The 53,048-nt window shown below is 35.6% G+C and overlaps 1 protein-coding gene across 3 annotated transcripts; it reads right to left on the bottom strand.

Annotated features, from left to right (window-relative positions):
• Nucleotides 1-18,783: 18,783 nt before the first annotated feature.
• On the bottom strand, nucleotides 18,784-52,563 carry Fgl1 (fibrinogen like 1). Of its 3 annotated transcripts, none has more exons than XM_005334307.4 (8): nucleotides 52,431-52,563; nucleotides 39,269-39,348; nucleotides 36,122-36,302; nucleotides 27,076-27,235; nucleotides 26,739-26,836; nucleotides 23,186-23,274; nucleotides 22,835-23,022; nucleotides 18,784-19,047 (listed from the first exon to the last, which is right to left on the bottom strand). In XM_005334307.4, exons 2-8 carry the CDS (start codon nucleotides 39,338-39,340, stop codon nucleotides 18,888-18,890), a joined length of 948 nt encoding a protein of 315 aa, XP_005334364.1. In that variant the 5' UTR covers nucleotides 39,341-39,348; nucleotides 52,431-52,563; the 3' UTR covers nucleotides 18,784-18,887. The 3 variants fall into 3 exon arrangements, with proteins under 3 accessions (XP_005334364.1, XP_077887202.1, XP_077887203.1); XM_078031076.1 differs by lacking the exon at nucleotides 52,431-52,563 and adding an exon at nucleotides 41,631-41,726; XM_078031077.1 differs by lacking the exon at nucleotides 52,431-52,563 and adding an exon at nucleotides 41,438-41,461.
• Nucleotides 52,564-53,048: the final 485 nt, after the last annotated feature.

Below are 53,048 nucleotides of genomic sequence, written 5' to 3'. Positions count from 1 at the left end.
TATCCGTAGGTAGCTTATAATAAGTAATGAATAAAATGTGAATGCTATTTAAATAGTTGTTATGCTGTGTTGTTTAGGGAGTGATAATAAAAAGTCTGTACATGTTTTAGTACAATTTTAAAAAAATATTTATTTTTTTAGTTTTAGGAGGACACAATATCTTTATTTTTATATGGTGCTGAGAATCGAACCCAGTGCCTCACACATGCTAGGCAAACGCGCTACCACTTGAGCCACATTCCCAGCCATTAGTTCAATTTTAAAAAGTATTTTTCATCCTGGGTTTACTTCACAGATGTATATATTGGGTGAATAGTAGAATAGTGGCTAATTCAAAGTTGGAGGGTGTGGTACAGGAACTAACTGGGAAGAGGTATGACACAGCCTTTGGGGTGCTAGAATGTCCTATATTTTGTTGTGGGTAGTTACACAAGTGAGCACATGTAAAAAATTCATTAATGTATTAAGTGAAGATTAAAGCACTTTATTACATATACGTTATACCTTTCTTTTTAGTAAAAGAAAAACCCAGTCTCTCTGATTAATATTGTGAAATATATATTGCCATTCTAAATAATTTCCAGCTCTGGCAGATGAAAAGAATGAACAAGTATGGAGTATTAGTCTAGTCAAAAGGATCCAGCTGACTTTTCTGAATATGGAATTGGCACGGTAAAATTACACTTTACTTATGACATTATGTACAATGAATGCATCAGTGGAACATCTGGAGGAGAATGCTGAATAACTTTTACACAGTGAATATGCTGTCTGTTGAGAAAAGCTCCACTCTGATTGCTTTGAATTTATGAGTCAGAACTGGAAGGAAGAAAATGTGGAACCCCACCCCACCCACTTTCTTCCCATTCGGCGCCCCTACTGACCACAAATCCTTGGCTTTGATTCTTATTAGGGTTTTTCTGTCACATTTTATGGTTTTCCACATTCTAAAATACAACTTCTATAAATAAATGACACATGTTTAAAGGCCCACAGATGCCTTTAGATGTTTCTCAGACTTCCCTGTGGACCAGTTCTGCACCTTCCCACCGCTCAGCCCCCTCCATTCATAACATATTTAGGATCGGGCATTTGGACCTAAATGAACAGGCAGACAGTTGGAATTTTTCCTTCCAGCTTTCATTTACTTTATTGTTTGTTTCATTGGCTTTAAGTGGAGTTTCATTAGGGCATAGCCCATAGGATTAAAATGAACAACTTTTAGAAATTGTTTGAAAGTACAAGTTTACCTAGGTGAAGTTTTGTGTGATGTCACTATGAATGCTAAAAATAGATTGGTTTACCATGTGCTGCATTATGTAGCTGGTAACCATAGAATTTAGTCAGCCCCTATCCTCAGGTTCAAGGATACATTTGCTGGGTGCATGCATGCAGGCATAAAGGAGCTGCTGAAATTTCTGCCTAGCAGTTTCACACAAGTTTTCTGTAAGACCAGCACAATAGAAATAGTAAAGGGTATTCGTAAGTTTCTCTCTCACTAAGCATTGAGTCTACCAGAAGGAAATAACTAGGATCAAGAGAATGGCCTGAGCCTGGGATTATCTTGACCTACAGTTTCAAGTGCAGATTAGCACTTACATGGTGGAGCATTGTTTTTGAGATTGTAAATATCCTTCTACTGCTGCTCACCACCTGGCATATGCAGGACATTATATTTTCTAATTGCTTTTCTAATTGCCTGAATTCTCATTCTCTTGTCAAAATGAGGTTGAGATTAGGTTTTGGTGCAAAGGCAATGGTGAAAACAGGTGCTTTCTTCCCTTTTTCCTTGTAGATGATTGCAAAAGGAATCCTTTCAAGGATTATCATGGGGTGTTAGGTCAGCTCCATGAAGCACAAATGATGAATGACTAATGGGTATTCAAAAGCAAACTTGTCAAATTGATTCTAACAGAGATTTGAAATTGTACTAAGATTTTTTAAACTAGTTTTCATAAAACATTCATGTATATTAGTTGTTTACCTTTCTTTCAAAAGTGGAATTTAAAGAATTGAAATCACTAGTTTATTATTACTCAATTATTTCCTTGACTCTGGCCCTTACCATCTTTTCTTTGTGACATGATTCTTTCTCCACAGTTTAGAGACATTTTGGTGTTGAATCCTTAATTTAGATTTAGATTTAGATATTAGATCTTAAAGCCAGGATGCCTGGGTTCATATCCCAGCATATTAGCTGTGTGATCTTGGGCATTATTACCTGACCTCTCTGTGCCTGTATTTTTGCACTCATCAAAGGGAATGATTATTAACAAGACCTAGCACATAGGATTGCTGAGAGAATAGATGAGTAAGCAGAGACAAAGCTCCTAGAACAGCGTCTGGCATATAAACACTCTTAAGTGTCAGCTGCATTCCTGTGCTTACAGAAGGACACTCCCAAACTTTTTGCCTCTTCTTCATGCTGTTTTTCTCCTGGTCTTAACTCTAGGCTTCACTGTATATCAATACTTTTGTTTATTTGTTGATATTTATTCTCCTTGAACATTTTACATCATGAGATTCTCACTGACCTTCATTACAGAACTACTAAAACCTGGCTGGGTGGTCACACACACCTGAAATCTCAGCTGCTTGCGGGACTGAGGAAGGGGTGTGGCAAGTTCAAGGCCATTCTTAGCAACTTGGTGAGAAGCTGTCTCAAAATAATAAACAAAAAGGACTGGGGATGTAGCTCAGTGATAAAACACTCCTGTGTTCTATCCCAAGTACCTATAACAAAAACAAACAGACAAAAAAACTACCAAGACCTTAGACTAATATGTTAAAAGACTATCATTTGCAACATAAAAAAAAAAAAGCATTAAAAAGGGAGTTGGGAGGAGACTGTCACTTGCTAAGTGATTCATCTATTACCCACTACTGTCATGCACTGTCATGCACTGGTCATAAGACAATTCTAAGGAAGAGATGAAAAGAACACTCTTCTACTTTACTCATTTTTAAATCCATTTTTGGTTGTCAGATGATTCCTTATTGAAATGTTTTCCTTTGTGCTTCTTAACTAGCTGGACATTCCACTGTACCTCTGTTGCTGTCATCTATGATGTCACCTAGGTGATATCCAGCAACATTGCAGACCACAGACAGGACCATCCCAATGGATTCTTCTTTGGTTCCAGAGAGTTTGCTAGAGAGATTAGGGCCACATCTATCACACAATATTGGCAACTTCATTGAAAGTGATATTTCCTTGGTGCCTAACATTGTTTTTCTGTTTCTTTCAGTCTCTTGGCAATTTCTTTAAGGTTTCGATGATCAGGGGAAAGCATCCTTAAATTACTGTAGTTTAAGAATAATGTGTAATACTCAAATTGCATTCCCAAATTATAAAACATGTTTGGAAGAGGCTAAAAGATCCCTTATTCTAACCACCCAGGTGATGCGTAGGTGCATTTGCAAAATTCTCTGCAACAGTTTCAACCTCAATTAAGCAAAGTCTGCCATGATAATGTCATCAATCCAAGAGACAATTTATTCTATCATTTAGATAGCTCTGATTCTTGGGAGTTTCTTTTTTAATTTTAGTCAAAATCAGCATACTTTTATTTCTATCATATTTATTTATTTGACTCTTGAAGTCTTATGGAATAAATATATCTTTCCATTAGAAAACCCTTCAGACATTTGCCTATGTGCTAGCATATTTCTCCCAGTCCTCTCTGGATATCCCTATGAGCTAAGTCTCCCATGTAGATGGTCTGTTCTGAATGAATTTAGTGTTTATTAATATACTTTTAATTTGGGGTCCAAAATTGAACCAAGTATTCCAAATATAGTTAAGGAAGTTTAGAGTTAAAATATACATCCACTATTCCAGTTTCCAGATGATACACTTCTAGTACAGCATATTAGTTCATTTTCAGTAGCTGTATCATCTTTTGTGAATAATATAATCCCCTGGCACAAGACACACCTAACAACTCATTATTTGAAGTTTCCATAGCATTTTATACAGACTGCTATTGTAAGACAAAATGCAAAGGTATTCTAATAGTTTTATGCTTTTATTATAATTTACTCTAATTACTTCATTGGGTTATTGTATTTGACCGTGAATGCTGCATAGGTGAATTTTTCATCATTTCACTGTAGTGACTAATAACCCCTCTGTTACCCAAAACATGTTTGTTAAAAAAAAAAGTTAAATTAATTAAAATTAATTAATTAAAAAAATTAACTTGATAGTGGGCTTTTTAAGGCAACCCTGGTTAGCAAAGATCACTATATTATAATTTTATATGAAAATTCTATGTACAATATGTCAAAATGCATTCTACTATAAAATAAATTAATTAATTTAAAAAAGAAAATTTTGATATCAGAGGTCCACAGAGACTAATAAAGCCCATCTCCTTTCCTAAAGGCCTGCTTATATTTAAACCATCCAGCTGAAGGTTTATATGCCTTAAATCAGAAAAGGGATTATTTAACCCCATAGTTAAATCAAGTGCATGCCCTCTGTACACCTCTAACTATATAACATTGGAAACATTATGTAAGTATATGGATAGATTACCACCCAGAGTCAGCTCCCACCGTGGCAAAGTAATGAGCTTTAGAAGACTGAAACTATGTACCAGCCTGTTCAAGGAAACCTGATACTGGAAACTTTCAGTGAATTCTGCTGCCCTGGCAGTTACAAGTCACCCAACAGTCTGGAACAAGAGAACTTATTTAGAGAACAAGCATGCCTTTCAGGGTATTGCCATGAGTCTGACCTTAAAACGAATAATAGGGTTGTAGAAGATTATGGTCCTATAATTTTTGAGTTTTTACGTGCTGTGTATCACTCTGTAACTGGTTTTTGGTGAATATATATTCCTCGTTAGTAGCTGCTATGTTGAACACAGAAAGATAGCTCAAGATCTTAAGTCAACTGGATTTTGCAAACTTGATATTCAATGTACAGTTCAGCTTTGACGGCAATATTTCCAAATGAAAGTAAATTTTAGTGTTGCAACAAGTTCTCCTCACAGCCGTTCCTGTGTGCACCAGCTAACATGGAACAGTGAAGTATATGTCTGTGTCTTTGATGTGATTTACAAGGTGTATCCAGTTACAGCTCCCTTCCTTTCTGTCCGTCACTCAAGTTAGATTTAAAATAAATGAAGCTACTGCTTTAGTATTGAAGGGCATTTCTATGACCCGAAAAGGAAAGGGATTATTTAACACAAGAAAGGAAGAGAAGGAAAAGAAGACATTCTAGCTCTGCCTCATTGGCATCTTAGGGGATCTACCTGAAGGGCTAAGTCTCAGACATTCAATTCCCAAGGAGAAAGAGAATGCAGTAACTAATTGCCCTTGGCTCCAAGCCCACGTCTGGAGTCTCTTCGAAGACTGGAACAGATAGTGGGGCTTGCTAGTGGGCTTTTTAAAAAGGCAACTCTGGTTAGCAAAGATCACTATATTATAATTTTACATGAAAATTCTATGTACAATATGTCAAAATGCATTCTACTATAAAATGAATAAATTAATTTTGAAAAGAAATAGAATAGAATACCAAGCACTGGTGGGCACAAAGTCCTCAGGCCAAGGTTAAGAGTGTCCAAGGCACTGGGCCAGCACTTCAGGGAGGAAAGGCTAAAGGAACAACAGGAAGTAAGTAGCCAGATTCACCTAGGATTTGATCTGTGAGGAAAGTTGTCTATGGTGGTAACTCTAGCTTTAAGCGAAAGCCAAAGAATGCTATGAATTCACAGGACAATCCTTCCTAGGAGGCAGCAGAAAGAGCCCTTCAAAGATGCCAGCCAGCAATTAGGCAAAGATAGTCCTTCTGGGAGACTCACTTTGTGCAGAAAAGACACAAACTGTAGCATTCAGCAAAAGTGAGTACAGTGTCTTCTTACCAAGATGACAAGACAGGTCACAGCCACCCTGTGAAGGGCCTTAGGTCTGCCTCCCTATTTTCTTACCAAATTCATAAACACCAGTTTTGGAAAAAGCTAAGAAGTGTCTTCATATCCCACCACTAACGGAACTTTTTTGAATTGACCACTTCATAAAATCCCTTCCTAACACACAGAAAGATTTCTTACATTTTCGTTCTATTACTTGAGGACATTGGAACAAAATAGTTTTTCAGGTAAAATACACCAATATTTATTTTAAATTATTTATATTTTTAAATATCCTCCAGACTACAAAGTATTCTTTGTGGAAGACTTGTTACAGTTTGTTATTGAAGACTGTGTTTTGGCAGTTTTATTTATAGATCTGGGGGAGGGAGGAAGTAACTGAAATGGCCAAATAAATTGCCCCATACTTAAAAAAAAAAAAAAAATTACCCCTGCTCTGGGCCTGAATCCAGCATGGAAAAGTTCTAGTCTCTAAATAGACTCTTTCAGGAAGTTTTGGATGATGGTAAAGACGGTCTAAAGAGAAGTGGTATGTCACCCTAACACTTTGAGCTTTGATGAATATTTTCCTATGAAAAAAAATTAAAGTGATCAGTGAGCTCTAGAGATTAACTTTTTATTAAATTATGAAGCAGCTGGCATTCATACCCACTTTGAGATAAAAGGGCAAATGCATTCCTGGGTCCTTGGCTCAGAACCTGACAGTCATTAAAAAGTTCCACCTAACTTACAGTTTGTCAGCTATCAAATGTGCCTCATTCATCCACCCTCAAACAGTACCAGGTGCATCATGACAGCCAGGGTGCTTTCACTCAATGCATGGACAGCATTCCTAAACCCCAAGGCCAGCACTATTTTGTTGTTGCAGTTGGATTGAGCCAGCCTGATACTTTCCTGTTGGAGTTGTGTCTCTCTTCCCAAGTGGAGGCCCCAACAGAGGCTTTGTGCTCTCAGGACTTGGTTTCATTTCTGTTATCTTCAGGTCAAAATTACCAGAGTCCAGCGTCACCCTGACAGGGAGTCTAACCAGTCTTGCTATCTGAGGGAATGAATGTAGGGAACTCACCAGCCATCTGAGCATCTTGACTCAGGGGTATTTGATATCAGTATGTGTATCACAAGAGGCCACTGTTCTTGTGATATCAGCTGAAACATTTAGGGAACCACTCCTGTTAACCATCTACACACTGTAATCACTACTGAACTGCTGTTTTCTTACTCTGTTGCAGAAAACTATGAAAATATAGATCCAAACTTCTCACATAAACTTTTATCAATTTGGAGTACATCCAAGAGCGTCCTTGAACTCAAACTAAAAATGTCAAACTGCTCAGCTTCCTTGACTTAAGTATTGAGGAATGACACCAAGGATCCTTAAACTTTGGGGTAAATCAGATTTATTTCTGGAACTCATTAAAAACTAAGTTGCCCGGGGCCTGAACTTGATATTAAAAACAGCCTTGAGGATAATACTCAGTCCCTCTACTAGCTCCTCTGAGTTACTCATTCTACTGCATGGTGATTCACATGCAAACAGTATACAGATGTTCTTTGAACCTGGATATCAAAAGATCTATGTTTAGAAAAGTTCTTAATCATATTCACCAAATTCCTTACATATTCTGACTGTTTTCCAAATTAGTTTTGTTTTTTGTTTTTTTTTTCCTGGTCCTACTGGTCTCTGAGTCAACATGGAATTCTCATTAAAATTTCATTTTAATTTGGCATTGCTTTATTTTGCATAAGCATACCTATATAAATGTCTATCATTTTTGGACTTTTTAGAGATACTTTAAAATATATATATTCATATTATATATATATATATATATATGATTTCCTTCCCATCCGACATGAGTAAGTGCATGACAATGTAAGACTCTTTTAAACTTCAATTACGAGAATAGGACAAAAGTCAAAGGGAATGATGATTTTTCACCAGCAAGCTACTTACTTTGTTGTTTCAATTTATTTATTTTTTTATTTTTTTAGTGCTAGGGTGGGACCCAGGGCCTCACACAAACTAAGCAAGCACTCTTACTACTGAGCCACACCCCAGCCCAACACAGGCTCTTTTTAATTTTCTTTAAAAACTAGTGATAAAAGGATGGTATTATTTATAAAGGACTTTCTTTATAGCATATGATTCTGAAGAATCTCAATTAGCTAGTCACCAGAAAAGCACAGAGAAGGCTTTATCATGAGCTGACTTTTCTGAGGTTTCATTTTACAATTCAAGAGCTCTGTGTTCTAATATCACTCAACTGAAAAGAGATACTGTAGGTGTAATAAAGGAGGAAAAGAAAAGAGATGAAACAGCTGGCATATGTTAGCCACCTTTAAGAGCTCCTAAATTACCTGGTATTCCAAAGAATTATGGCATGTGTGATAATTCCAGAGGGTATAATCATTCCTTTTGGGAGAGAAGCCACAGCAGAAACCCAACAGTAAGCTAGCATCCAACAAAGGCAAATCTGTTTAACACCCTGAAGAAAAAAAAAATTACCCTCAAATCTAAGCAGCGGGTGAAAGGCTGTCATCTTCTAAATGAACTTCAAAATCTAGTTCTTGTAAGATATACTCCTGGCCCCCTTCCAATTACTATACAACCTCGGAGAAGCCTCTTTTGAAGTTTTTCATGTCTATAAAACTTGGATAATAATACTATCCCAGATGGTTGGAATTGTATGAATTAATTAGTTCAAGCTGGAAAAGGTCTTTGATAATGTTAAATACTGAATATTGTTATTGTCATACGTGCAGGTGGAGGCAATGTTACACAGCACATCTATAATTAGAAAGGCCTAGAAACTGCAAACTGTGCCAACACCCCAGGAGTTAAGAGACAATACCCTCTGTCATTTTCTCCCCAAGACTCGGCCTGTTATGACTGAATATTTAATTCCTTCTTTTATCCTCTGTGAAAGGTTGAAGCTTGACTTGGACTTGCCCACCATGGAGCACAGCTTTTACTAGGCGTATGTGCTTTTTAAGCCAGTGTTTTGAATGAAGTGCTGACATTCAGTAGAACACAAGGGTACAGTCTTAGTACAAAGCTTGTTAATTCACCAAGAGAGTAAGAAAGCCCATCCCTACAAATGTCTGCCCTCTCAAAAATGCAGAAAATTTTTAAATTTATGAACTAAAGAGATAGAAGCCTTCTTTTAAAGGTGAAAAGCTTTTTTTTTTTCTTTTTTGCCCTAAATGGAAAAATGTTATGTGGAACCAAAATCTATAAAGCAGATAAAAAACTGAGTTATGCTGACTGAAAAGAAAAACATGGAATCTTTTCCTGTTCCCCATAAGGACTCTGAGCTGTGTCCTTAGAATTTAATGCTCCCCTGAGCACGACTTAGAGACCACTGGATCAGATCATCTTTAAACCAAGTTTCAAAATCTAATTTTACATTAAAAACTTACACTGCTGAGTTCTTGTAGAAGATAAAGTTTTCCCAGACTTGGTTCATTTTAAATGCTATCTCCTCTGGAAAACCTTCTCTGACCATGCACATTATGTCTTCTCACACCTTTGACTCTCGGGGAAGGTCACACAGCACCCCAATTCACCATTACCACATACCCCCCTTTTATATTCTTCTCCATTACTACCATCTTCATCTTCATAGCAATATTTCTGGAGCCCTAACACATACAGTGTTACCATAGCATAGCTATAATATTGCTAATATTCTAGAGAAGAGAACACTCAACACAGAAATGTAAAGAAATTTGCCACCTAAAATATGGCAAAGATAGAAGCCAAGTGTGGTGGTAGATACTGGTAATCCCAGCAACTTGGGAGGCTCAGGCAGGAGGCTTGCAAGTTTGAGGACAGCTTAAGCAATTTAGCAAGGTCCTGTCTCAGAATAAAATGCAGAAAGACCTGGGAGTGTAGCTCAAGGGTAGAGCACACTTGGGTTCAAACCCTAGTAACATAAAATATATATATAATTTTAAAAATTTTAAAAAGCAAACCCCAAACTGCCTGGCTCTTATTCTCTTGGTCAATAACAAAACCCAACTTCACTTTGTTTATCATTTGATAAGAGTAACTCCCTCATGTCTTTTGCCTCAGACAGATTTACTAGTGGTTCAAGGGCAGGCACTCTTTAATGTTCATCATCACTATGTTACTATGTATAACCCTGCACAGTACCTGACACACAGTAGGTGCTCAATAATTTAAATGAGCAAATTGGCAGCACATTTCTCCAAGAAGACATAACAATTTGCTTATGGTTATTCAAAAGGTCAAAATATTAGATACAATAGAAGTAATTAAGTTTAACATCATGAAGAGTTTCCAAAAAATAATTTCTAAAGAAAATACTAACCTCTGAACCTTTGGGATGAAGATAGTCCTCTGGTAAAAGCTAAATTTTACTGCTGGAGAAAGCCAAACTGACACAACTTGGGGAAAGGAATGCAGCAATTCCACTTCTGCAAGCTTATCTAGAAAGTAATTCAAAACCACAAACAAGCAAGACCTTTGTATAGAATTGTATTTACTACAACAGTGTTTGTTGCAAAAACAATTAGAAAGAGCCTAAATATTTTAAAAGAAGGAATGGTCAAAGGTCATGGGGCCAACTACGGGTGATGTTTTATAGAATATTTAAAGTTGTGTATGAAAAATGTTTTAACTTGAAGGTACAGTTTTTAAAAAACCATGAAATTCTACTCTGTGATTTCATAACTGTTGTTAACAATGCAAAAGAAAATTAAAGCCAAGGAATTATCCAAAATGCTAATTGGATGCTAATCAATGCTAATGCTCTAATTAATGAATACTTTTTTCTTTCTGTCTTCCTTCCTCTGTGTGTGTGTGTGTGTGTGTACGTGTAAATATGTGTGCGTGCACATACATGCATCAAGCCTGGGGCCTTTGGTTTGCCTGCTAGGCAACTGTTCTAACACTGAGCTATATGTTCCCAAACCCCTGTTTGTTTGTTTGTTTGTTTATTTTTCCTTAAACATCCCTGTATTTAAATTTTCTATGGGATTATTTTATTATCAACTGAAAAAAAAGCTATGGTTCTTCAAAAATATATATATTGTTTAATAAGAGTAGCCATCTAGCCGGGTGCGGTGGTGCACGCCTGTAATCCCAGCTACTTGGGAGGTTTAGGCAGAAAGACTGCAAGTTCAAAACCAGCCTCAGCAAAAGCGAGGCATTAAGAAACTAGGTGAGACCTTGTCTCTAAATAAAATACATAATAGGGCTGGGGATGTGGCTTAGTGGCTGAGTGTCCCTGAGTTCAATTCGGGGTACCAAAAAAAAAAGTAGTCATCTAATACCACAAAGGTAGTTAAGTTTAGGAAACTCTTCTATAAATGAAAAGATTCTAGAAGCACAAACCTGGTTGTTAATTCCTAGAGTCAAATGGTATGTCTCTGTATGTGGTGTTTATCCTATACACACAATCTGTTTCCTAAGTACCAGGAGTTAGCAAGATGTGTTTATTGAAATAGGAATTTATGTAATGTCCACATGATCTTTCTATAGTAGCTTCTATTAATATGGAAAAGTTTTAAATTCAGAAGGTAAGGTAAATATTTGGGTTCATGAATATGCTTTACTGCTTATAATTACATTTTTCTCTCTCCAGTCAGAGAAAATGTGACTCTCTATATTAGTAGGCACTGTTCTAGATGTTTTCACTGTGTTTCATTCAATTTAATTCCCATAAACACTGTATTGATGTCCACACTTGACAGATGAAAAACCAAGGTTCAGAGAAGTGGTCATCTCTCCACGTTTGATTCCTTTGTTGGGCTGTGAGTTCTGGTCTTCTACACCTTCTTTTAATAGCATTGAAGCTAGACCATTTTTCCTATTAAAAAATAATAACTAAAAGGTAACAACAAAAATATTTATTAAAAAGTAACGATGATATTATTAAAAAGTAATATTCTCCATATTAGTCTTATGGTGGCTAAAGTGGTTATATAACAGTATACAGTTGTCAAAACTCATCAAGTTGTACCCATAAATGTAAATTACTATAAAACTTTCTTTTAAAAAGTAATAAAAAACTAAAAATCATAAAAACAATTTTCATTGTTAGAGTTGTAATAGTCCCTAGGGCTTAGTAACTGGAAAGAAAATTGAACCTCTATCTAAAATTATTTTTACACTAGTTTTTCAATTTCTGTTACATCAATTCTTTCTATATTGTCTGATAATTTGTCACATACTATAATTTCTGAACAAATAGCACATCTTATGGCATGATGCACGTCCAGTCTAGGGTTATAAGATTTTGTTTAAACCTGCCATTAAAAAAAAGAAGAAGAAGAACACAGACCAGCCATGTATGCACAACCAAGAACTATGATCTCACTCTAAATCACAGCCATTAGGAGGACTTCTGGAAACCAAGCTGGTGTGTGTGTGTGTGCACGCACATATCTTAAGGAAAATGTAAGTGGTGGGGTTAGAACCCACAATTTAGCAATCTCTTTTAGGAGGCTAGGAGTATATATACCTCAGTGATATGTGTGAGGCCCTAGCACTACCAAAAAAATTTATGTATGGTAAATGTCCATGTAAGAAATAGATGAAAGAATATTTAGCCTTTTTTTTGATAAGCTGAATAAATCTAATTTCACATGATGTTCTAATAGTAGTCCTGAGGTTTAGAATAGCCTCAGTATTGCTCTATAAATTACTTGTGTTTAAAAAAAAAAATTGTAAACACTTCTCCACCAGGCTGAGTTCCTCAAAGCCAAACCATGTCCAAACACGCTGTGTTTGCAATACTTTGCATTGTGTTTATAACACAATTGGTAGTGAGAAAAATGGTTGCTGTTTTTTTTCTTTCTTTACTTTTGAACTTGATTTTTCTTTTCTTTCTTTTTTTTTTTTTAAATAGTTATAGATGGACGGAATGCCTTATTTTACTTGTTTATTTTTATGTGGTGGTGTTGAGAATCGAACCCAGTGCCTCACCAATTTGCAGGCCCACCAGCAGTGTATGAGTGTACCTTTTCCCCCACATCCTTGCCAACACTTATTGTTGTTTGTCTTCATAATAGCTGCCATTCTGACTGGAGTGAGATGATATCTTAGAGTAGTTTTGATTTGCATTTCTAAAAAAAATATGGCATATATACACAATGAATTTTACTCAGCAATAAAAAAGAATAAAATCATGGTTAGGTAAGTACTCTGTCACTGAGCTATAGCCCCAACCCTCAACTTGATTTTTTTAAAGAGAAAGTTTGTCTCATTTTTTTTTTTTTAGTTGTCGATGGAACTTTTCATTGTATTTATTTTTTTTTTTTTTAATTTGGTGCTGAGAATCAAACCCAGTGCCTCATACATGCTAGGTAAGCGCTCTACCACTGAGCTACAACCCCAGCCCTGTCTAGTTGTTTTAAACATTAACTCATTCAATAGTCACATCCAGACATTTATGTACTATTTATAGATTATAGACATACCATATATAGAGATTGAATGAAAATTCTTTGGCATTGCTGTCCAATAGAAATATAATGCAAGTTGTGAATGTGAGCTATATATATGATTTTTAAATGTTTAAAAATGACATTTTACTTATTTATTTTTATTTCTATATAACAGCAGAATGCATTACAATTCTTACTACATATATAGAGCTCAATTTTTCATATCTCTGGTTGTATACATATATACTCACACCAATTCGTGTCTTCATACATGTACTTTGGATAATAATGATCATCATATTCAACCAACGAAAAATGACATTTTAAAAAGTAAAAAAAATAGGTCTAATTAGTGTTAATAACATTTTATTTAAACTCATATACCAAAGCATTGTCTTAACATGTAATTAATATTAAAATTACTCTTATTTTTAAGATATTTTCTTCTCTTCTTCCTCCTCCTCCTCCTCCTCCTCCTCCTCTTCCTCCTCCTCTTCCTCCTCTTAAGTGCTCAGTAGCCACATGGGACTGGCAGCTACCACATTGTCAGTGCAGCTTGACAGCAGTTCAGATTCATTTTTGAAATGGGCTAACTTGCCAAACATACATATAATATGCCTCATTGTATAGTATCCTTAAGGTCATTGATCTGTTCCTTAGGACCAGCAGCTTTTTTTTCTTCATTTAGCTTCTATTAAAAGTATCTTTAAAGAGGTACTACATGTGCAAGACAAAAAACTTCACATGGTACTAAAAGGTATAAAATATAAAAAAGAATGTTTTTCCACCCAGTCTTCATGCCTAGTTCCCTGAGTTAACAACCATCATGTGTACTTACAGATTTTTCCACATGTGTATGACATAGGATGTTTTTTATTTTGTTTAACATAAATGAGGGCATAATTCATTTTCATAGTCCTGATAAAATACTAGCAAAAACTTCAAAATATGTGTAGATCAGGGCATTTTCAGGTATAAATCATTATCAGCAATGAGGAAAGAAGAAGAAAAAATAAGTAAACTGGATCTTGATATTATTTTACACTCTAATTTACTTATAGCATCCAAAGTTTTGCTTATCATGGAAATAACCAATAGCTATGAATTCTATAATATTGAATGGAGAAGCACTACAATAATAATTATGTTTAAAAGGAGAGGTAAATATGCCACATTTTTTTTATCCATTCATCCACTGAAGAACATCTAGGTTGGCTCCATAGTTTAGCTATTGTGAATTGAGCTGCTATAAATATTGATGTGGCTGTGTCCCTGTAGTATGCTATTTTTAAGTCTTTGGGGAATAGACCGAGGCGAGGGATAGCTCAGTCAAATGGTGGTTCCATTCCCAGATTTCCAAGGAATCTCCATACTGCTTTTCATATTGGCTCACCAATTTGCAGACCCACCAGCAGTGTATGAGTGTACCTTTTCCCCCACATCCTCACCAAACTTATTGTTGTTTGTCTTTATAATAGCTGCAATTCTGACTAGAGTGAGATGATATCTTAGAGTAGTTTTGATTTGCATTTCTAAAAAAAATGTGGCTCATATACATAATGGAATTTTACTCAGCAATAAAAGAGAATAAAATCATGGCATTTGCAGGTAAATGGATGGAGTTGGAGAAGATAATGCTAAGTGAAGTTAGCCAATCCCAAAAAAACAAATACGGAATGTTTTCTCTGACATAAGGAGGCTGACTCATAGTGGGGTAGGGAGGGGGGAGCATGGGAGGGATAGATGAATTCTAGATAGGGCAGAGGGGTGGGAGAGAAAGGGAAGGGGCAGGGGATTAGCAAGGATGGTGGAATGTGATAGACATCATTATCCAAAGTACGTGTATGAAGACATGAATCGATGTCAACATACTTTATATACAGAGATATGACAAATTGTGCTGTATATGTGTAATAAGAATTATAATGCATTCCGCCATCATTTATTTTTTTAAAAAAATCAATTTTAAAAAGAAGAGGTTAAAAAAAGGCCACAAATGGAGTAACAACTATGACTGTACAATTTACAATCATTATATCATTTCTTTCTTCACATTTTTTCCCTTTTTTTGGTATTAGGAATTCTACATTCCCTTCTTCCATTTTTTTTCTTTCTTTCTTTTTTTTTTTTTTTTTTTTGGTAGTAGAAATTGAACCTGGGGGCCCTTAATCACTGAGCTGCATCCACAGTCCTTTTATAAAAAATCTTTGAGACAGGGTCTTCCTAAGTTTCTGAGGCTGGTCTCAAATTTGCAGTCTTTCTGCCTCAGCCTCCTGAGTCTCTGAGATTACAGGCATGTGCCAGCACACCCACTTATTTCTTCAATGAGCCAGTCAACAAAATATTTCCTTTTTATTTATTCTTTTTAGATATACATGACAGTAGAGGGTCTTTTGATATATTATACATACATGGAGTGTAACTTATTCTAATTAGGATCCCATTTTTGTGATTGTACATGATGTGGAGTTTCACTGGTTGTGTATTCATATACAAACATAGGAAAGTTATGTTTGATTTAGTCAACAAACACTGAAATCGTAACATGTGCCAGATATTGTGCTGGGAGCTGAAGAGAACACTGAACAAGATGGATGTAACCTCTAATACAAAGTATGTCATTCAGTAGATTTATTTCCTTACAACCAACATTACATTTTTCTTTAGAATTTGCTGTCAAAAAACAAAAACAAAACCAAAAAACCTCAGGAATTTATTGTCCCTAAAGTATCAGCTTATACGAATTAAAGCACTGCATTTTAAAAAGTGATAAAGGCTGATAAATAATTCTACTGGTGAATTTTTAGAGAAATTTGTTTTAGACTGGGGTCTTCCAGATGTTGTTGGCTTCAGATAAAAAACAGTCCAGTTTCTCTCTATTATATACACATTCCTCAAGTGACCTATCTATTTCTCTCGTCTGCTTTTATTTCCTGCCCTGTAGCTACCTCCCATTCCACAGAAATGGACTTAGGAACACAAATAACATTCTCACTAAATCCAACAATTTTTCATTAGAACTCTTTCCTTTCTGTATTTTGATGGCATTTTCATGCTTGAATCATTCCTTCTGCATTGAAAAGTAGTGAGATTTATGCAACACTACACTCTTTAGCTCCTTTCTCCTGTGGAATCATTTTCACCCCCTTTTTAAAAGCTTTTCTTCTTTTGATCTCCTAATTGTGTGAGTTTTCGAGGCCACTATTGAGCAAGTCATACCCCTATTTTAAATTGTCAGTGGTGCTCCATTATTTATAGTTTCCCAAAGTGCAGTCTATGGAACACTCTTTCCACAAGACTACATCCAAAAACAAAGGTTCAGGAACCATGGCAAACACTTATCCCTTACCTGCACATTCTACAAAAATTATATATATTCTCTTTCCCAATCTTCCAGATGGAATAAACCTATGACACAATTCTGGTCAATAGAGCGTAGACTGAAGTTTGTTGACCCTTCACCTTTCATATTGTTTTCAACATGGATTCAAAGCACTGGAAACAGCACACACTTGCAGTTTGAGAAAGAACTTAATAATTGCAGACATCAGCCTCCATGGTGCACAGTATTGAGCCCAGGCCACAGCCACCTACCCGCTGAGTTCACGTGACATAAGAACAGTAAATCCTTATTTGTTTGGACTTCCATAATCAGATGATTTATGCCTTGCAGATGCACACACTCTGTGTCCTCTTGGAACTTGGGAAAGCACATCAGCATATTCAGGGACCCAAGTAATTCTCAAGAGAAGAAATCTGCTGAATTTTAACATGTCATCTCCTAGGCTTGCTTGATCAGGGGGCCTTTTCTTCCTGTACTAAACATTAATATCCCACAGAACTGTGGTTCCCTATATCATTGCTTTTCCAAGTGTGATTCCTAGACGAGCAACATCTGCATCATCTGGAAACTTGTTAAGAATTTTGGGCTCCAGCCTAGACTCAGAATTGATATTTTAACAAGATCCCCAGGTAATGTGCATGGCTTTGGGAAACACTGGTGTTGAAGACAAAGTACAACTAATGCTAACATCTTTATCTGACCCAAGACTTCAAGGATGTTTATTATTATTGTCCCTTCATGCCTAATTTACTAATAACTACAGCTAGTTCTTGGTGAATTTAATTTTTTTTTTTTAGTCATAGGTGGACACAATACTTTTATTTATTTATTTTTATGTGGTGCTGAGGATAGAACCCCGTGCCTCACATATGCTAGGCAAGTGCTCTACCACTGAGCTACAACCTCAGCCCCATAGTTCTTGGTGAATTTTAACTCTGTGAAAGGCATTATAATAAGTAGTTTAGTTCTGCAATCCTCAGAGTAATCCTGTAGGCACATACTATTCTATAGATGAAATAGCTGAGGTTACAGATGAAATAGCTGAAGTAGCCTACCAAAGGTCACTCAGTTATAAGGTGGCAGACTCCTTGGTTTAAGGATTTAAGGATCATCAAACTATATTGCCTTTCTAAACTATGGTTTCCATGCACTTTCCTGTTCTGTATACTTTACAAGCAGGGTTCCTTCAGCCTGTAATGATTTACCCAACTATTCCTCGTTAAGAGTTTTCAGGTTAAAAAGTTCTAGGTAGCTTCTCTGACTCACCCCCATGCCCCCAGCCAGGTTCTTACTTATATATCCCTTACTATATATCCTTCACACTTATCAGCTTTTCAATTTATTTTCATTTTTGTGATGATGTGGTTACTGTGTATTTTTATCAAATAACTAAGCTTCATGTGTGCTCAAATGGCATCCTCTGTGCCTAATGCATCCATATTTTTTGGACTACCTTGCCTACATTCATGCTTTTGCTCTCACTTGAAAGGTATCAGTTCAAGTTCCATCCAGAAGAGCCACAGGCTGGTGGTTAAATATTTGATGCAGCACCAAAATGCTGGCATTTGAGTCCTTGTTCCCTTCCATATTAACTTTGTAACTGAGCAATCATAAAAACTCAGAGTCACAAATTCTTACCTTTGCTAAATGGCCGTAATAACACCTCTCAGGGTGAACAAAAGAATTAAAATGAGGCTCATGAAAGAAGTGTATAACCTATCAAAACATCCTAAGAATCTGAGTGGTGTTTTAAAGCGATTACCATTCTGGGTTGTGGTTAGGAGCTTCAACTCTGTAGCCTAAGACCAGAGCTCAAAGTCCGACTCATAATATGTATTGTCTATACAGTTGATTTGGTAATCCATCATTTGCTGAATTCTGTCGTGTTTTGTCAGTGGCATTCATGATTTATTATGTTTCTGTTACTTTGAATTGCATTCATAATTTATTACAATGCTGGAGTTATCTCCTAAATTATGGTGTATATTCTGTGCTTTTTTTTTCTGGTACAAGTTCTTATCATAGTTTTTACACATAAAAATTAAATAAATATTAACAAAATCTGCATTTTTTGGTGAATATTGCATATTTACTGCACTGAAAATACATTAAGCAATAAAGACAAGTAAGAAAAACGAAAAGAAGTACACACAATTGCTATCATCATATATTTAGACATCTAGAATTGCTATTTTTCAAATTATTTTAAACCAAGATGAATTACAGAAATGAGAGCCCAACAAGGACAATTAAACAATATTTGGAATAAAATCATTTGGCCGAATTTTCATAACCACAGATTTCAAAGAATACCACCACCCATGCCAGGTGTACCAGACCACCCCATTGTCGGTTTCAGCTGTGTAGGGGCCCTTGTAGTATACACCATTCAGGTTTGCTGAGTGACACCTAGTGGGAGAAAAAAGAAAACAGACTTATGAGACTAGAAAAACACACTTCAGAAACTATATTTTGCTAGCGAATGATCAAAACTTTTCAACTATGGATTCTGCCATTTCTTTGACACATGAATATTTATTGGTTTCCAAGAGCTGAAACATTCCTACAAAAGACAATTATTTTAAAATGGTGAGTTTTAGGGCCACAGCAAATCTGAGGCTCCAACACAGGCCATTTGTAAAGTATTGAAAAGTAAACATTTCAGTTCTTAGTAATCTTTAAACAACAACAACAACAACAAAGCAAAGAACGACTTTGTAACCTCCAGCCTTATATCCTCCAGATCAAGGGAGCTAATATCCTGCTTGGCAAGAGGGGCATGAATAAGCAAATCAAGGTGGGGGAAAGGTGCCCTGTTGAGGCTTCCCTGGTTGATCTGCGTGTCTGGGTTCAGCAGTCTGCCACCAAGATGTGGCTTTGTAATTCAAGCACCTTCTTCCTCTTCTTTAAATCACTAACCTATCAATTTTTTTTTTTTTAATCTCAAGGATAGGCAAACAAAACCTAAACTACCATTTACAATTTTCCCAGCCATCGACCAGTAATCATTTGTCTGAATTGCTAAGTTAATTTTTAATATATATTGCACCAATCTAGAAAAGTTCACTAGGTTATCATAAAAACTTTAAATGTCCTTCTTCCTCCTTTAGAGCCTGTACATTTGTATAAATTGCAGGTAAGAGTACGAGATAATTTTCTGTGTTGTTACTATGATATTAATTACTATGTTTCTTTATTGATATAACCAATGAAAAGATATCAAATGTTAGAGTATAAGAAGAACATTCACAAGGGGTAGTTTTGAAAATCTATGACAAGAACTCAAATTGTGAAATCAAAAATTACATAATACATCCATAAATGCCAAGTGGCTGCGTTGGATCACTGAGCTTAGTAATTTGCTTTTAGTGACCCCCTGGCCATTCTCCTAATTTAAATGGATGTCACTAATTGACACCATGTAGGCTAAATCTGCGAGTGTCTATATTCTACTGTATTTTTGAAACACCATGAAAAGTAATGTTAGAAAAAAGAACACTTGTAAATTGAGTCTCCAGGATAAATATTTTGGCATCTCTTTATATTGACATCTTCTACACATACTTTGATTTACTTTGATATTTAGTCTGTGATTTGAAACTTATTTGGAAACTGACTTTATGGTCAGCCATTTAGTACTCTAAGAATAATTTTCCAGCATCCAGTTCTGAGAACAGCCTGGACTTGACACCAAGTTGGATGATGGTAGGTAGGTGCATGCTTGTGAAGAAGCGGTTGTGGTGCTGTTTAGACTCTGTACCAGCAGCACAGAGAGGGCAGCAATGCTCCGTGATTGGTTTGCCATATGAGGAATAATTATCAAGTGCTAATATTCTGTGTAAATTAGAAGTTCGACAGGACAGGGAAAATAAAACGGAAAGAAGAAAAAGAGAACAATAGAGTTAAAACATAATAGTAGAAGTAGAACAAATTTCTAGAACTATTTACTTTATCTCTAGCTTTTCTGAGTTTTCTTTGGTGGCTCCAGCTACTGAATTGTCTTTCTTTGTTCGCTCTAAAGCAGGTCAGTCATTTATTTGCCCAATTAGTATGTGTGCCAGTTGTCATTTGGGTGCAAACTAGTCAACTAATTGGATAAAGAACATACTTTACATCTCCTGGTAATACTAGTGATTTTTTCTGCACATGGAATTCTGTTCAAAATCCAACATTTAATTTATTTATTTACATATTTATGTATGTATTTATTTATTTATTTTGCAATACCACAGATTGAGCTCAGGAGTGCTCTTCCACTGAGTTACATCCCCAGCCCTTTTTATTTTGAGATAGGGCCTTGCCACGCTTCCCAGGTTGACCTGTATTTCTTGAGTCCCTGGGATTACAGATATGTGCCACCATGCCCTGCCAAAATCAAACATTATTGATGCTTTCAATGCCTTTGTGAATTATGGGTAAATGTTAAATAATGCTAACTTAGAAGTAAAGTGGGAGGAAAACGAAGAGGAGGAGGGGAAGTTGCAGATGGTTTTTTTGAAGAACAGGAAAGCCACAGAGGAAAAGATGATCATCACTGGTCAATTGCAAAGTAGGGGAAATTATTTTGTTTCTTTGTTCCTTCACATTACTGCATGTACTCCAGTTCTCCTATAAATGGCCAGATAGTAATTGGACTAAAACTTAAAAAAATTTAAAAAAGCAAAATCCATTAAAAAAAAAAAACTCTTTTTCCAACTCCTTAGATCTGCTTGACATGCTCCACTATGTTTAGCTCCTTGTATCTGAATTGAATCTACCACTCTAAAATAACTGCGATAATACCTGATGTTATAATGAGGACTTTCATAATTGTAAGTAAAATTAACACATGTCTGGCATGCCTCTGTTCAATAGAATAGAGGATTCCAAAATACTTGTTAAAAAATTAAATGGATAGTCCTCATTACTAGGAAAACCAGACATTCCAGAAATATCAAAGATTGAAAAATTAAAGGTTTAAATGTCCAGATATTTGAAGTGGTACTCTTCTTCTAACAAGAAAAGAACTTTCAAATCTTGGAGCACATGTGTTCTGTAGATATAGCAGGCCCATTGGGTCTTTTTGTTGTTGTTGTTGTTGTGCTGGGGATTGAACCTAGGGCTCTGTGCATGTGAGGCAAGCACTCTACCAACTGAGCTGTATCACCAGCCCCCACTGGGTCATTTTTTAAGGAAGACTCTCTGCATGAGGTTTCCATTTCTGTCTTAAATTTGTGAATACAACAAATGGAAATTAGTAGTCCAGCATCTCCAGTGGACAATGGTTAAAGGAATGAGGGATATTTGGCTCAGAGAGAAGACCTTAGGAATGCAATTCATAGCTTCTCACTTGATGCCAGAGAGTTAGTTACATAGAAAAGGAATTACAATTACTCCATAGCTACTGAGGACAAACCTGGTAAGGTAGAAGACAAATTTTAGATCCATAAAAGGAAGATGTTTGTACAATCAAAAATGGAAGTTGGGTGCAGTGGTGCACAACCTGTAATCCCAGCAACTAAGGAGGCAGAGACAGGAAGTTTGCAAGTTTGAGGCCAGTCTCAGCAATTTAGTGAGACTATCTCAAAATAAAAAAATAAAAAGCACTAAGGATATAACTCCGAGGTAGGTAGCACCCCTATCAATCCCCAGTATCAAAAAAAAATTTTGAATGATCTTACTGATAAAATAACATTTAAGTATTAATCAGAGAGTAGGATTAGGTTTGAGGACTACTGTAGAAAACATTTATGCACTGGGAGAATTTGAATTCAGTGAAATAATGAAAATCACTGTGCTTGAAAAGTAGCAAGCACTATGTAAAAAAAGTACAGCAATAGCAATGTCTATTTTGTATAATATGAAAAAGTGAAGCATTAGTTGATTATTAGGATGCCAAAAATACTTCTCCCATGAATATATGTTTTCTTTGTGTCTATTTGTGGCCTTCTATTTATTATTTATCCATTATACAGTTTGTAAACAATCTTTGTAAAAGTAGTAATTCTGTATATTCCCAAAACAAATCTTTCAAACTTCGCTCATGTACACAATGAACAAATCTTCAAAAATACTTCATGGCAGAAGAATCCTATTAGGGCTTACTTAATAATATTCATATTACAAATAAGACCAACATGACCTCATGTATTATAATTAATGCCCACCACTGAGCAATCAGCAACACCATAGCAACCATGTTCATAAAGCATCCAACCTGTTAAACCACCAGCCAGACTGTTCCTCCTTGGCACAGTTCCCTTCGTAGTTGTCATTATCTCTGTCCCACGTGCTGAACTTCATGCTTTGGTGACTAGCCCACCACTGCACCTCGGGATGGAAGTTCCCTGCAAGGGAGTCTCCAGCTGTTCCAGAATATTCCCCGATATGCAAGTCATAGGAATTCTAAAGAAAAAGAGGAAAGTTTTCCTACCAGTTATCATCATTTAAACATGTTTATTTAATAAAGAAGAGACTCTATGGTATGTTTTTATTTCTACTGACTTAGAGTTACATTGTAGGTTCTCATTACTAATCCATGTTGATAATAATTGGGAAATTGTGGTACCTTTTCATTCCCGACTTTGAAATTTTTATATTGTGCATAACTGCTATTTTTTTCGAAATCTGTGAGATCAATTTTTAAAGTGTAGTCTCCTGGAAAAGAAACAAGAAATTGTATTTTTAAAATGAAGGAGACCCTCATTGTTATACAAAATATATGTATGAAGATGTGAGGAAAAAAAAAAAGAATAGTGTTACCCTAGATTAGGTAGAGAGAAGTGTTAGGAGGGGAGGGGAGGGGATGGGGAGATAAGAAGGATAGTAGAATGAAACAGACATTATTATTACTGTGTGTATATATGTGACTGCATGACCAATGTGATTCTGCAACCTGTATACTCAGAAAAATGAGAAATTATATCCCATCTGATTCAAATGTATGATATGTCAAGATCACTGTACTGTCATGTGTAACTAATTAGAACAAATTAAAAAGAATGTGTGACGTGACATTGACTGGGGAAGTTAAAAAATAATTTATAGCTCTTTTTAAATTTCCTTCTACCAAGAATCAGTTTTCAAAGAATAAGCAGTGACCCCCTTGTATTTACAACAAGAATATTTTATTGCTTATTTTACTGGGGAAAAAAAAAGGACACAATAGTAGAGGTAGAAAGGTTCTACTAAAAATTATACATAACAACTAGTACAATTCACTTGGTAAAAAAAAAAAAACAGAAAAATCATTATTTAGTTAGTAGAATAATAAATCTAATAATGAAAGGAGAGACGTTGTAAGAATTTTAATAGTATATCCCTTTTTCCAAATAAGAATCTTAATCTTAAAAATAAAGAATTACTGGGCTAAGGTTGTGGCTCAGTGATAGAGCGATCGATCACCTAGCACGTGTGGGGCGTTGGGTTCGGTCCTCAGCACCACATAAAAATAAAATAGAGGTATTGTCCAATTGCAACTAAAGCAAAATATTTTAAAAAGTAAAAAATAAAGAAGTACTATTAATGATATCTTGTATTTTGAGTATCAGACCACAACATTTCACAAGATACTCTCTCTTGCCTGCCTGTAAGTGAACTTAGTTATTTTTCCTGGTAGTAGAAAAGATCAGCCAGTAAACCCTTCAAGAACTACTAGAAGAAGAGAGAGGAATCCTGGGAGTTATATGAAAAACCTTCCTTTGATATTAGCTCAAGAACAAGTGAACATTAATCTCAAAATCCATGGAGTGGATTTTGTTGCAAACACTTCCAGTCACACTTTGTATAACAGGGATAAAGCTATTTTCAGAGGCAATTTCACTACCTTAAGTGCTCTCATAATTAAAGAATGCAGGCACCAGGACTCTGTCTTTTGTTTGGGATGATGTGATATATTGTTGTAAAGCCTGGAACTGATAATGCATTTATAGTAAGAACAAGCAGCCCGAACACTTAATCAAAACATGAAAGGGAGACTTGCGGATGTAGCTCAGTGATAGAGCATGTGCTTAGTAGGTGCAAAGCCCTGGATTTAATCCCTAGCACCAAATAAACAAATATGAAGGTGAAGCAGATTTGTTGGCAAAGTCATCTGGGCAAAAATGTACACAATAAAAGTTTTGAAAAATAAGAGGCTTGAATGTCATATATTTAGAAGGATCCAAGGGTGGCAGGCATGGTGGCACATATCTGTAATCCTAGCAACTCAGGAGGCTGAGGCAGGAGAATTGCAAGTTCAAGGCCAGCCTCAGCAACTTAGTGAGGCCCTAAACAACTTACCAAGAGCTTGTCTCAAAATAAAGCACTGGGGATGTGACTCAGTAGTAAAGTTCTCCCTAGGTTCAATCCCCAGTAATAATAATAATAATAATAATAATAATAATAATAATAATAATAATTACGAATTTTAAAAGTTCCGAGGGTTACTGCTTGGGGTTTTCATAGTTTAAATGATGAACTTGATACATATTAAAGTGAAAAAGAAATGGAAGTGATATGAAAGGAGTTATATATCTGGCAAAAACTATTTAAAATTATGATAATAAATATGCAAAAGAAAGGCAATCTTATATAAATTTAAAAAGCACTGATCTAAAGAAAAAGGAGAAAGTATTAGACTTCCTATCCATACACTCTATTATTCTTATATCTCAAAGATATTTATAACTATAATCCTACTGATTAGTATGAATATAGAAACACCTTTAGCTTTGCTGAACTTGAATGAAACAAGTAAATCCTTGCTCTAATATTAATACATTGTGATTGAGCATGTTTTCTTGGACAATACAACTTCCTTTTATGAAATATTCAGGATCAGACTGAGTGGGGTTGACTATAGTCTCAGAGTTAAGCAAGGAAACAGACAAGAGCAAAAGAACATGGGAAATAGAAGCTTAGAAAATGTGTTGTCAAATTATAACATGTTAGACAAATGTCAATCTCTAGGTAAAGACCTGCACATGAATGTTGGTGGGGAGGATTGTACAGATATCTGCAATTTACTTTGAAATATGTATCTTTTTCAAAAATTGATTGATGGATAGAATGATGGGTAGTTGCATAGATATGTGATAAACATAAAAAAATGTCAATATAGAATCTGGGTGGTAGGTTGAAACTTCTTTCAACTTCGCTATATCTTTTCTTTTTTAATTTTTTAGTTGAACATGGACACAATGTCTTTATATTACTTATTTATTTACTTTTTAAATAAATAAATATTTATTTATGGTGCTGAGGATCGCACTTCCACAGCTCCAGTTGCATAACTTTGCTGTATCTTTGAAGAAGTTTTCAAAATAGAAAGTGGGAAATGGCACAGAAACAAGGACATTTCTTATATCATGATTATATAATTGCAAAAACAGCCCCAATTCCCTAATTCTTCACCTCCCTTTTGTAATGTCTCTTCATATCTCTCCCTATTACTTCCTTTCCCCTTAATCTGAGCTGGTCTTGTGACTTTTTTTCACCAATAGAAGGAAAATGGCTGCGTGTCAGTTCTGAGGTCTCAAAAGATTATGTGCTTCCGTTTTCTTCCTTGAAACCCTGACTCTGCTACAAGAACAAGTCCAGGCTACTTAGCTGCAAGATGAGAGAAGATCTAGAGCACAGCTGAATATTTCCATGAGGTCAACCTAGAGCAGTCAGCCTCCCACTGACCAGGATGTTGATTGCAGACCCATGAGCAAGTCTAGTGAAGATCAGTAGAACCTAGCCCTTATCAGCAAGCTACTCCACTAACTTATAGAATTAAGAGGACTAAAAGATGGTTATTGTATTGAAATCGTTTGTTCCACAATATTATTGTGGCAATAGATAACTGATACAGTACACATAATTTTGTATTGATTATGACATTACATTTCCTTTCAAGAAATAGAATATATATATGAGAAAATAATTCCTTCCCAACCTTGTTCTAGTTTCTTTTCTTTTCTTCCTAGTTTTAAGCAGCCACAATTTGCAAAAGGGATTACTGCTCAATAGATATCATTACCATCTGCAAATTATAGTAGTTACTGAATTTGTTCAATTGCCTATGACTTAAAGTGGAAAACACTTTAGTGTTGTTTTCTGTTGTATTTCAAGTGAATTTGCTATCAGGCAAAACTTACCTTGTGTAGTCAATAGGTGAAGATTTTTATTGCCCAGCCAATATTCACCATTTTTTTGGACAAAATTTCCAAAGCCATTTTCATAGTCATTCCATCCTCTAAAATTTTTAAAATGAAGTTTAATTTTAGCAAAATCCAAATAGACATCTGAAATATCCAAGGTATCCCTCTCCAACATCCACCTCTAATATATTCTTGTTGAGTTGAATCACCCTCTGTAATTCTTACTTAGTAAGTGAAATTTTGTTTAATTAATAAACTTCAGTTATGATTTAAAAGTTTTAACTTAAATCTCACATTTATTACTGCAAATAAATTTTTGTTGTAATTAGCACACCTGTTGAAGTCCTCACTGCCATCAGACCTCCTCTGAATTACAGTCCATCCTCCTCCATCAGACATGTCACAATAAACAGAGAATTCTGCTAGGCTCTGGAGAGGTTTGATTTTGTAAAATCCATTGCGCTTATAGCCATCATTAAAAATCTCTGAACAATCTGTTTGTAAAACAAGGTAATTAACAGTTGTCATTTGTCTTTTTTTTTTAAGGGAGCCTCTGAATAACATTACTTAATACCATTGGAGAAACATACATAATCATAATCATAATACATAATACATTGGAGAAACATGACATAATCAACTTTTTATAATTACATTTTGTACATCTCCCAGTAGATATGAGAAAAGTCTTATTTCCTTTCCAAGGATTTAATTATTATCTAACTCCTTGATATGACCATGGAGGGAAAAGAGTGAAATAGGAATTGTTTTCTGATTTATGATTTTTGCAGAGAACAATATAAAATACAAATTATTTGTATTCAGTTAATTATAAAATATCTATATGAAACTTATAGCTTTATTAGACAGCATAGTAGAATCTATCTCTTCTATTAAGCTAAAAATAAAGGTAGAAATATAACATTCAAACAATAATTTAATATTGATTATCTTAACTTAGAGCCTTATAAGTAATCTGAACATTGGAAACATCCTAAATAGTAATCTTGTTAGGTTCTTAAAACTTCTCAGTCTTATCAGATTTTTTATTAACCTACTGAAATTTCTAACAGTTACACACTCTTAAATGTTTTTGCCAAAGACTACCAGTTTCTATAATTCCTTTCATTTTTCTTTACATGGTGTTTCTTTTGCTATTGAAATAAAATTGCCACCAACCTGTCACTGAAAGGTTATATTTGTTTCTCAAGTGATTTGAGGGTAGGACAAGTTAATAAGCATTGGATCTCCTCTAGGCTGATCAGTGCAAACTTGAGAATATGGTTAAGCATTGTTTAGATACTCAGGAAGCTGTTTTGTAGGGTGACTAAAGTAGTGTCCACTACAAAGATCATCTCAGACTTTTGAATAAAAATGCTTTATCTTCTCTAACTTTCACATCTTGTCCTTATCATTTTCTTTAAGAAAAAAAATTATCTTCCTGATTGGACCATTTCAATCTATCTTTCTTTCTTTCTTTTTTAAAAAATTTTTAGCTGTAGATGGACACAATACCTTTATTCTATTTATTTTTGTGAAGCTGAGGATGGAACCCAGGACCCCACCCAATGGGAAGCAAGCACTCTACCACTGAGCCTGAGCCTCAGCCCTGGATCATTCCAATCTTTAAACATACTTTTAAGTTCTTTCTTTATGTTCATTGTTTTGATGCCAAATTGTCTACACTCTTTTGTTTTGCTACAGATAAAATAGGACTCATATTAAATAAGTTGAATGGGAAATAGGAATCAGAAGGAAAAAAAATAATCTTAGTCATGTGATAAAGTCCCCCACAAGGCTGAGACCAATCATACACTACTGCTTTGTTGAGATGTTCACCTTTGTGATGATCTAGGCTTTGTTTGTACATTTATTTGCAAGAGTCAAAGCACAAATGTTCCTTAAACAACCTCAATTATAAAGATGACCCTGTTTCAGCAATTTAACAAGAAGAAAAACAATGCAGAAATGATTACATCAAGTTAGCCCAATATTGTCAAAAAGCTTAAGTCTTCTGGTCAAGTCTATTGTATGACAATTTCATCAGAGTAAGCACATTTTAACCAAGTTTGGAAAGGAGCTTTTTGTTTACATTTCATCTCCTCCCAAAGAACTGAATAGCAAAGACTCATAAGGTTCAAGCTATTTTCCAGGCAAATGTGGAAATAATTAGCTATAATAGTTGCCTTTGGAAAATTTTATTAATATAGAGTTTACTGCCAACATTTTCAGTTTGTTTTTATTTTTTGCCAACTATGAATTTGCTTATTTGTGTTTCTTCTCCCCAGGAGAAAATATCAAACACAACTTAAGATGTAGGGCGGGGAAGCAAAACTGAAAAACAAAAACAAAAACCAACAAATAAATACACATCAAAAAAATCAAGGGACTGGGGCTGTAACTCAGTGGCAGAGCGCTTGCCTAGCATGCATGAGACACTGGGTCCGATCCTTAGCACCACATAAAAGTTAACGAATAAAATAAAGGTACGATGTCCATCTACAACTACAAATAAATAAATAAATAAATAAAAATCAAAACAAAAAATCGAAAAAGCACCAGTAGTTCAACTGCTTATAGTAAAAAAAAACAAGTTAAGAAGTCAAAGTGGGGAATTAAGAGAAAGGTGACAGCAGAAAGTTTGATCAATATAGCGTTTAAAATGTTAACTAGATATTTAAAACTGATTTTTACAATGTTTTAACCCACGGTATTCCCTGGAGAATAGGTAGGACAAGGGCAAATTTAGGGAACTGTGTGTTTACAGAAGGTTTACCTAAGTAAGGATTCTTGGATACTTACCTAGTACCAGAACCAAGCCAGAGCTTCCTGCCCTTTGTTTTGACAAACATTGCCTTAAACTGGGTGAGGTAAACACTGTCTCTGATCATGCAGAAAGCAACCCATGATAGAACTGAATGTTTAAGCTTCATCAAGTGACAAGCCAGCTTGCCAAAAGAGCTTTTCCCCCTTGTCCCAGAATGATGACTTAGGTTCAAAGCTGAGAACCAAAACAGACACTAAGTACTCCACATTCTCCACTGAAATAGTCCAGCAACAGAGATAAGCCTCAGTTCCATGTTGGGACATGCCCAAACTAGACCTGTCCCAGACACTCTCATACTGACGCAACACAAGAAAAACTTAAGAGGAGAAGTGTTGTTGGCTCTTTGGAGTATGCAGTATACTTGTAGGGTGAGATGGGTGGTCTGTTCTAAACACAAGGGAAATAATATATGATAATGTTCATAGATTATGCACATGCATTGAGTACTTCTTTTGAGCTAAATACTATATTAAAAATATTGGCTCATTTAATCCTCATGACAAATAGATATTCTTATCATTCCCATTTTATGGGTGAGGAACATGAGACACAAAGATGTTATATAATTTTCCCAAAGGTCAGAGCTAACAAGATGGGCAGCTGGACTTGGAAACCAGACTTCCAAAGTCTGCACTGTAGCCATTACACATGCCACCTCAAGAACTGACATAAAGACGAGGGGCTTTATGTCAGGCAGAAGGGGACATGGGGGAGCCAGTGGTCTTGCTGGTCAAATAGACAAGATGCCAAATTACTGTAATTATCACCAATGAATGTGAATTTGTTGCAGTAATATTTTAACTCATAATACAATGCACCCAAATGCTTGAAAATAGATTCAGTTTAATTATACACTGTATAAAAATCATGTGATTTATGCATTGTTTGCACAAATTGCTAGGTTGTTTATGCATTGTTTGCACAAATTGCTACCATGAAATGAATTAGAATTCAGAAAATAACTAATTTAGTAATAATATAGTAACTTGTAAATAAGAACAAAGATATTTATATTTCTACAGATCATATATGTGAGCAGTGTTTTGTTTTGTTTTGTAAATTTAAGGATACCAGAAACATACTTGGATGTGAGCAGTCTCTTATATATTTTGTATAATATATGGTATTGGGATTGAAGTCAAATTCCTTGTATGTACAATTATGTCAAAAGGAACCCAGGCACTATGTATAAATATAATGCTCTATAATGTCTATGATACACACAGTATATTACATTTTATTGAAATTTATGTGTTATATATTTATTTATTGAGTGTCTGACCTTGGTAGCCTCTCTAGCACTATTGGTCTCTACACTAAAAAATGAAGTGCAATTGAACTGTATATTTCAGATTTTATTCCCTCATCTCCTTTCATGTTTGTACCATATGTGAAGAATATTAAGTGCAAACCTACTGACTTTAGGGTTTTGTTTTAGTTGTGTATCCAGAAAAAGTAATCTAGAATGTCTATCATCTACCTTATCATCATAACACATACATACATACACATACACACATACACACCACCATCACCACCATCACCACCATCACCACCACCACCACCACCACCACACCCAATATAATGGTTTGTAATGATCCGTTTCTTATGACTCTTCTACCTAATTCCTTTTTGCACAATCAGCCCTTCTCTGACCTTGGCATTTTAAATGTCCACTAATACCTTGATTTTTTTCCTCAGTCACCTCTTGTTTCCCAGGATTAGTGCCCCATCACTCTCAACACCACAGACTTCTTCCCATAATGAGTTGCACAATAACAAACAATTGCCTACCTACTGCCATTATGTGACCCTTGTTGGTGACTTGTTCACATGGAATTTGATCAGCTACTCTGAACCCTGAGCTTGGTTTGGAATTGGGGATAATTATTCTTTATTTGCTTCTATCAGTTCTTACCCTTGAGATCATTTCTGTACTTGTCTTTTGAATTACATATGTTTTTGCTCATATCGTATATGATCAACGTGTTTCTCTCCTCTCAGGCTGTTATTCAAATAACTGTCTTGTCTAACTCCAGGGGTCTCTTTGAAGTACTTGCCTACACTTTCTTTCACCTGTTCTGCCCACCAACTAAATTTTTAAAATATTGAATATTTTTATAGGCCAGTCACTATGAGAGGTGCTGAAGATACTACTAACTAGACAGTTTGGCAGGGGAGATAGACAATTAAGCACACAGTTACAATACTCTGAGGTAAGTACAATGATACAAAAGGAAAAGCTCCTTCTGGTGTGCACAGAAGTGCTACCTCATCCAGGCTGCTGAGGCAGGAAAAGTTTCCTGAGAGAAGTGAGGGGAAGAAGGAAAATACAGAAGATGTTCCACAGAGAGGAAAGGGTTAATGAAAAGTCCCAAAACTGCAAAGAGAAGGTACTACTGAGAAATCAATATAAATTTAGTGTACCTGCCATATAACATGCAAAAGGAAAAGCACAGTAACCCAAATGTTCACATTCTGGTTCTCTGTACACTTTTTAAAATACCTTTGAAAATTATTTATTTATTCCTCCTGTCAAACAGAAATTTCATATCTTTTGACCAGTATCTCCCAACTCTTCATCTCCCCTCGCCCCCGTAGACTCTGGTAACCAACATTCTACTCTGTGAGTTCAAATTTTCTAGGTTCCCCCAAAAGTTATTTGTATTCTAAAATCTGACTCATTTCACTCAACCTAACGTCCTCCAGATTCACCCATGTTGTCAAAATGGCGGGATTTCCTTTGTTTTTTTTTAAAGCTAAGTAATGTTTCGTTGTGTATATTTACCACATTTTCTCATCTTATGCATCAACACCCTCCGTTGATTCCATATCTTGGCTACTGTGAATGGTGCTGAAATGAACATGGGAGTGCAGATGTCTCTTCCACATACTGATTTCATCGTCTTTGGATAAATTCCCAGGAGTGGGATTGCTGGATCATATGGTAGTTGTGCCACCTACTTCTGACTACATATGCTGCTTCCACAAAGCATAATACTGGGGCTTCCTTTGCCAAAGTGATCCCTTCCATTGCCAAACATACTTTAGTGCTCCATTTTGAGCTCCTCTGACCTGGAGGAGGTTATCATCCCTAGAATCGAAGACCTCCTCCTTTATGCTTTTCTTACATTCTGTTCCCTCTCCCTTTCACCACTCCCACTTTCCTCTTTTCTCTAGCTTTGATAATGGACTTGGGGTTGTTGGTTTCTGCTTCTCTGATCACACTGATCCCTTTTTTGAAGTGGGGTGCTAACAGGGGCTGAGCAGCAAATTCAAGCTCGTGGGAGGATGTGTCAAATGTAACTGTCAAAGATTTATATGCATCTTCCCCAAGGAAGATGGTATAAGGGGAATAGATATGATACGTAAAATGCTTGTTTTTATAATCAGGATCCTGCCTAGTTGTGTATATGATTTTGTTGCTATGGTCTGATTGTGTTTCCCAAACTTATATGTTGAAACTTAAAAAAATCACCACTCTGATAGTATTAAGTAGTGAGACCTCTATAAGGTAATTAAGTCATGAGAATAGACCCTCATGGATGGGATTAGAGCTCTTATAAAGGACTCCTGCCCTATGAGGACAATGTTTGCCTTCTACAGAGTCCACAGCAGCCAAGCACCATCTTGGAACCAAAGACCCAGCCCTGACCAGACACCAAGGCACCAAACCTGCTGGCATGTCTCATCTTCAGTTCAGACTACAGCCTCTAGAACTATAAGAAATAAATTCTTGTTGTCTATAAATTACCCAGACTCAGGTATTTTGGACAAATACAAATGGACTAAGACAACTGTAACAATTTATCTTTAGAACATAGAAAAGAAAATCATATTTATTAAGCACTCCCTGTGTGCTGGATAGTCCTAAGTGCTTTATATGCGATCATTTATGTAATCCTCACAGAACTTCTGTAAACTAGATGCCATTATCAGAACCATGTTATAACTGAGAAAATGGAGGCACAGAGAAGTTGAATCGTTTTTTCAAGGAAATATTGCTACTAATGCTGTAATTAATTCTTTGAGCAATAGGCAAGACTTAACCTTGGCTAAGTGTTTGGGACAGTAGGCAGGGAAATCCAGAAAGATCTGATCTGGGCCACTGTGATGGAGCCCAGAGTCAGTGTATGCCATTGTCCTCACTGTCACTGTGACAGCCTCTGCTGTGTGTCTAGAAAAATTCACCAGGAAAGGAAATCTCTTTTGACTTTCTTATTGCAAATCAGTTACATCAGAACATAGCAATTTCATGGATGCCTTGCTGGTTTCAAACCTAGCAGAGAAACCAGAAATATTATTGCTATTTCTCCTCTGGCTAGGGAATGTATGGCTCCAAATGTAACTGACTCTTCTAGAATAAGATTAATGTTTGGTGCCCTGTCTGTCAATATATGACCACCAGCTAACCATAGACTTAGGTAGTAGTAGGGTCAGGTGGCTCTCAGAAGGAGTTATTGCAGTAAATCTGAATGTAGGTTGAGCACCTAGGTCTTTAAATGTCTGAAACTAATAAATAAAACATCTTTTTAAATCTATAAGCATGTCTCAGAGCTACTCCCTCATTTCCCCCCATCTCTGTGCTATTATTTGAATGTGTGTCCCTCCAAAATGCATATGATGGAAGCTGACACCCAATGCCTTCTGGGAAGTGGTTAGGTCATGAGCACTTCACCCTTGTAAACAGGATTGGAGCTCTTATAAAAGAGGTTGGAGGGAGTGCCCTAGTTTCTTTCGTAGCCCTTCCACCACAAAAGATCCCTGCAAGGGATACCATCTGAGAAGCAGTGAGAGCCTTTATCAGACCCAGAATCTACTGGCACCTTGATCTCAACATTCCAGAACTATGAGAAATAAATCTCTATTAATGATAAGTTATTTTGTTATAGCAATCCAAACAGACTAAAACACCCTGCTTGATAAAAGAGGATGAGAACCTCTTGGTAGATGATCTGATTTGCTACTTGGTGGCAGATAGCAGAAGCCCAAACCATATCACAGTCCAAGTGTATTTAGGTAGGCATTTTTCCAGTATCCTCTGTTGATCCTCAAATGCTCTCAAAGAAGGATCGTGCAGGATTACATTTTGGGTTGACCAACATGATCTGTAACATACATTATTCTAATGATGATAGACACTCTTCTGAAAATGATACACTATTTCCCTAAAAGGTTTTCCCCATCTGTACTACCCATTGACTATTTTGCATCAACAAGATTTTCCTCTATCATGCATTTAAAGCCACAGGATGTTGACTGACACAATCTGTGTGTCTCCTGGATTTAGGAAGTAGGGTTCAAAGCAAAATTCATCTGTCCACTCTCTGATTTCCAAATGACTGCAAATGAACTGCATAGGAACCTACCTCACAACACCCCTTGCCAACTGATGTATTTATCATATCCCTTATGAATTTGCCCCAACTTGCCACTGAAACCCTCCATTCTATAGCAACTGTGACTCTCAGTCTTAGTGCTTCTGTTTGTCCCTTACCTCATTACTATTTCACTGATCAGTCAAGTTCTGGACAAACTGCAGATCTCCCAGAAGAATTTCTATGATACCTTCTAGTGAATTAGTGACAAAGTACACCAGTTGACCCTGCACCTGAGCAGTCTAAATGACACTTGAGCTACTTTTCATTATAAAGGTACTTGCTTTGTAGGACAGGTGATATCTGTGGTGCTGCAAAATGTATTAATTTGCTAAGGCTTCCATAATAAAATACCACTGAATGGTTGATTTAAATAACAGAAACAAAAGGTTCTTAAATGATCAGCTCATTATACACTTCAATGCATGTATCATTACCCTCTATGGAGAACTGTTCATCTGACTTCCTCCATGGGGGAAATATTGAGGAAAATTAATAAGCTATAAAATATACATATCAAAAAACTTCTCTTATTTTTCTTAATAAGTGTGATTCTTTTTCCTTTCCTGCTATTTTATTATACTAATTTATTTGCTCCCAACCCCAAGGCACATCAGAGTTTCAGAAGGGAAAAGTGGGCACAGTGGCATGTGCCTGTAGTCCCAGCTACTCAGGAGGCTGACACAGGAAGATCACTTGAGCCCAGGAGTTCAAGACCAGAATGAGTGACACAGGGAGACCCAGTCAGAAAAGCAAAAACAAAGAAACCAACAACAGAAAGAAAAACTGCATTAAACATGGAAAGAGTCACCAAAACAAAGCTCAAATAGAAAAATTCATAATTATAATCTGCCATTTGTACAATAATATTTAAAAATCTATCATCATAATTTCTTATAAAACTATAGAAATTCTCAGGTACTTAGCATTCATATTAAACACTCCCTGCACTCCCAGATAATATTGAAAACACTCCCAGATAATATTGAAACACTCCCAGATAACATTGAAAAAAAGGGTAAAATATGGTAGAAGACTTCTAAGATGTGTTTCATATTGCTTGTTATTCCAACAGAAAAAGCTCTTTTGCAAGACCTGAAGTGAACAAATAACTAGCATTGCAGCTGAGTATATGATAAAAGTTACTGAAAGACTTAAGAAAGTTCAATTCTGACCTGCATACTGTCTCTTGCCTCCAAGGTCAATGATACTATTCTCCTCTCCTCTATCGAGGAACTGGACTTCCTTGTCACGCAAAAGCTGTGCAATCCTGACCTGTTGCTGTTTGACTCGGGTCTCCAGCCGGCGCACCTGGGCTCTGAGCCGTTCCTGCTCCTGGAAACAGTCCTCGAGAGCCTGCAAAGCAACATGCATCTATGAATTATGAATTATGAGTTTTCATGGAAAATAGATGTGGTTAGCAATTTGGATAAACCAATGATTCAAATTGGTCTCCAACTCCCATTTGAGAATGTTACTCGAACCAGAAAAGTGGTGTGAAAATTTCTAATACAATTTGCTATTTGAAGAATAAGTGGCTTATGCTACTCCTGAACTCAAGAGTGAAATCATATAACCAGAATGACTATGCTAAGAGATTTATAGTTGTTGTCTCATTCAGTCCTCTTGACAATTCCATGAGGTAGGAATGGACTCAATTCTTATCAGAAGACTTCCTCATGAAAGCCCAGAAGGTAAAAGAACTCTGGACTTCTCGGCTCAAGGAACATTTCTCCATCTCTGCAGGAAACCACCTAAACAGTAAAGTGTTTTATAGCAGTTACTCCTATCTTTTAACTAACAGTAAAGTGCTTATGGAAGTTAATTTTATCGGTAGTATGTTATTCCCCATAAAAAATGAGGTTTTCAAATGACCTTTTGGTATAAATGGTTTTTAAATATAATTTCATGCTTATAATCTGATGACATATGGTTACCTTTGTAAGGGTTGCTGATTTAGACTCATATAGCAGAGTAGCCCACCCATTGCCACTGTTGGAAATTCTATTGGAACCACTTTAACTTTTTGTTTTAGTCTTTATTTTTCTTTCTGCTGCTTCAAAATGGCATGGAAAGAGCCTGAATTGGTTCAGTTATGTCATTTATCTTCTCTTGAAAGGCCAATAACCCAAGAAATGTGTAAGAGTGGACAAGTCTATAAGCTACGTTCCTTTTTTCACTTTTATTTATTTTTTTTGGTTCATGTTAGCTACACATTACAGTAGAATCTGTTTTGACATAATAATAAAAGAATGCAATGTATCACATTCTAGTTCAGACCTCAGTACCTTTCCATCCCCTTCACTTTTCCCACCCCCTGCTCCCTTCCCATTATTAATCTTTCTGCCATTTACCTATAGTTTTTTTTAAAAAAAATTAACTTGTTGTGTATATACACAATGGTGAGATTCACTGTGGCATATTCACGTATGTACATAGGAAAGTTATGTCAAGAGTCATTCCATTGTCTTTCCTTTCCCGTCCCCGCCCCTTCCCTTTAAGCTTTCTTCTATTGTGACAGCAGACTGAGCAGAGCTCTTTCAAGATAAAGCAAATGTGGCAGGTGAATTGGGAAAGAGAATTGCTGAGGTGGGTCTCCTAGGAAGAACTACTGAGGCCAAGACCCTGCAATAAAGACCCTTGAATACTCAATTCTGGGAAAGCCTCTGGGAGAATGGAAAGAGACTCGAGATAATTTTTTGCCATTTTCCCATTTCACCTCAACACCTCTCTCTATTTGTAGCTCATGTCATGATCTCTTCTGCTAATTAAAAATGTTTACTTCTCTAGGGAGGGTGCATGGGAGCAGGAAAGATGGTGGAATGAGATGGACATTGTTGCCCTAGGTACCCATAGTGCAACTCTACATCGTGTACAACCATAGAAATGTGAAGTTGTGCTGCAATTGTGTACAAAGAATCAAAATGCATCCTGCTATCATACATACCTAATTAAAATTAATTAATTAATTTAAGAATGTTTACTTCTCAAAAACTGTGAATTTTTTTCTTTTCTTTCTTTTTTTTTTTTTGGTACCCGAGACTGAACCCAGTAGGGCTTAACCACTGAGCCACATCTTCACATCTTGAGCCCTTTTTTTTATATCTTGTTAAGAGACAGGGTCTTATTAAGTTGCTCAGGGCCTCCCTAAATTGCTGAGGCTTGCTTTGAACAATCCTCCTGCCTCCGCCTCCAGAACTGCTGGGATTATAGGTATGCACCACCACGCCTGGCAGAAATTGTGAATTCTAATATGTAATTGCCCTATGCTACTTTTACACAGATAATTTCCTAAAACATTCCAATGTGGTCAGATAAATTTCCTAATTTACATTTGCTAATTTCCTGTCCTACATACTTTTTCCATAAATAGGATCTCCTTTGTTCGAGGCCCTCTGACAGGCAGGCAGAACAGGATGATTAAATGTTTTATTGAGTAAAGGAAAGAGTTACACTGTCTTCCTGAGAAGGACTATAAATTCAGCTTGCAAATTTCAGGAGGACAGAAATTCAGCCTCAAAAAAAAAAAAAAAAAAACGATAGCAATGGAGAATCCATGATAAAGGCCCTTCCGTAGCTCTAGGTTCAGGTCACTAAATTTCTCCCCTTTTTCTAGAATTATTTCCTATTTGCTCTTGATACTGTGTCCTATCACACTTTGATTTATCCTGAGAGTTATTTGCTTAGCCCCTTGGGTCACACAAGCTAAAAAATGAAGAACAAGAACATTTCATGGTGTCTCGATCTCTTGTCACTTACAGTAAAGGTAAATTGTTTGTGATATTGTTAAATAGAGTGCACTACATAATTTAAAAATAGCTGAAGAGATTAAGGCCAAGTATGTTCAATCTTTATGAGACTGCATATAGGGGTTTAGTAAGCTTGTTTAAATCTTAGGAATCTTCTTTTTCCCTAAAATTTGAGTAAACAAGTATTTTGTCCTTTTTGACTCACAAAAGTAAGACACAAGTTTATCGTAATTACTTTTAAATAATCCAGGTAGCCTACACTAATAGTGTTCAGTGTTAGAAATTCCAAGGGCAATTCTAATTACTGTAGCCAGTTTTAAATTCTTAATATTAAACAAGGAAATAACCCAGTGAATTAAAAATATTTACTTACTTGTTGTAAATATTGATTTTTACTTCACAAATTTTTTTTAAGTAAGTGCTACCTATATGCCAGGTACTTCCACAAAACTCATGTGTCCCCTTACCCTTATTTAACTTTTTTCAGTAACCAGTTTACTACAAGTTTTCTGCAAAATAAAAGGAAATCCAGGTCAAAGTAGACTTTACAATCAGTTTTCACAGTAAACTTACCCAGCACTTCCTGCCCATTATTAGAGTGGTGATGACAAGAAAGAAGCTGAATATCTTCATCATTTTCCCCATTGAAATAACTGAAAGAACAAAAAGAATTTTGCAAAGTGTTCAATTTCAAATTTTTCATGAGACCAGAACTGAATTCAGGTAGCTCCAAGAGGTTGGCTGCAGCTCCAGGACATCCCTAATCTCGAGTAGGCTTGGAAAGTCTCCAGGACTTCCCACCACACAAAAGGAATCACAGTGTACTTAAAGTACATTGAACCTATTTAGTAACACTAATATAAAAGGGATGGGAGCTTCTTTAGGTGTCTTGATATGTTGCTTGGATGACAGTATAGAAAAGTCACAAGCTCAGTAAACAGATCTGGGACCATATTTTGGCTGAGATAACTTCCTTGTTGTAGAACCATAGGCAATTTACTAAATGCTCCTGATCTATAAGTTGGAAATAATAATTGTTCCTACTTTATAGGGCTGTGAAAATTTTGAGAGAATATTTTTAGATACCTGGCATATGATAAGTGATAAATAAATGGTAACTCATTTTGTATATTGACGTTCTTGTATTTTTATTTTATTTTTTATTTATTTTTAATTTTTTTTTTAGTTGTAGATAGACACAATATCTTTATTCTTATTTATTAATGTGGTACCGAGGATTGAAGCCAGGGCGTCACACATGCGAGGCAAGCGCTTTACTGCCGTGCTACAACCCCAGCCTTGTATTTTTACATTTTTTAATTTTTTTTTTTTTAGTTGTAGATGGACATAACTTTGATTATTTATTTATTTTTATGTGGTGCTGAGGATCGAACACAGTGCCTCACATGTGCTAGGCAAGTGCTCTATCACTGAGCCACAACCCCAGGCCCAAGTCTTTGTATTTTTAAAGGAAGAAAGTTATAACAAGTAGGAAGTGATATTCATTGTTTTTCTCAATGTTTTAATGGATAGGAAAGAAGCTAAGATAATATAAACATTAAAGTCTACTTTAATGTGGAGGAAAATTAATTTTAACACTATTTGAGCATTTTTTTTTTCCCAGTGCTGGGAGGATTGAACCCAGGGGTATTTACTACTGAGCTTCTTCAGCCCTTTTTATTTTATATTTTGAGTCAAGGTCTCACTAAATTGCTGAGGCTAGCCTTGAATTTATGATCCTTCTGCCTCAGCCTCCTGAATTGCTAGGATTACAGGCATGCATGTCACCATGCCTAGCTTGAGATGATATTTAAAATCAATCTTAAAGTTGCAAGTCTTGTTGAAAATTTTTGATTATTCTAATAAAAGTTTCTGGGTGCTGCCACAAATCTGAGCTTTCATAAATTTTAGAAGCGAAGAAGCCTATAAGAGCAGAAAATACCTGCATATTCTTCAAGCAAATTTTATATCTATGGTTTCTGATTAAAAAGAATTGTTATAAATTGAAATATTTACTTGTTAGCCCATCTTTATTCTTTTAGAACCCATGACCACTACTTCTTTCCATAAGTTACTTTCTTTACTTTTATGTAATTAAGGAAGTGGTTCCTACATTTTACTACTCACTACGATCACTTGGGAAGCTTAAAATCTCCATATCTAAGGATTAAATCCAATGTGTAAAGGTGGCAATTTTTTTGCAAAGTTTAGGAATCAGTGATTTAAGCATTCAAAGCAAATTTTTAAAAAATCTATGCCAACAATGTAAGTAGTTCTCAGTCCTCCTGGGGCCAGCAACCAACCAACCAACCAACAACAATAACAATAAAAACCCAGTTACAAAATGGGAGGGCTATCATTTTAATTCAGTGAAAAAATAAAAAAGAACACTTTGAGAAACATTATAAAATATAATGTGAATTTTTAGAATATGTGAAACTATGCATTTTAGAGTTATAAAAAGTCTGCTAGACATAATTATAAAATATCCTTGTCTTTCTTTTTCTTTTTTTGGCAGTACTAAAGTTTAAAACCAAGAGCATTTTACCCCTAAGCTATATCCCCAACCCTTTTTATTTTGAAACACATTCTTGCTTCATTGCCATGGCTGGCCTTGAACTTGTGATCCTCCTGCCTCAGCCTCCCCACTTGATGGGATTACAGGTGTGTGTATATGCAGCTCTGCCTGGCATAACTCTATAATTTGACTTCAACATTTGTGCCTCTGTTTTTACAACCTACCTAGAACTGTGCCATCTGTTATACAAGCATTGTGCTACTTCATCCTCAAATAATTCTATAAGGCAGGTTCGTCCAGATGAATAGATCAGAAAGGTTAAGTCATTGTACTGAGATTGCCCAACTGGAATACGGAAGGCCCGGGCACCTAATCAGCATTTTATGGGAATTTCCTCACTCTGCTCTTGGTACATACAGGATTGCTAGAGGTCCTGAGACTTGGCCTTCTGCAGTGAACATCACTCTGTCACTCTTGAACATGGCTTTGACTTATTTGTTCCTGAATCGTATGTGCCTCCAAAAAAAAAAAAAAAAAGTTAGGTCAACTTAGCCAGAGGAGACAGCTGCATAAAAGCAGAAGCAGACCTAGGAAATGGTAGTGTTAGCAAGAGCTTATTTATTGATCATCAGTTACTGGCTTAGCACTATATTAATGTGAAAAATAAAGCATAGTTGCCTAAGTGAGGTAATGGTTTGGAAAATAAATGAAAATAAGTATTACAAAGGAAATTAAAGACTATAAATTAAGTACACATGAAACCATGTGTATTGGAGGGTTTTCCCTTATTTTTTAATTGGTGCATTACAATTGTACATAATGGTAGAATTCACTGGAAACTATATCTATTTGTAAAACTAAACTTTTCCATACAACCCCTCAAGGCAAAATTAATTACATCCTCCACTGTGATCCCATAATACTACATTTACAGACTAGCATACCACTTGCTCACTCAATAGACACTGTTTATATGCCTTCTATATTCTAGGCCTTGAGCCAGGTGATGGAATTATTATTTGGCTAGTGTGTTATTTGTCTTTCTCTATTTCCCGTGGATCCTTAAAATAAAATTTTTGAAGGCAATAGTCATATCATACTGTTATACCCACAACATTTAACTCATTGTGGTGATCCCCGTAAAAGTTTAGTAGATGCCTCATCAGAAATTATTCCCCAGTTAGCAAAAACCTTTCCAGAGGGGAAAATGTGATCTTCTTGCCATAAAACTGGTGTGCTTATACTAACCAGTTTATATACATTTCTTCCTCTACGGGAAAACAAGGGGTTAAGTGTATATTGGAAAACAAGCCTGGGGATGGGCTGTAGCTCAGTGTCAGAGCGCTTGCCTAGGGTTTGATCCTCAGCACCATGTAAAAGTAAACAAATAAAATAAAGGCATGTGTCCATCTACAACTACAAAGAAAAAAAAAAAGAAGAAGAAGCCTGAAGATGGAGATGGGGACTTTTATTATTATTTTTCTTTTTCACAAAATCCCACTAGCAAGGAGTAACCAAAAAAAAAAAAGAAAGAAAGAAACCAACAAGTTGAAGTGAAAGGGAGAAAAGACACCAGGTATGCCATGTCAACAAGCTGGCAGATGAGAAAAATCCTGTGGGGGAGTTGGCAGAGCTGTTGCAGCTGGGGACAGTAGGAGACTCAAGCCTGCACTCCAGAACTGGGGCAGGATGGGAGACACCAGCTGGCTTAGAAGGCGGAGTGAGGCTGGGCGGACACCAGATCCTCACCTGAATCTTGAGCAGCCAGGTGCATGCTGCTGGTCCCGTGCCACCAGAATATGGAAGGGTTACTTTCTATAGAGGTTGAACCAGAGAAGTGCCAGCTCCAATGGCAGGAGCGCTGGAGGAAAGCAGAGGGGCAAGGGTCTAAAAGTTGAGACCCCTCCCAGGCTACTTCTGTTCTCCAGCCAGGCAGCTCTAGAATCCTCCATGGTTACTCAGGCCAGAGCTGCCTCTCTGGAAGAGCTGAACAGTCCCCTTTGCAAAGATCTTCAGAGACTGACAATGGGGGATTCTCCAATAAAGGAGCCTTGACTTTGTTTCCCAAAGAAGCCCACCACTAGGCAAGCCTCATTTAGGCCCACAGGAAAGGTATAGACACAATATTTTGCTTATTTCGTTTTAATATTTTTAGTTGTAGATGGACACAATGCCTTTATTTAGTTTAGTTTAGTTTGTTTGTTTGTTTGTTTGTTTTTAATGTGGTACTGGGAATCAAACCCAGTGCCTCATGCATACTGGGCAAGCGCTCTACCACTGAGTCACAACCCCAGACCGTTGCTTATTTCTTTTATAGGTGGGTTTATCTCTGAAGGTAATAATATTCCTTCCTTTCCTCCCTCCTTCCCTCCCTCCCTCCCTCCTTCCTTCCTTCCTTCCTTCCTTCCTCCCTTCATCTCTCTTTCTTTCTAGTGCTAAGAATTGAACCCAAGGCTTTATAAATGCTGAGCATACCACTGAGCTACACCCCCAGCCTTTAACATTTATTTTGTGAGAAATACCAAATTTCTGTATCACAATCTGGGGCAGAAATCCGTACATATAACAACAATTAGCTTATCATGAAAATATATATTATTCTCATTATAATTTAACTCTTTTACCCAACAGTATGAGCAAAATAACTAAAATGTATAGAAAGAGGTAAATGATTAGATGAACTCTAGATAGGGCAAAGGGGAGGAAGGGGAAGGAGGGAGGCATGGGGGTAGGAAAGAATGGAATGAGATGGACATCATTACCCTAAGTACATGTATAAAGACATGAGTGGTGTATCTCTGTATACGACCAGAGATATGAAAAATTGTGCTCTATATGTGTAATATGAATTGTAATGTATTCTACTATCATATATAACAAATTAAAATCAAAACAATCTTTAAAAAAAGAAAGAGGTAAAGTACTAAGTAAATGAGACAACTAAACAGGCAAAGAAATTAGATAAAAATATAAGAACACAAAATTACTCTTTATAGAAAAGCTCAAAGTCTCTATAGACTAATTTTTTGAAAAATAAGTATCCTTTTATACATTTGTACCTATAGTTTATAGCAACAATTTAGGAGCACTCTGGTATTTCATTCTATTACCTTAGTAACTATTTTTCTTTAAAATTCAATCATGTATTGATAATCTACTTTACTCTAGGTGCTATGTATACTAAATGCTTTTATATATAACTTATTAAATATACTTCATGACATTGAAATATTAGCTTGGATTAAAACAGGAGATACTAACTTTAATTGTGTCACTTAAAATGTTTTCTAGTGTGACTTCTTCTATGCTTTTATAGAGGGTAGAGTGAGTTGAGAAGAGAATTGCAAAGAACAGAAGTCCAAAGTGATTGAGAACAAAAGATTATCAAATAGGTTTGCTGCCAATTGATATTTCATAATTAATAAAATAATCTTGAAATTATTTCTAGGTTACATTTATTATTATCATGAAAAGTATAATCATTTCCTCACACAAATTATTCTATGGAGCCATCATTTAACACAGTAATGTCCTAAACTATGCATTTGCAGATGTTGAGGTCATATTCCAAATCTGCAAAATTTTGAGTTGAAATAAATATCCAATCAAAGATATCTGATGTTATAAGTAAACACATTTGCATTTTGAATCTGCAGGTGGTTTCATGTTTTTTTGCCTGCTAGTTCTAGGATGGATCTGTCATTACCACTGGTCCATCTATTAAGACTCATTTGTGAAGAAAGAGCCTACAGAATATAATTACAGTCATTTACTTTAAATTTATGGAATGAAGACATTTCCACTCTCCAAACTGAGCATGGTCGTCAAATACTATTATAGTAAAATTTATTTTTTTTATAGATTTAGCTATACTAATGCTTTAATCTTGTTCATTTGGACATAATTATATACAATTAAAGACTAGCAAAATGCAACAAATCTCTAAAGATACATCTTCATTCCTCTGTCAGAATGGAAGTCAGAAAAAAAGGGATAAAGAAAAGGAATCCAATCATTTGCAATGACTACACTTCATAAATTACACTTGAAAAAGCAATTTATGTCAATATATCCACTGTTGTTTGTACTAAATATCAGTAGTTTTGTATTATATCTCATTGGAAACTTAAGACTGACTTTTCCTAGGAAAAGTAGAGATGATGGGTAGAGTTCTGAAAATCATCAAGAAGGAAGAGCTCTCTATGGGAGACTTGACCTGGTTGTTTATAAATAGGTATTTTCCTACTTGAATCATACAAGTTTTTCGAAGTTCATTTTTCTGCTACATTCTAAGGACTCTAAATTACCAATTCTTTTTCAAAATAGAAAATACAAGTATCTTTAGACTTTAATACTCTCATCAATTCTATTATTATTTAATATTATTTAATTTTAAGCTGCAATTTAAAAATTGTAATTTTAGCCAGTCATGGTGGTGCATGCCTGTAATCCCAGCAACTCAGGAGGCTGGGGCAAGAGGATCTCAAATTTAAGACCAGTTTCAGCAATTTAGCAAGACCCTGTCTCAAATGAAAAAATAAAAGAACTGGGGATGTGGCTCCATGGTAAAGTGCCCAGGGTTCAATCCCAGTAAACCCCCTCCCAAAAGTTCTAATTTTAACTAGAAAAGTAAATCAGCATCCCTGTTCTAAAAAACAAATGTAATTGAGAGCAGGGAGTTGAGCAGATATTTGTACATCAATATTCATTGCAGCAAGAGTTAAAATAGCAAAAATGTGGAAACACCCCAAATGTCCATTAACAGATGAATAGGTAACTGGGTGTGGTGGCACACACCTGTAATCCTCGTGACTCTGGATGCTAAGACAGGAAAATCACAAGTTCAACACCAGCCTCAGCAACTTAGTGAGACTCTGTCTCCAACTAAAAAATAAAAAGGGCTGGGAATATAGCTCAGTGGTAAAGTGCTCCTGGGTTCAATTCCCAGTACCAAAAAAGAAAGAGAAAAGTCAAAATGATAAATTTTATGTTATATATATTCTATTATGAAAACTTCCCCCAAACAGTTATACTTGTGGGTTACCTTTTGCATCATCTAAAATTATCTAGCATATTTCAATATCTAAGTATCTGAATATATTTTATTCCTTATTCATTGTAGCTAAATTTTTTAAAAAGACATTGAATAGTTTAAAGGGTTAGATCAGCTACAAATTGATAGGGATTTTATTAAGAAGTAATGCTATTCATTTAAACTGAATTATAACAAGAGAAGTATATTTGAGAAGAAAAGATTAAGAAGAAAAACAATAATAGGAACAAATGAATTCGAATGAGAAAGTTTCAGCTTACATTCTTGAACTATTCTTAGTTCAAGTTTTTAAGACCTAGTGGATTCTAGTCTTTTCCTTTCTATCACCAGATAATCACTAATCTGGAGTAGGCTTTAGTATCTTCCTTCACAAAAGGAGAATAATATTTTAATAATAGCCCAGGAAAATTGCTGAGTGAGCCTCTGGGGACGGCTGCTGTACTCCCACAAAGATGACAAATAGTGTGCTTTGCTTGGGGCATTATTTATAAGAACATGAATTTACTGGCAGGCAGAATCCACTTCTACAAGGCTGCAATATTACTTAAAATCAAAGGTCAACTGAGAGCTCACCTCCATCAGCTCAACATGCAGGTTGAAAAAATGAGGAAATCAATTACTTGTATCATATTTGTTCCTAAGGATTACTAAACATGCTACCAATATGCAATTGGTCACTCCTTTATTTCATACTGCTCACAATGAAGATAAAGAAGTAAACAGAGGGGATAGTAGGGGATAGGAAAGGTAGCAGAATACAACAGTCACTAATATGCCATTATGTAAAAATGTGAGTATGTAACAGAAGTGAGTCTGTATTATGTATTTGGGGAGTTCAAAACCCAATTGAGTCGAATGTATGAAAGATGATATGTCTTGAGCTCTGTAATGTTTTGAACAACCAATAAAAAAAAAAAAAGAAAAAAAAAAAAAGAAGTAAACAGAATCCTACCTAATGAATTCCCAAAATCTGTGCAGCCTCCTGTTGCTAAAATATTCAGCAACAACCTGGTTTTATGTGAATACTGTCTTCTATGTTAATACATGTGCTGTTTAAAATACATAAAAACAAACTGCTAATGGATAGACAATACCTGAAATCTCATGGTTCTTTTTTGGGGAGTACCAGGGTGTGAACCAGGGATTGAACTCAGGGACACTCAAACACTGAGCCACATCCCCAGCTCTATTTTGTATTTTATTTAGAGACAGGGTCTCACTGAGTTGCTTAGTGCCTCTCTTTTGCTGAGGCTGGCTTTGAACCTCACAATCCTTCTGTCTCAGCCTCCCAAACTGCTGGGATTATAGGCATGTGCCACCAGGCCCAGCTAATCTCATGGTTTTTTGCATAAACTAATCTTCAGAATGATTCTGGAAGCAAAATTACAACATTTACTTTTTACTAAATGCAGTTAAAATAGGTAAGCAAAGTAACTTTACCAAGCAATGACTCTACCTTCTCAACTTACAAAACAACATTCAACTGCTTTTCACCATCTCTGTTGCCACCTTCTGGTCTGAGTTAGCATTAAAAGATTCCAATGTTTGTTCCCAAACAGTACATTTTTAAGAATTACACTGGGACAAGTCCAAACTATGCCTTTCCTAAGCAAACCAAGATATACGATGACCCACATATGCAATGGTTTGCTATATATCCTTCAAATTCCAGGTGTTGGAAACTAAATCCTCAAATCATATGCTAATGATATTTGGAGATAGAACCTTTGGAGGTGTTTGGGTTATGAGGTCTCTAACCCTCCTGAATAGACTAATCCATTAATGGGTTATAAAGGGAATGGCTTTGTTGTGAAAGCTCTGTCTTACCACATGATACCCTCTGCCATACCATGACTCAGCAGGAAGGCTCTTACCAGATGCTGAGCTGATGCCCTGCCATGCTCTTGGACTTCCCAGCCTCTGGAACTATAAATAAACCTCTCTTCTTTATAAATGACCCAGTCTGTGGTATTTACCACATAACAATAGAAAAGGAACTAACACATCCACCTCCACATACCTTTCCTACCACTCTCCCCTGACTCCCTATCATCTGGCCACATTGGCCTCTTGGTCATTTCTCAGACACACTAACATACACATACTCCTTGGAGCACTTGTACTGCTGTTCCCTCTGCCTCAAATGCTCTTCTAAACATTTCCATGGTTTGCTGCATCGTAGTCTTCAGGTCCTTGCTCAAATATTCCCTTCCATAGATATCTTCTGTGACTATCATATATGAAACACTCACTGTCCCCCCTGCACCCGACATCTCAGCTACAATGCGTTAAGCTGCTCCTTAGCAGTTATCACCAATATAATGAAATATGGTGTGTGTTCCCACCTACCTCCTATCTACAATGTGAGTACCAGGAGGGGCGGGACTTGATCTATTTTATGTGCTGCTATGTCCTAATGCTGGGTGAATAGTTAAGTATTGTTGTGTTCATTTCTTAGGGCTGCTATAACAAATTATCACAAAATAGATGGCGTAAAACAACAGACATTTATTATCCCATAGTTCTGGAGAATAGAAGTTCAAAATCATCAGTGCCATGCTTCTTCCAAAGTCTCTAGGGAAAAAAACTCCGCTTCTGGTAATTACCAACAATCCTTGATATCCTTTGGCTTCTCTTCCTTCTGTGTAGTTCTTTGACAACATTTCCCTCTTTATATAAGGATATGGGGTTTGATTAGGGTTCACGTTAATCCTTGACCTCATTTTAACTTGATCACATCCACAAAGATCTAATTTATAAATAAGATTACATTCACTGGTAATAGAAACTAGGATTGAATATATATTGGAGAGCATAATTCAACCCAGAATAGGTATTCAAAAAATATTTGTTGAATGGATGAGAAGAAATTTGCATGCCTAAATTTGAATTTTATAGTTTCTCACTAGAGATCAAATTATTTTGTGTTTGTTCAATTTATTAGATATTCTTGTCATAGTCCCTCTATCTTCTCTACCTCTCAGCAATAACTAAGCACACTTAATACCATGCTGTTCAAAAATTGTTCAGGATTTGCAAATATGACATTTTGGTGTATGATAGTTTATTTTGGTTTTAAAAGAGACTTAGATTTATAAAATCCTAATGGAAAATAGATAAATAAAAATTTAATACCCAAAATATTCAAAATTTGGCTATCTGGATAGACTAAGACAATTGTCATGAATATAATAAATTTTCAGGTGGGGCTGGGTTATGGCTCAGTGGCGAAGCGCTTGCCTAACACCTGTGAGGCACTGTGTTTAATCTTCAGCACCACATAAAAATAAATAAAGGTAGTGTCTATCGACAACTAAATTTTTTTTTTAAATTTTAGTTTGATTCACATTTTCAGCTGGCAATAAATATATTTCTTGAGCAAAATTATAATAGATATAAGAAGTTGGGCTGTAGCTTAGTGGCAGAGCACTTGCCTAGCATGTATGAGGCACTGGGTTTGATCCTTAGCACCACATAAAAATAAATAAATAAAATAAAGGCATTCTGTCCATCTCCAACTACAATTTTTTAAAATTACAACAGATATGATATGCTGAAATTTTTTTTTAAAATCTCATTTATACCCTTCTGGCCTTTAATTAAATATAATTTCAAGATTTATGATAAAGTTCAAGTACTAAAAAGTAAGCAACAACAAAAAAGTAACCCTTTGACTCTGTATAATGGAGATTTCTCACACATGTAATCAATTACATAATCATAAACATAGTCCTAGAAATTTTAAAGTTACAGGAAATAAGAAATAAGAAAAAATGTTTTTAAGTAATCAAAAATAAAAAATTAGGATGAAACACAGAAAATATTTTTATAAAACATAAAGAGATTTTAGGTAGAAAGCATTATCCCATGAGGCTGGAACACGATGTCAAAACATAATCACAGGAAGTGAAATCATATGTCCAGAGGCTCCAAGAGGGGATATTACTTATTTAAAGAATGAAATAGCCGGGCATGTGACACATGCCTGTAATCCCAGAGGCTCAAGAGGTTGAGACAGGAAGATCAGGAGTTCAAAGCCAGCCTCAGCAACAGCCAGTTGCTAAGCAACTCAGTGAGACCCTGTCTCTAAATAAATACAAAATAGGGCTGGGGATGTGGCTCTGTTGTCAAGTACCCCCGAGGTCAATTCTCGTACCAAAAAAAAAAAAAAAAAAGAAGAAGAAGAAGAAGAAAAAGAAGAGGAGGAGGACGAGGAAGAGGAAGACTTTCATTAGGTGTACTTATATCATTTTTAGAGATTGGTATAAAAATAGAATATAAAAACTACTAATTCGGAATTTCAACTCAAATTGTTCTTGTGAAAAGAACCAATGAGTTAATACTGACCAGGCCTTTGATTATGGGAACTGCTAAAAAAAGACAGTAGCAAACACTGTATCCTTTATTTCTTTTTCCTTCTCCTTTTTTAGGAGTGGTACTGAGGATTGAATTCATCGTGCTTTACACAGAGCTGCACTCCCACCCAGCCTTTTTAAAAAAATTTGATACAGGGTCCTCCTGCCTTAGCCTCCCAAGTTGCTGGAATTATAGGCCTGACAGCTGGCCCCTTTCTCTTATTTGATGTTATATATTTTATAATGTATATGAATTTAATTTAGCATTAGACTTGATAAAAAATAAAAAGCTAATGAAAATGTTTAGACAGGTCTCCGTCTCTTGGTGTCCTAAAATTTTCATCTCATTGCCATTAAAATTATTAAATATAGTTTGTCCCAGAGAAAAGAAGCAGCCCCTAGTCTAGCAAATGCTTAAACAATAAGGCATTTCAAAATGACATTATATATTTTTCAAAATCACTCTATTAATTTTACTATCTTTAGAATAATCTCTGAGAGTTATCTTAAGTCCTCTAAAATTTCTCAGTGTCCTGCTTTATAATTCTAATTAACAGTTACCATGTGGAAAAAAATGTTTCTGTATTAGAAAATTTCCTTTGGAGGTTAAGGTGTAGTTCAGTGGTAGCATGCTTGCTTAGTGTGTGGGAAGCCCTGAGTTCAATCTCAGCCCAGCAAAAATAAAGCTTGCTTTGAAAATCTGGTTTGCATAATTCTTTATAGTACACCATTATTTATTCTGCAAATCTCGCCTATAGTAAACCTGTAACAAAATATTCTGTTCTATACTATACAATTAGTTGCATTTCTTTTATAAGTTTTTTTGCTTTGGGCTGCTTAAAATTACACATTACTATTAGAATTATTAAAATTATTATGAAACTAGAATCATTTTCAAATGGTTATTCTCTAATGGGCTATATTATTTGATATAAATTATTTTTAGGGGGTTGGGAGTGTAGCTTAGTGACAGAGTGCATGCTTAGCATGTGGGAGGCCCTGGGTTCAATCCCCAGTACCTAAATAAATAAAAATAGATAAATAAATTTAAGGCTACAAATTTTAATTCTTTCCCCACTTAACAATTAGTTAATTACACCATTAACTTGGAAGGCAAAAATGTTAAATTTGGAAATGAAAAATTCTATGCTGCACATAATTTTTAAAAACACAATTACAAAGCAAAGTACATTAGTAACATAAAATTTCAAAAATGATGTTTTAAGTGGGCCATTATGAAAAGAAAGAAGGCAAAAGAAATAAGACAGAAGAGTTACTGGAGGAAGCATGTTTAATAAGTTAGCATTCACAAATGAATGTAACCTTAATGTAAGACAGTTAAAAATTTACCCATAAACACAACCTTAGAGATTCTTCTTAGGACACTTTCTTCCAAAATTTTCCTTTGTCTAAAAATGGAATATAATCATTTCTTTGTTATTTATCTCAAGAATTTATGCTTGACTTAAGTCTTAAAAAACTAAAATTTAATTCCCAAATAGATGAAATAACATAAAACATTTGTGAAGTGAAAATTCTAATGTGGTCTAGTTTATTTTTCATTTTAGATTGAAACTGCAAATCCTATCATTTACATCAAACTCCCATGATTCAAAATATAAAGAGAATGGAAAGAAGATATAATTCTCCCTCTATTTTCTAGGGTGCATAATCTGCCTTCTTGCTAATCATCTGATTTCTTTCAAAAGCCAACGATTATTTCTTGAGTTGTGGTAACTACCATACCTGTGAAATAAATTAACAATATTACAGTCACATAAAGAAGCACAGAGATATTAAATAACTTGCCTAAAGTCAGAAATGAGTCAGAGAAGACAGCTCAGGCTTGGTCCAGATACTCTGCCTCCTAGGATCCTTTAACTACGTTCAGAATTTGTAAATTTTATCCATTATTTGATTAGAAATACAAAGAATGTTGATTCTGGCTTTCATCCAGAAACAACATGAAGAAATTGGTTTAACTGGAAGGAAAATTAAAAAAAAAAAGATTTAAGGAAAATCCCAATACTCAGATATTTTCCATTTTTCTCTGTTTGTATGAGTTTTTATAAAAGATCCAATTCTATATCTTTATATTTTAACCTCTTATTTTTGTGCTCAGAGAATTTTTGTACGTTAGTGTAAATAATGCTCAGTTGAAGATTAAGTAAAATCAAAGTTCAGCTTTATAGGGGTATTAATTTTTGCTTTATAGATCCTATGGATAATAAACCATGATCTGTACAGATATGAATAATATGAAATTTTAACTAAAATATGGAAAGAGGCCAAATTTTTCTTAGTTATAAAAATGTGGCAGGTTAATAATTGCCAAGACAAAATGGTCAATTTATTCTTTAAAAAAAACCCAAAGTATTCCCTAAGGTGTGAAGTTGTGAAATTTATCCATAAGCATCAATTATATTC

Source organism: Ictidomys tridecemlineatus, chromosome 14, assembly GCF_052094955.1.
Source record: "Ictidomys tridecemlineatus isolate mIctTri1 chromosome 14, mIctTri1.hap1, whole genome shotgun sequence".
NCBI classification, from domain to species: domain Eukaryota; kingdom Metazoa; phylum Chordata; class Mammalia; order Rodentia; family Sciuridae; genus Ictidomys; species Ictidomys tridecemlineatus.
The sequence above is the reverse complement of the archived record's forward strand: the minus strand, read 5'-3'. Positions and strand labels throughout refer to the sequence as shown.

What these genes read in the sequence shown, in the direction of transcription:
- Fgl1 (XM_005334307.4), bottom strand. Translation starts at nt 39,340, where the DNA reads ATGGGGAAAATGATGAAGATATTCAGCTTCTTTCTTGTCATCACCACT. An exon ending in TAATGGGCAGGAAGTGCTGG is followed by an intron (nt 36,303 to 39,268) that starts GTAAGTTTACTG and finishes GTTGCTTTGCAG; the next exon opens with GCTCTCGAGGACTGTTTCCA. An exon ending in TCTGGCTGGTGGTTTAACAG is followed by an intron (nt 19,048 to 22,834) that starts GTTGGATGCTTT and finishes TTCTCCCACTAG; the next exon opens with GTGTCACTCAGCAAACCTGA.